Below are 72,089 nucleotides of genomic sequence, written 5' to 3'. Positions count from 1 at the left end.
AAAGAGAGTAAAAAAACCTACTCTCAGTCAATATGGGTGTACCAGAAATAGATCTTATCAAGCTAACTTAATATATTTTTAATAAGATTAGAAATTTGGTTGCTAAAGATAATCAAGTTGATACAGAGTACTGAGATTTCAGTGAGGCATTCCACTTATTACCACACAACACTTTGATTAAGAAATGAGGGCGATACAAAATCAACATGTAATATATTAAATGGATTAAAAACTGGCTAACCAGTAAGTCTCAAAAAGTACTTCTAGGCAGAAATTATCATCAAATGCCTGTGCTTCTAAACGGGTCTGAAAAAAATAGTTTTACACTTTATTCTTTTTATATTTTTACCAGTGATTGAGAAGACAACTTTAAATAGTAACCGATAAAAGTTTGCAGATGGCACAAAAGCAGCAGGTACAGGAGATAATAAAGAAGACAAGTCACTGCTGCAGAACTATCTGGATTGCTTGGCAGTATGGAGTCATTTTAATATAGCCAGTTATAAAAACCTACATGTACTCACAAAGAGTGAAGGACATATTTACAGGATGGGGGACTGTACTGTATAAAGTGATGATGATGAAAAGGACTCCTGGGGTGAAGGCAAGCTCAATGGGAGACAGTCAGCTGAACAAGAGTTCCCAGTATGAGGCTGTACCAAGATGAACAGAAATGTGGTAACAGAGCACTCTCTGATCTACCAGACAAAAGTATAATAAGATCAAATGGCTAGAAGTTAAACCCTAGTAAATTCAGAGTGAAAAACAAAACACATTTTCAGTATATATACCTATTGGAACGACTTTCTAAGGACTGATTCTCTAACGTAGGAGGTTTTAAAATTTTGTTTGGTGACTTGCTTTTTATTTTATTAGAAGTTTTTTTTTTTCCCCTAAAGAAGAGAAGAGCCAAATAGGGGTGATTCAGGGGTGGTTTATGTTGCACAAAAGACCAGAAAAAAATCATCTCACTCCATTATTATTATTTTGAATTCTACATACACTTGTCTAATGCCTTCATTCACACTTTTAGCAATGGTGAGGCTACTATCATTCAAGTCTGATCTACCTGTATGAGAAGGATTTTGTTCTTGTGAGGCAACTGCAATTAATGCAGCTCTGAATAACCACCGTGGTTAATCACAAATGCTGTATTTTCAAACCTAGGTGGGGATTTGAAGTGTTGTCAGTAGTGCTACAGGTGGCATTGTTCTAGCAATTCATTGCAGTATAAATTGAAAAGAGACAGATACTAGAGTTCATCAAAAACATTATGGCCTCTTTTTTTTCCATTTTAAAAAGCTTAGCACTAGGACTAGGGGGCTTAGCTGGCTTCTTTGATCTGTTTCTTGGGTTCAAGTCTCTCCCCAAGTGCTTGAAAAATGTGTGGGTCCTAAGCGCAAGCCTCACAGTAGACTTTGTCTTTTTAAAGTGCATTGCTCAGCTTGCAGTTCACAAGCCTGTGCTATTTGATAGCAGGAGACAACTCACTATCTTCCCCTCCAGCCAGGAAATCCTGGAGCAGCTTGACTGTGAGCAGTTTTTCCCAGAAATGGTAGGACCTTTCCGCTCTCTCTCCAAGAGTGACTGAGTCCCTGCTCCTTCTTAGTTCCTGGGAAATCACAGTACCAGCCCTGTGTAAAAGACAGCAGCTCAAAATCTTTTAGCAGGGCTCCATCTAAAAATTTGAATCAAGATCCAAATTAAGCTTTTCAAATAAGGAATAAAGTTTTAATCAGCCACAAGTACTTTAAGTGTTATTAAAAATCATGACCTATTTCCCTTATTAAAAACAAGAGACTGAAAGCATTTCAAAGTCACATTTAAGCCTCCTGCTGACATTGCTATACTGAAATATGATGGGGGCTTTATTATGTTACTTGGCTGTGTGTTAAGGGACATTACTGACGTTCTCCATAGTATATAAAATTGAGGAAACAACTGAAAAATGTTTTGGTTACCTCTCAGACTTGCAAAGAGAAAGTATTAAAAGTGAACAATTTAAAAAGTAAAGTATTTTCTTATTAGAAACAAAATTAAAATTGTGTTCAATCTGCTATTTCAGCCTCCTATCTCAATATAAGGTGAGGGGAAATTAATTATATTTCTGATATCTGGAATCAATTTAAACAGAAAAAAAAAATCTAGAAGGAAAGAAGATAAACAATCCTGAAATGTCAGTTAGCAGTCAGATGTGACATAAACGCCAAACAAGATTCTGGGGGTCTAACCATACCGTGCCTTCCTCTAATACAAATGAAAGGTAATCCACAATTATGGGCTCTGATTATTTAATAAAATGTTTATTTGTATTTCTAACTCTCTGGGTGAAATTCAATCCCCTGCAGCCGCATGAAGCCAGAGTAATTGGGGGTCTAGGCAATGGCTGTGTAAAGGGACTGGTGAGGTGAAATTCATCCTTCCCAATCTGAGGCTCATGACTACTCTGCACCGCTCCAGTTCCCCAGCCAGCTGCTCTCGTCCGTGCCTTTGCAATGCTTGGTTGGGAATGGCAGTTGCAAGCTCTCCATGCAGCTTATAAGGCTTGGAGCTGTTTTTGGTGTCCTGTGAGTGCAATTTATAATTTCTCTTGCCCTTCCTTGACTGAATATCTATCCAGAGAAAAAGGTGCTCCATACTGCACAAGGGAGTTCAAAAACAGTGAAAAAGGAGGACATTTTCCTGATTGCACCACAGTAGATGACACTGGTGTGGTAATGGCTTGGAACATCCCTGATTTCCAGGTGTCAGTCATAAGAGCAGAGACCTTTTACATTGACTCACAAATGGAAAGGAAAAGAGACATCTAAACAGAAAGCACCAGTAATATTTTTAACGTTAATTCCTTCTCTATATGTGTGAAAAACACAGAGTCTTTATTTTAGTATATGTATGTGTAAGTCAGCATTTGTTTTTTATAAATATTTGTGAGAGAGGAAAAAGAGAGAACAAATCTATATCGGCCTCTGTTTTTGTGTGCATGTGTATTAAAATTGCCAAAGTAAAGAAGAGCTGTGGAGATGGGCTGAATGATGAAGCTGGCAATTTCCATTCACACTCTCATGTAAGAGGAAATTTGAATGGAAATCACACTCTTTTACAAGTAAAGTTTTGGTCCATTTTGCTGTAAAATGTGAAAGAGTTAAGGCAACGTTTTGGAGGCTTTGGTGAAAGTACTGGCCTAAGAAGCCAATCGTGTGTTATCAAGTCCACAAATTATAGGACATTCTTGTTATTTTGCAAGAGTGAGACTTCCAGGCCAGATATTCTTTCCAGAGTCACTGAGCATTTCCTCTTTGACTTCAAAAACCCTGTACAACAGCATGTGAACAATGCTATAGGACTGAACAATATCTTGTTTCAGCCCATGTGGAAGAGTTCTAAATACACACTATCAATGCTCTTGCAAATCTCTGACAATGATCTATACATTTATATTCTGCAACAAATAAAACACTTGTATCAGCCCATCAGAAGAAAACATTCAATTAAAACATTTCTTTTAAAGGAGACTTAAATTTAAAGCTCTTAACATGGATTCCCAAATCTTAAAAAAATTCTTCTCCTTTCTGTATTAGAAAGAGTGAAGGAAAAAAAAAAGTGACCGAGTACTTTGAATGAAGACTTTGAGCAGGCCCTTCTTAGGGAAAGTTGTTTCTTACTGAAAGCCTTGGTGAGTGTCTAATTACTTTAGAGCCACTTTGAATTGAACCATAAGATTCCAATGTGTATTGAATTTAAATTCTACTTACAGGCTCTGCTTCCTTTGATTCTCCATTTCTAGCAAGGGGAGCTCCTTACACCACATTAATCATAATATATGGAAGGGCTTCTGTGTTTGCTTCTGCAGTGCACTAAGTTGTCCCTGAAGATAAAAAAATCTCCCTTGGAAGAAAAATCTCATTCTAAATGAAGATTTAAATTGAAATTATCGGAGAAGTTAAGAGGAAAAGATATGCCCAGTAAAATTAGAACAAGCATTTAAATGGAAGAGGGTATCTTTAATTATTTTCTTCCTTGGCATAGCAGAAAATCCCATGATATGATAACTAAGGATACTTCGGGGGGTTAAGAGCCCAACAGCAGAAAAGCTAATGGGATTTTTTTTTTCAGATAGAGGTTAAAGTGATGGTACTGTAAGTAGGCTGTCAAACTATCTCAGCTCACCATCTGCTACATATTAATTTACAATAGAGAGATAGGTGAAGTGGGTGTTACTCTTCAGGAGCTATATAAATGTGTTACTTTCTCAATTAGCATTCACTTCAAATGAAGAATAAAATCCCGGGAATCTCAGACCACAAGCCAGGCAGTATTATGTCTAAATGGTAATAGTATATCTATAATATACAGCTAGAGCTCCAGTGTATTGCCAAGAACAGAGTCCAAAAGGCTAGGCTAAGCCATTTGCCATTAACTTCCTGAGATTTCTTCATTTTGGATAGGTATGCAAAATGGAATAGAATAGATGTGTGTTTCCAAAAGGCTTTTTTTTCTTTCTTTTTTTTCTTCTTTTTTTTCCTTCTTTTTTTTCCCCTTTTTTTTTTCATGGAAATAAATGTTGCACTTTAGTTTGTGGGAAACTATATTTTCTTTGAAAGCACTAGTTCCCAGTTTCACCAAAATCAGATCAAGAAAAGGAAACAGCTACTTAAGAAAAACAATCTCTACTTTCTCCCATTCCTGTGTGAATCTCATACTAGTTGAAGAAAAAAAAATTCCTTCTTTTTTTTCCCCTTTTTTTTTTCATGGAAATAAATGTTGCACTTTAGTTTGTGGGAAACTATATTTTCTTTGAAAGCACTAGTTCCCAGTTTCACCAAAATCAGATCAAGAAAAGGAAACAGCTACTTAAGAAAAACAATCTCTACTTTCTCCCATTCCTGTGTGAATCTCATACTAGTTGAAGAAAAAAAAAGGAGAACTCTTAATTTTTGTGCATAGGGAGCCAGCAGCTACTTGTAAAAGTGGGAACGGAGTTATCTTTCTCACAGTAATGGCAACATGGAGCCCTATCCCATCTCCTGGATATGTGTGGGACTTACTTCCTTCGAGCTAATTCCCTGCCTCTCTGAATGAGACTGAAAATCCTTCTCTCGATCTCGAAGGAAACGACTCAAACGCTGGTACAAGCACGCGGAGTGTGGAAATGTGGGCTGTGTACGGTTTATAACTCTGTTGGAGATACCTGTTAAAATGTGGTGAGGTTCTTTGGTAATTAGAAAGTTTGGCTGTATTATGATATAAAAATAATGTCTCCCTTTAAATTCATAGATATTATTTTCCCTGGTCTCTTCAGCATTTACTGTAGCATGAAATATTGGCTAACAATTAGCAGTGCCTTAGTGAAAATGCTGATTAGACTTAGGCTAATCATAGCAGACCTGGCCTAGTTTTATGTAGAAAAATGTCTTAAATCTGAAAGAATGCTTTATCCCAAGTTAGAAGCACATTTATTTTCCTCATTCATTCATTGCCCAAAGAATATGGGATTTCCCACCGTACCGGTCTTTTTCGTCCCACAACCAGAAGTTTCCCCAGTCCTCCTCCTCCCCCTCCCCCCTTGAAGGAAAAATACTAAATTCAGGGAAAAGTAGAGCTGTGCTCTAGTTTTCTCTATGCCATATCTCCTGTGCAAAGCCAAGGTGGTAACGGCCTGTGAGCAGCAGAAGGCATGGGACACGGCTGCGACACTGTCTGAAGCGGGGAGCGTGGTGGTGCAGCTCTTCTGCAGACAGCAGCTGTAATGGTGCGGTCCACCTCGGAGGCAAGTTTCTTTATAACACACAGCCATCTCCTGCTAAACGTCCAGAGCAAAGGTGGTATGCTCAGCCATAATTTAAAGGACCATGACATGAAGAAAGGGTTATGATGTTTAACTTATAGGCCATCCAAATGTTATAGGCCCAAGCAAGTTCCTATTAGCAATAACTCAAGTCCACCGAGGAGATTTGACATTCAAAACTGATGAGCACTAATCCCTCGAGCCTGCTCCGACCCAGCCACGCTCAGGCCACTTGGTAACCCGAGTGACCCAGGAGTCAAACCATGATAACCCTCTTCAATTTAAAGAGCGGCTTCTCCCCATCTGTCTGAGTTCTGACTCTGCACAATAAATTTCCCAAAGAGCATAAAGAGCCATCTAGTGTATATCAAATCAATATCATTGTGGCTTGCAGCGATATCTGAGGCTACAGTTCACAAAATAAACTAGGCCAGGGGCTGGATTTCTGCCCTTGGCAATCAATCAGACTCACTGGGTCATAGATTTTAGTGTAAATTAACACAGCAGAAACAATCACGCTCCCCAGATGATGATATAATACAGTATTTGCTTTTCTTTTCCCCCCCATTTCATTGCTCATGCTCGGCAGCTAAGCTGTACTGAACAAGAATAATAAAAAGCAATGATTAGAAAGGTGGTGGTAATCATAAAGCAGAACATTAATATTCTCCTGCCAAATGTATATAAAATGTACATAAAATATATACACAATATTAAAGGGAAAAACGAGAGGGGAAATGGCATTAAGTCACTGATGTTTCAAATACATTATTTTTGCTTAAGAATTTTAGAATTGATCTTGTAAATCGTTGCAAGTGGTTATCATTTTCTTTCACGACCAGATTTGAGTCCAAAGATGCTAAATGCACCGTTACTGTCTTTATATACCACTTCCCATACACGGTGTGGAGCACATTGACAACTCCTTTCTCCACTTGCGATTTGGGCTTTCCCAACGTTTACCTGAGCATTGCCAGCACTTTTCCCCAGAGGAGTTTTAATTTTTTCTCTTTAGTATGTCATTGTAATAGGAGAAGAGGCACCTAGTATTTCATGACACCCACCTTTACGCAAATCTCATCTTTTGAAATTTTCTCAGAATGTGCCACATCTGAAAGCCTTGCAGGAATTACTATAATCTCTAATTATTCAATTGACGTAAGACAGTGTATTGTATTTTCTGTCAGAATCTCAGGAAGAAATGTCAATATTTTCAGCATTAGCAGGACATTTTTTGAATCATAAACACCCCTCTTGTAATGTCATTTTATCTCATGCATCTTCTCAAAATATTTTACAGAAAGGAAATGCGATACACATAAAGGAGACTTAGTAGTGTTCTTTAATTTTTGCAAAACCAGCTGGATGTTTAATTAATGCAACAGAAATTTCTGGTAAGCAACCATTTTATTCTTTAAGTATTCAAACCTTTACATTACTGTTCAGATAGTGTAACTCCGGTCAGAATGTATTTATTTGCAAAATATCTAATTAGATTATACAAACAATATTTAGTTTAGATATAATAAAATACTAATCTGTGTACAAAAGCTACATGGTATGGATTAGAACTGTGTGAGAATAATAACTACCGTGCAGGAGTGGTTTCTGTTGAATAGTCAGAATAATAAGATTTATCAAATAACAGTTATAAGCAGGAATTCATTTCTTAGATTAAATTTATCCACTATTTTCTGCCAGGGGCATAAAGAAACAGAAGCTTCAAAGGTAGCTCTCTTCTGAGATGATTGAAGGCAAACTGTACCTCCTTTAGTGACAAATCTACTCTTCTGTTCTCTGACTAAAGAAAGGAGCTGGATTAAGAGGCTGCGGAAGGGGAGCATCCCTTGTGTGCTCTGGTGTGTCCAACTCAGGAAAGCTCCTAAGTAGTTGCTACAAAGCCAAGATACAGGGTAGAACTGAGGGATCTGCCACCACAACGATGCGACAGATATTCCCTTTCCTGTGCAGCTGGGATGCCAGCTGGACTAGTAAAATATAGTCATTGCAGGGCTGCACAGTGTCCCTCCATGACAATTGTGAAGGAACCCCCTTTCTCACTGTCTCAGTTCTCATTTTATTCAGTGGGTACTTCCTATGTGGCTGAGGACTTGTCCATGGAGAGAATAAAATTTCCGAGAAAGAATTAGTGAAATTTACAGTATTAGTGACAGGCAACTGAGTAGTTTGTGTAAGGTAAAGCAACCTCCTCCCCCCAAAAAAAACTCAAAAGCAAAAAAAACCCCAAACAACCCAGCCTATAGGCTGAAGAAGTAGATTTCCTTTCTTCATGATAGTCCACCCATGAACAGCTGAGTTACAAACTCTTGCAAATTATTATTTTGTTTTTTGAGTTTAGATTCCTCAGGAAAATTCTGGTTGTGTGCCACTATATCAGCTGGTGTGTTCTGACAGGTACTAGATTGCCCATTTTTCTAAAAGCTGGTGAAGGGCAAGAGTACCTTGAGATAGCAACCACCTTCTGTGTTTGTTCACGGTAATTCTATGTTTAGCTTAAGTAGTTAAAAATATATTTTTTTTAATGTCCAAAATGTAGCAATTAACTCTCTTGGTGCTACATGGAACTTACTGTTACATATAAACTGCTGATTTTTACCTCTTTTTAAAAAAGTACTCATATGTAGAGAAATTTAGCTTAAAAGATTCATAGGGCTCCATGCTCCATCTCAGAAGGAAGAACATAGAAAATGTCTCAGCAAATTTTATTTGACCCTTTGTGAATCTGTATTATGCTACAGACCTTAATTATGTAGTGGCAGGGTATTTTTTCATCAGACTGCTTCACTCAGAGCACAGGCTGGATGCGCACAGGAGCAGAATTAAGATCTCACAGGGTACCATAAATCTTACCTCGCCCAACTTGCTCTTTCTGGAGTTTGCCACCTAAGCATCATTCCTCTGACCTATTTTCAAGCACTTTAAAATAATAATTCTTGCCTCCATATCTTTCCCTGCATTTTGGCAACATAAAGCGGATCTTCATTTAATGACGTCTACATGAAACAGCTCTGCATCTTTGGAGTGCTACAATGATAGTAATCCCTAAATAGGAAGCAAATACTATCTGTCAATATGCTGTGCTGTGCAACACAGTAGGCCATATGAGAGGTCTGCATTACATCATTTGTGGACTTTCCAGGCTTGTAATGTCCTTTCAGTGAACCTGAACTGAGTGTTGAGCTTATAACGAAAACTGAAACCCAGGGAGTTACTTGTGGTTTAGGATTTTTGCACAGCTTCAATATACACATACTGGGAGTCGTTGCAATAGGGCAAAGATGTGTTTCAGCCACTTGTGAGGTAGTAATGTTAACAGGTAAAAAATTTGCTTCCTAACATAAAAATTCTTCATTCCTCCATTTTAGAGTTTTTGTGTTTCTTTTTTTTTAAATGAACACAGTACACTTGTGCCAGGCATCTTTAATATTTTTTGCAGTTCTCCAGTTGTAGAAAGCAGGCATGTATTGCTATGACTATAATTATAGATATTATTCTATGAACGTGTGAATATACGATTCTCTGTGTGTTTAAAAATAATGTGTATAAAAATAATGAAATAGTCACTGGGCTAGAAGAAAGAGGGGAAAATGACAAACAAATCCTACAGTCCAATGGTCAGGGTACTCCCCTGGGACGTGGGAGAATCCAGTTGCAGTCCCTGCTGAGATGAATGTTAATTATGTACTGGAAGTAGAGCACTTCCAGCGGGAGAGATTAAGAGGTACCTATTCACTAGCCCACGGATTAAGTCACCTTTGTGGGAGATTTCTGTTCAGAGACAATTGGGATTTGATCCTAATTCACTCAAAAGATGAGCACTCCTAGGCAGTAGAGTGCTCATCTCCACAGTGTGAGAGAGAAACTCTACTCCTGGCCACTGGATAAGTTTTGACCTTGCAAGTGAGATGGGCAGAAGCACACCTTGCTTTTTAATCTTGTGAGGTTTTGAGCACGAGATTAGCATTACAGCTCAGTTCTAGCAAGACAGTGAAAATTCTGGGGTCTTGGGAGTTTCTCTGGTGGAAACAGGCACGTAAGAAATGCCTCCAACATTAAGGAAGGTGGTGGTGGGATAGCATGGAGGAAGGAAGACAGGAGAATGGGAATCTGAATGTTATATTTGAGTCTCCTAAAGAAGTAGATGGTTTTTCTGTATTCCCCCATGAATTTATGGCAACACAGTGTTATTTTTTCCCTTTCATTTCCAGTGTACACTTCTGGCCCTGTCTTCTCCTCCATTTTCCTTGCCACAAGCATTCCATGCCTGACCTTGGAAGTCAGTTGCTTTAAGGGACATTTTCACGGGACTTCCTTTGTGATAATGGTGCCTCGAAAGTTGTCTTGGGATCAGGCTATTCTTAGGTTTCAGTAGGCCTGAGCCATTGCCTTTGCTTGCTCTGTGAAAGTCAAATGTCCATCGTGAGGGGTGCCAACATCATGAGTCAAATGACAAGTTGGGGGAAAGAGTGTGCCAGAAAGCAATTATTCCTTCTCCCACATGGATGAACAGCAGCTGCCATGTGTCAAGGTCCTTTCTTTTTACACTCAAGTCAGAAAACTCTCTTCTAAACTGCTTCTGTACTTTGTGCTCCATGAGCAATTGTTGAGATCTGTCTCCAGGCCCTTCCTACCTCACTTCCAAATACAGCTGTAGAGAATCTATAATTACATCTAATGAAGCACCTTGATAAGTATGTACAAATGGCAATCTTTAAAAACTAAAAGGGCATTCATCTTTTTTCTTAGATTTGGCATGCAGAGGAGAACCTCATAAACCCATACTGAAGAGCTGAATGGGAAACACAATGGAAGTCCTCATATTTCTACCAAACTACCCAGATACCTTTCATCTGTGGATTTATTCTTAAATTCACTTTAGCATTTAAAATATTCAACTGATTAATGGAAAACAGTTTATCCAAATTATATCTTTTTTTTCCTTCTAATCAGGAAAAATACTTCTTAAATTACAAGAGAAAACAGTTTTGAGACTGGTTAAAGCCAGGTAGATCTTTAAATCTTGAGAGAAAACCTGGTGCTATCAGATTTTAATCCTATTTTCCAAAAATGAGTTATATTCAGATAACTCGGATAATCCTTAGGAAGAAAAACAAATGCTATGTTTCTTACAAGACCCAAACTTCCAATAAATCATTTGGGACTGAGGCAGTGAAAGCAATGCCAAACTGGGTTAATTTGGGGGTTGGCCCCCATAGCTAATTTGACAAACGGCACTGAAATTTAACTGGTATTTTTTTCTATGCATGCCATTTTTGTTTGGTGGCTGTAAGGGTTATTAGCATGGCTTGTTTCCTTCATGTTACTGCTTTTCATAAAGTTAACTAGTAGAAATGGTGCCAAGAAAGAAAAAAAAAAAACAATTGGTTCTTTATTTAAAGTAATAAAATGATACAGTATTAAAATGGCAACAATCCTGCCCTTACAAAATTGGCTGGTGCAGAACTAGACTAGTTGGTTACAAACTGTATGCAAAATATAAAGCAATAAAGAGAAAGGCATATTTGCCCATTGTTTTACAGAATGTCATAAACAACTACAACTGAAATTCTGGAAAGTAATGCTCTGCTTGTTTTTCTAAGTAACATTAAAAAGCAGCTTAACTTAAATGGTATACCATGAGAAAATCATTTCTAATTATTTTAAGTAATATTTAGATCAATTCATAGTAATCTTATTATCTTTCATGTTTATGTCAGTATTAGATTACTTTCATGTTTGTTTAAGCTCTTTTGCTTTTTAGAATGTCGGTTTCAAAGGCAAATTGAGCATGGTTAAAATAATCAATGTCCTTTGTGGTTTCAGCATATGCAAATAACAACAACAGTTGAAAGGAATCTAGTGCTTTCTTATACAAACTATTAAGCTTTTACTGAAGAAAAACAGAATTATCTAGCTAATTATATCATTCATTATTGCTACCTGCATATAGTCAGTAACTTACAGTCTATTAAAGAAAACTATAGTGAAAGAGATATGCTGTAAGAAAGAATAGCAGCTGGGCAGACTCAATCCCTGTACAGCATTGCTCAAAAAATGTTTTTTATTTGCTCATGTGAATGACTAGGAGTAAACAACAGTCTGGTGCTGAAATGACTGGATTTCACCTGGAAAGATCTGCATTCAATTTCTTGCTCTGCCACAGACTTTCTGTACGACCTTTGGCCGATTATTTCATTGTTTCCGAGCTCTGGCCTGGAGCTAAACGGAGCTGAGGTGCTTCCTTCCTCCTCTCCTTTGCCTACAGCTAGACTGTAAGAAACTTGCAGCGGTGGTTATATCTGCGCTTTGCGATGTGCTGGTGTAGCGCGTAGCCTGGTAGGGCGCCCGTCTTGGCTGCAGCCACTCTCCCAGGTTGTACAGTGAGTAATGATACTAATCCAACAGGCCGTCTGTACATGAAAGCACTCATTAGCTTCACTAAGATTTCCACCGGAGCCATAATTGCAGCAGTGAAGTGCTGACAATTTCTCAGCATGGGTCACCTTCCGAAATGTTTAATGGGAGTGAAAAATACCTGAACTAATTGCTAGTGTCTTATTCTTTGTTGTTTTCTCTTCACTTTCGCCTCTCGTGCTTTGTGCCTGACTGTCATGAAAGGAAAATGAACATTTTGCTAGGACTCTAGGGGCTCCGTTGCAACAGAAGAAGCAATGGGTGTAAAGGGGTGGCAACACTCAACAGGGCTCTTTCTACTCCCAGTCTTCTCGTTATTCAAAGCGGAGAGAGGTGCCCGGGGTATGCTGTGGTTCCTGCCGGTTTATGCATCTAGGATTTTTACTGGCAGGAGAAACCAAAGCATGGCAGGAGAGGGATGAAATGCATGTCCACAGCTGAGCTTTTCCCAGATCCAGGAATACAAAAACACTATTGGGGCTGGTCTAAAATGTTTTAAAAGTCAGCCTACAGGTTTTTGCTGCTTCTCCATCTCAAATGTAAGCAATGTATGTCCATTACAAGATACCATACTGTCATAATATCACATTGCTGTGCACAGAGAGCATCCTAACACTTTGATAAAAAAAAATATTAACTGATGTGCTTGATTTTAAAATTATTTTGTTAATCATTTTTTGCAGGAAGAAGACACTTCAAATTACTGTCTCCAAAACAGTAGTAGATTGTGTTTTCTTTTCTTAGTAGCCATCTTTTTAAACTGCCTTAAAGTTTCAGCTGCCTTTGCATAAATCAGTCAGAAAATTTTTCTACTCTGGTAAACGCATAGAGCCTTCTTCGCAATATGCACAGGTCAGATTTGCTAAAAAAGCAGATACCTGTTCTTATTACTGGAATACAAACATAATGTTGGTATACAGCAAATTTTATTGGTTATGTTCAGTGGTAGTACTGGTGTGGCATTGTGTTAGCAGACTAATTAGTCTGTTGTAGCAGACTAATGCATTTTTATTTTAGCAAGTTTCCCTCTTGCAGTTTTAAATTCCGGGCAGTAGCTCAGACCTCCAGACCATTTGGTAGCTGGAGGTAAACACAAGGAGAATATTCATCTCAATGGTTTCAGTATGTTTCAAAGAAGAAGATAACTTCTGGGTTTGTATCCCATTTGCATCATTTTGATGAGCCCTGCTGTAAATTGATTTATAGAGTTCAGTATTTTCAGAAGTACACTACATGTTGAAAGCTACTGATACAAGTAGGCGTCATTTAACAAATCTTTACAGTCTTCTGTTTCTGATTTTTTCTCTGCTCAAGGGGACTTCTGATTCTTTAGCTCCAGGTTGGCCAGGTGAGTGTGACGCTTCCCATTACTATGTAAGAACGGTATAAAACATTCACTTCCTTTTTAAAAGGGGTGTTCATGTGTGTGAGAAGAATGTTTGGTAACTGTAGCTGTGTTTAGCCAAAATGTCCAGGTTTGCATCAAAATCACTCTCTTTCAATAGTCATGTGTATTCAGATCTAAGGTTTCAGGTCACGCACCACTGAAAAAAAAGAGGGAGGCTCGTACATGTGCAGAAGATTCCCCCCTTCTTCTGAGAAGGCTGTGCAGTAGCAGTACAGATACTAGAATCTATTCTAGATGAAGCTTCAGAAGGAGTTCCTTCTCACAAAATTGGAAATGAGTGAATCTGTTCCCTTAATTTCTCACCCACATCAATATCCCAGACAGTTTGCAGGAGCAATGGCCATGGGACTTCAAATTCACAAACCTCCAAAAATTCACTTTGCTGGATAACAATGGGATAAAGAGGCCCAAAGGAAAACATGATGACCTAGGCAGGTATCAAAACAAATGAAAATTTGAAACACTTAGCAGAAATAAACTACATGTAGGAATCAGCAGGTCCACTTAACTATGAAAATGCAAACTAGAAAATCAAAAAGGAGAGATATTTAGAAATTGTAAATTCATCCTTTTTGCTGTAATGGATTGTAGGAAAATTACAGATACCATGAACTACTCTTGAAAGATCATGAGGTGAGACAGAGGAGAAAAAAGTATGTGAAACAACCTGAAGATCAGTTTTTTCAATAGCCAGTCAGGCTAGAAACAGGTGCTTATTACTACAGAAGACTTGAATCTCTCTGTAAAACTACAGACTGTAACAGTGCATTTGAGTGACTGAGCTTCAGGGGGACCAAAAATGTATTTCATGTCCCAAGGAACAGGAACCAGCAGTGAGATTCCTTAAAGAAAATTGTCAGCAGAAGAACAAAAGTTTTAAGTGTTGCCAATTCTCATGATTTTGTTGCAAATATTGAAGTATTTCTTGTCCCTTTCAAAGTTTATATTCCTGGAGTCAGACTTTTTCCTGAGAATCTCATCTGACAATTAAAAGAAACCAAAACACATTTTGCATGTCAAAAAAAATGTTTATTCTTTAGATTTTTTTTTTTTCTTTTACTTCAGTTTCATGAATTCTGAATGCTTGCATTTGGCAATGAGAGAAGACTAAGAATTCCATAAAAGGTTGTTTGAAAAACAGAAGACTAAGAAGCTAGTTAATGGTTAGCATATAATTTAATAATCAGCCTTCATTCCAGACAAGACTAACTAAATGTTATATAATAAAAGAATAAGGGAACACTTGATTTCTTTGAAACACAAATTTTAAACAAGTGGAAGGAAATAATTTACTACTTTTAAAATTAACTTGTGGGATTCACTGTTGCAGTACCTTTTGTCCCAAATAAATACCATATTTATGTGTATAATTAGTATGTATAAAATTATAAACAGCCATACAATCATACTTTTATTAAGAATACTTTCTGGTATTGCACTAACTAAGGTAAAACTAGGAGTGTTAGTCGTACTTATATTTAGGAAATAAAATGCCCCATTAGTCTTAGAAAGAGTGAATTACTCTATTGTAATAGAATTTGGGAATTATAGGTATTTTTTGATGCATTAGATGCTAAGCATTTATCCCAGCTAACTTCAAGTGCCCAGCTGTGTTACTCCCGTCTTCCTTCAACAGTAAAAAAAAAAAAAAAAAAGGTTAGCAGTGTTTCAGATCATAGCATGTGTTGACTTGCGCTGTGAAGGTGGTTATTCCTCTCCACTGCAGTGGGTCTAAGTTGCTAGCTTAGAAGGTTTGACTAGAGGACCTCTTGAGGTCCTTTCTAATCTAACTTACCCTATGAATTATTCTATGTTCCTTAGAACCCAAAGGCTTCGTCCACATTATTGTTTAGTTCAGCTCCTGAAATTTATCTCCCAGTTTTCTCCCCATTCTTGTGCGTTAGTTCACACTGGGACAGACGACCTGGATGAAACGAAACTGGAAGATGCACCCTGGTAGTGCACTTATAGAGTCTTACAGTTGCAACAGGGCATTCAGTCCATGGGACCGCACCGGAGCTAGTCCAAATTAAAACACACTGGAAATATGTACAATGAGGATGTCGGTCCTCAGCACCAACTGCTGTGCTCTGCAGATCCACTCCTATTGGTCTGTGTTACTGTTAATGTGGACGTAGCTAGGGCTGGCGGTAATGAATCCAAGCCTCCAGGCTCAGTGTATGAAAGAATCCACAAAATACGGACCAAACATTGTTACAGTATCATCTGAAAGTGAAGCGGATTTACTTCACTAACGCTTTAGAAGAACTTCCAGTCTGTTTGCACACAGAACAGTGCAAACACCAAAATACTCTGTCATTTAACAGAGTTCATACAGGACCACAGAAATAATTTGGAATTATTTTATTACAGAGTTGTACAGTTTTCAAAAGATTGATTTTCCTTTTTTATTTCTTTCTCTTGGAAACGTCACACAGACTCTGTACAACTATGTATAAATAGTACAAGTATCAAGTATAAATTTGCTTAACCTTCTAAAAGAGACATTATTTATGCAGAGCATAGCTACAATTATTGTGAAAAAATCAAATATTGACAGCATTTGAAATACAAATGCCTCATATTACCAGCGAGACTAATTGCTATTTCTGATGAATCTCCTATTTTTAAAATGGCCCAATCCACAGAAATAGATTACTAGAAATCATGCATAATGCTAGTAAACATTTGAGATCACATGCATTCAAACTTCATCTGAAAAAATCCATGCTTAGTGTTCCTTTGCAAAAAGAGGCAGTAGTGCTGAACATCTTAGTATTATTTCACCTCTAAAGTTACTGGACCGTGTCACAGTAAGAGCAATCAATATTGGTTAATAGGCCAGATCTGTGTTATTAGTATTCTTTACAACCTTGACATACTTCATTTTATGTACAGATTGCCTATGAAAACTTGGGCTTATATCTTGTCTAGACAATGCCTTACATGGCCATTCAAATTAATAATGTGCCAGAATTATCCTATGCTTAATGCAGCTGTGCTCTGTATTGACTCTGAAAATTAAATTTACTTCATGGTGCCTATTGACAGCTGGGTCTCAAGCATATTTAATGGATTTGAATGGAGTTTGGGCTATGGCTTATGCCTCCAAGCAAAATGTTGATAGCTAATAATTTTCATTAAAAGTGAGAGTGTTTATCTATAAACGTTGCATTTCTCAGTAGATGAAGTCAGCATAAAAAGAAGTTTAAGATCACCTTTCAGTTCACTCAAAGTACCCAGAAGGAATCAAGAGAAAAGAAAAATAACCTCTTTGCTGTCTTTAAATGCGATTCGTTGGCTTATTAACAATGTATTTGCAAATATGTGGTAAGGGAATCCTATTCTAGTTGAGAAAAATAGCTTTAGTTCCAAGAAGGCAGAGACAATACCTCAAGTTGCATCTGAACATAATGAAAAACCTCATACATAATATATTTATTGACAGCCCTGGAAATTGAAATTTTTTATTTATTGACAGCCTACATACAGCATAAGCAGTGCAAGTTTCTTTCACTGCAGAGCCAACATACTTTTTACCTGGACAGAAGAAACTACTTTTTCTGAAGGAAATAGAATTTATTCATGATATCCAGTTGTTCCTTGGATTGTCTATGAAATGTCCAAAAAAGGTGTAAGCCAGTACCAATTTTTCTGGTCACTTTTCTACTCAATACGTTCTCAAGAGGCACCTAACAGAAACAAATTTTACTCTACTAATATGGGACTGACTTCTGCCACCAAATCTACAGGTAGACAGTTACACATCTAATTACTGGGAAGGCTAAAATCCTCTTAGGTAAATAACCAAACAACTTCCTTTTTATAATTTACATCAGAATTGATTCTTTTAGTTCTAGCAGCCATCAGGTAAGCAGGTAAAACTGACATTTTTTTTGCCCCTCCCCCCAAGTGAGAATTTCTTGCCACATGTCCTTGGTAGAGTTACAGTGCAAATGGTAGTATTTGCTTGAGATAAGGCATAAAGGCTGCACGACATTTTTTTTATTCCTGGTCTCCAATCCTTCTTAAGTCTGAAATTATCACTTTAAAAAAAAAAGTTTGAACATTTCTGCCATTTTTAAGCACAAGAAGAGTGAAAAACATGCTTTCTAATTTTCAAGTGATAATAAACTTTCTTGGACAATATGACAAAGAAAAAATATTAAAGCTGGAAAATTGAAAAATGAGAGGATAGACCTCCATAATGCAGGCTGCAGGTCTGCAGTACATTTTGCACAAGACTTTTTCCTAAACTTCGAAAACAGGAAGCTTAGGGAGGACTGCACTGGGCTTTAGCAGAAATCAAAGCAGGCCTGAAATTCAGATGCAAGTTTCACGTGCTCCAGCAGGCTTTGTGAAGTCCATTGGCAGATACCCTGGCAGTTTACCTTGCACGCAACGAAACCATTTCTATTTAGGACGTTCCAGAATGTGTTGTGTGCTGTACAAACTACTGGGAAAAAAATATTTCTTTTTTTGCTCGTTTCCTCTCTTTTTGCTGCAGACTCTAACACATTCTATACAAAAGTCTGTGGTAAGATTAAGAAGAAAGAAGAAAGTGTACATATTATACATGTAATATCTATACAGATACATAACAGAGAAATGTTTTATGTACACACACGCATATATACATACGTAGAGATACACATGCACATCAACGTACAGAATAATACATAACCCAGAGAAATAAAACAGAGAAATGCATTACAAATAGAAAACAAATATGACACCTCTCTCAGCTTCCTAGGAACTGTCAGAAACAACTGCAGCCTCTGACTCGCATCACAGGCAGCAATGATTAAAAAAAAAAAAAAAAAAAAAAAAAAAAAAAAAAAAAAAAAAAAAAAAAAAAAAAAAAAAAAAAAAAAAAAAAAAAAAAAAAAAAAAAAAAAAAAAAAAAAAAAAAAAAAAAAAAAAAAAAAAAAAAAAAAAAAAAAAAGGAGTAGTAGTTTGATGTGGAAGAATGTTTAAGAGATTAATCAAAGTTGCAGGGTTTAATGTATGTAAAGATTCAGGATGGGCAGTGACATACAGGCCAACACGCTGCTGAATTGCAATTAAAAGGAAAGCAAGAAAGCATGACGCTACCAGCTGGCACATCCTCCATAGGAGGGAAACATTGCGTGATATTCCATGGTCTCAGATGAGACATGTGCTGTGAAGCAAATATACCAAGGCCTCACAGATAACCTTAATTTTCACATTTTCTTCTTTTGGATGGTTCACCTTACAATTCAAGCAGTTTAGGGATCGATAATGTCTTTAACTGGAAATGGGTTTTTTGAAGATAAATTCCTAGAAGATTCTTGCTCTTGGACTTTCCATCGAATTCACTCCGGATGAGAAGAAGGGGTTTGCCTCCTTACAGAAGACAGTTAGGTTGTACACCATGAATCTTTCATATACCCCAAGATTTGAGAGATCTGACTGAATTTAAGAGCTTTTTAAGCCAGAATCCCATGACTGCAGCCCCACTTTCTGATGACACAAGCTGACTACAATTGTCTTTCCTTCTACAGCATTTTTTCTGCAAGAAACTGCAAGTATAGTGTGCCTCTCTCTGACAACAGTGCTTGGATATGTCTTTTATCCTCTCTGAGTTATTTTGATTGCTGGCGGTCCTGCTATGCATTTTGCCTTTCCAACAATCCGCACGGACCCCAGCTTTATGCAGAAGTCCAAAGAGCACAATCCCATACCTCTTTTGTACTGAGAAACATTATTTGTAACCTGAAATGTATGTTTTTTCTTACATTAAACAAATCAAGAAACTGTTGAGGTTGATCTTATTGGCAAAAGAGTGACTTTTAACCCATGAAGACAAAAGTGAATGTCTTTCAATACTCAAGGTGAAACACTGGTTGGACAATATATTCTCATTTTGATAAAATGTTGATATTACTAATGGTGCTTCTTGATGCCAAAAGTTTCTCTTCCTGTGACTCTAAGCAAACAAAAGAACAAAGATTGTTTCAGTAACACTGTCAGAACTGTCCAAATTGTTCAGTTACGGTTTTTCATTCTTAAGATGAAACCCAGGAAACTCAGCTAGTCTTCACAAACAAAAAAGAAAGTCACCATTTTTTCCTTTTTATGCACTTACCTTTTGAAACATATCAAACCTTTCAAAATTGTCGTCTTTAAATTTTTGCCACTGCTAATGATGGAAGAAGTACATCATATAAAAGTGAAAATGTGTCCTGAAAGAGTACTGTAATAGCAGATTCCCCCTCCCCCCCAAATGTCAGCAGTTTTTTTTCCTCTTTTCCTTTCTCTTTCTTTCCCTTCTCTCTCCTTTCTTTTCTTTCCATGGGGAAAAAAAAGCCCCATAGTCTTTTGGGGCTTACTTTGTGTGATGGAGTGATAAAGCAGGACTAGATTCTATAGATTCCACACATTTTAAATGACAGGAATTGGGAGTCATATTTTCAGCTCATGGAAGTAAGCCTGGTTTCTAAATTTTACACCATAGCCATACTGTGACACTCTGTGACTTGAAATTTCCATGGCACATATACTTTTAAAGCAAAGACAACTAAGACATTCCTTTTGTGCTATTTTGCTTTTCCATAGCTACAGAAAACAATAGCTATGAACTTTTAATTAAGTTCTGTAATACAGATCCTGATAACATCCACTCATGGGCCGTTTTTAATTTTGAAATAAAAGAAACTAAATAAAATAATTTCCTAATAGCTATAATAGATTCCGGTTTGCTAGAATACATAATCTAATGAACTACTGACAGCACTGAAAATTTTACTAATTGTGAGCAGGTTTTTCTTCCCACTCTCCACTCCCTGAGTAGAGAGTGCTCTACTTTGCTCCGCTGGGCAAAACAGCGTTCCCACCATATAGGAGAAGATGAAAGAACTGGCACAGGCTATGGAGCATAAGATGGGTCATAGAAAATGCATCCTTACCTCCTCTTTGGATGCTGTAATCACTTCTTTATCACCAGATCCCCACTGCACAGCTCCATTTTCTGCTTGAATCTTGCCTGTAAAATACAAGTCAGTCACTAAACTGTGAAAAATAGTACATACATAAATTGCTTGCATATTTGATATGGGACAGATTTCAATAGTTTGGAGAGGACCTGAAAGGAAGCTGATGCTGTATGTAGCAGCGCTACTGTAAAACAGTGACTAGGACATGTGTTGGTAGCTTGGATTTTCTAATGAAGTGTGCTTTTATATCCCTTTAAATCCTCCTAAAAATTAAGTATATTGTTTATAATTTCACCTGCATTACTTCCAATCTCCAGATGGATTTTATTTGCATAAGAGTTCCCAGGAGGGCTTTGCTATAAAGAAGCCTTGCTGAACAAATTACAGAACTAATCATTTCTTTAAACAGACATTTGTAAATAAAATAAAGGATCTATGTAATATGTCAGATGTGAAAGGTTAGCCACTGTGCACAATAACAAAATAATTTAGTTTTAAATAAATGACTTTTCCTTAATTAATTAGGAGGTGAACTGAGCCTCAACTCCCAACATAGTTAAGGGAGAATACTCACGCTTATGCCAAAAAGCAGATTGTAAAAAAAAGTGAGGCTGAAAACCGCTTTCCCGTCACTAACTAGTGTGAGCCCAAAGTTTCTGCAAGCAGGGGAAGCTCTTAGAGTCAGCTCTCAAGGCTGCTTTGTATCACTACATGACAGGAAAGTGGCTATAAAGACTACAGAATGGACACTTATGTGCTTTATTTGACCTTTAGATATGGTTCCCCATCAGGAAGGAGACCCTTCAAAGGTAACAAGGTGACAAAATCAACAGGATTAAATCTCTAACTACTGGCAGGCATCTAGAGTGAAGTTCACCAGCAGATTTTTGAGATCCTTTTTTTTCAATAGTATCTGTAGTGGCCAGCGCAAGTATCAGATTTAAACCCTAACATCTGAATTGCTACATATAGGAACAAAAGAATAGACAAAAATCCCCATGAGGTGTCTATCTTGATTATTTTCCACCCTGAAACTTCTTTGGGAATCATTACCATGACTGTCGTTTGGAACTACAGTCACAGTCCTGTAAACAGGTTCACATGTGACTGGTGATACCTCTAGGGACTTCCAGTAAATCCTATAAACTCTTCAGAGAGGCAGAATTACTCATGTGCATAATTATCTGAGGGACAGATAATTATCTAATAGTAGTTTCTTTTAGTCTGAAGTTTTAAAGCATTACTTTATAATAGTAACAGTGTATCCCTTTTAGTGGAATATTATTGCAATTGGCCTAATATGTGTTTTTTATCTTTTATCTCCTGAGGCCTGAGGGACGGAGGGAGGGAGGAAGGAGAGGGCAGAAAAACAGTAAACCGGTGACTGCTCTTATCTTTGACATGCTGTGAATAGACAGGATATTAGACTAATACCCACAAAATCACAGATAAATGATTATCTTGTCTTGATTACTACTGCCCTTTAACAGGCTCCTCTTTTTAGCCAAAGACATTAGTTCTAATTTATTTGACACAAATTTCAAGGCCTTCTGCCAAGAAGAGAGCAAAAGCTTCATGAAAATGTTCTTAGCATAAATTTGGGACATCACTTGTAAAATGAGTCGATAAAAAGAAAGAAAGGTCTTTCTACTGAAACCAGAGGATCTCCCAACTTAAAGCAGTTCTGGTTTCTATATTTTACCGTGTATTTATAATAAAGACTTAACTCACCTTTGATGTGAACTTCCTAGCAAAAGCTGAGGCTTAAAGACTGTCTATATTATAAGCACTTAATCATAAAGTACAGGAGAGCAGACTTCATACCTTCATATGATTTATTTCTTTACAGAATAACCTTTAGGAACAAGAAGCCTTTCATTTTTTCTGTTGTGTTTCCGTGCTAATTAATTTTCAAGAAGAGTCAACACTTTATTTCAGCTGCCAGGGAAATTATTTGCCTTGCCGTAGGAAAATGCATCACTGTATTATGAACCTCACTCGCTATTGGCGACGTTCCCAACAGCCCGGGATGTTGGTGAATAATGTCAGCGTTACTTTGTTATGTGTATTTTAAGAAACATTTTTTTTAACGTTTTGGATCCATTTCTGCTGAGTGATATGTACTATCACTTTCACAGTTACACAGGTTTAACTTGGAGCAGTTAATTTGGCTTGAGTTTTGTTTGTTTGGTTTTACCTTTTTGGTACTTCTAATGTCGAGTACATAAGAACCGAATGCATTAAAAAGTATCTTCTGCCCTTCTTATTACCAAGGGTCCCTGGGTGAGGAGGAAGGTGTGTGCAGGATTCTCCAGTCCAGCGGTGGCTTTGCAGTTACTGCAGTTACTGTTTTCAACTTCATTTTGGGTGGTTTCTGTTTTATGTCATTCCTAAGCGGCTTTGTGTGTAATGGGGCTATTGTTCAATAACAGGAAGCCACATTTTCTCTCCTGCTGTAGCTTGTTTGGGCCCTGGTACCTGCAGCCCTTCTCATATTCAACCACATTAAATGTCATCTTAGAATTATGGAATAATTAGGGTTGGAAGAGACCTCAGCTAGTCCAGCCTCCTGCTCCAAGCAGGGCTAACTTCAAGGTTAGATCATGTTGATCAGGGTCTTGTCCAGTTGAATTTAACCATCTCCAGTCTCTAGTTTTAGAAAAACAAAAGTGGAAATTATTCCAAAGACACAGCTTAAAGAGATATAGTGGCTACTTCAGGACAACTAATTCATTACAGTATGACTTCTGCATACAAACAGTTCTGAGTAGGACCAAATCAATAATGACAAGCACTTTAATTAATATTATCTGAGTATTTTGCAAATACTTGAAATTTACTAAGGTTCTAGAAGGAAAAGAGTGAACATTATTAGTTGGGTAAGAAGTTTTGAGCAGACTACTTGTCATTTTTTTTTAGGCCTTCATTCAGAAGAAGCACTCATGAATATTCCCATCAAAGCAGTCTTTTCTCCAGAAATGATCAAATATATTTCTACTCTAGCCATGATTCTGAAAAGACTCAGATGTCTGATTAAATTCAGGGGTGGGGAGTAGTTCCACTGAAATAATCCAGCTACTAAAAATCCCTATGAAATTAAATCAAGGAAATAGTTTTGAAACCTTTAAATATAATTTCTACTTTTATTCATGGAAGGTAAGAATGATCTGATTAGAAAATAACAGAAAAGAAAAGTAGAGATATTCATTCTTATTTTCTAAATCGTGTGCAATTTTCTTTATACAGATTATGACATTTTCATCAGGCTTCTTATAAAAGACCAAATTTAGGTACCCGTAAACTTGGTATCATTTTTCCATGGATCCAAATCCTCACTTGCTTACCCATTGAAATTTCCATTCACCTAATTGGAAGCTCTCTCTGCTTAAGGAGTGAAAACTAACTGAAGAGTTATTTTCAGCAAAAAATCTGTTTAATATTTAACTCGAGTATTTATGAGTAAGAAAGGCAATTTATTACAAATGATCACAATAACATGTTAACATTGAGACTTGTCATGGTTAACGACTGGAGTTTTCGAAGACAATTGTTTAACAACCTTGTGCAATAGGAAGCAAGTGGGTTTGGAATAATATTATTTATTTGGATTAAATACCACATAAGTGAAATTTGCCTGAAGTAAAATTACACTGAATAGAAAATAGAAGCTGAACTGATTGACTTTAATAAATCTAAAGGTTGAACAATCAAACCTTAACTGAAGAATACAGAGGAAACATTCATCCGGTTCTTTGTTAGAGATTCTTTTTAGAAATTTGCCAGAATAGTCATAATAAGAGGTGTAATTAAGCAATCAGCCTTTTCAGAGATACATCTGTAATAACTGCCAACAATGAAGTGTCTTATTGTGGATTATACTTCATGTAATTTAAGAAAAACAACTGTAATTGTAAGTAAAGCTTATGGCATCATACCTCATGTTTACACAGGTGTGATGTTATAACTTATCAGACTGAAAGCTTTCTTTAACACAAGAACAGTATAAAAATACCTTACAACATTGCCAGAAGTAATTGGGTGGTTAACAAACAAGTGTATTCACCTGTTCAGAAACAGTTCTGCATGCTCTGCATGCAATGTCTGCGCTCCATCACTTAAATCAAAGTGCTTTGAGCACGGAGGTAAAGTTAAGCCTTTTTGGACTCTTCTGGCTGGTCAGTTTTGTATTATTGACCACTCTGCTGCTGCTGGGTCCCAAATACATGCATGGCCCGTGCAGCCTATGGTGGGAGCAGCCAGCTCGCATTGTCTGCCTTTGTGCCAGTGTTTCTGGACAGGGAGAAGTGTTCCTGTTGAAGGAGCTGATGCTGATCACACACAGGGACCCAACTAGCAGCTGGGAGCAGCAGCAGCCACTGGCATCACCGGGTACACTGAGAGGCCGCTGCCAATATCTGTTGTCTGGGCCAATATCCTGGCTGGGCCAGGCAGAAGAAGGTGGCAGCAGCTCAGGAGAGGTTTCCAAACACTTATAGCTCTCCTCTGTGCTTGTCGGTGTGGGCTGGAACTGGTAAGAAGCTGTTTTAGGGTGAAGAGTGCTTGGCCATCATGCAACCACTCAGTCACATCCCATTTCCCACCAGCAGACAGCACCCACTTAGTCCATAGTATTCCCTCCTTCCACACCCAGCTTTGCTGGTTTGTGGTAGACCTGATATAAAGAATACCTCACTGGCGTCCTTTCCATCTTGCTTGTAATTGTGTATACCACCTCCTCTCCGTTTGTCATCACGGAAATTCCCTGGACAGCAATAATTTTGGTGGGAAAGCATTTGTATAATTTTTTGCTGCCTCTGGGCCATGCTATAGAGCAGTTTTGAGCTTCCATTCTCATCTACAGTGGAAGAGCCTGAAGACATAAAAGGACATCTAGAAATATGATCTTTACCTATATATATTAGCAGCAAGGGAGCAGAGGACTATACTTTTGGAATCAATATTTAAGAGAATCTCATTCACTGGCCAGTGCTGAAGCAACATAGCTTGTTTTTTAGTCTATTGACACACCATCCTTTTTAAAGGTAAAGCACAGTAATAGTGGCAATTACAGTAACTGTTCTTGCATTGGAAAATTTTAACTTTTGCAGGACCCTGGCCTTGAGAGTGTTGGCAATCAGTCAACTGTCGCACAAAGGTAAAATAAGATATCCTAAGACAAGATATGCACTCTTCTCATTTCCAGAAATAAAATGTGGAGCTCAATACTTGTAATATTTCTAGAAAAAAAATATTATAAACTACTAAATTAAGCACTCTGACATTATACTCTCTTGACTTCCAGTGATTAAAAGGTTCCTGATCTATGGCACTAAATCCAAATGTGTAAACCCATGAAGTAAACATAAAGATTTTTCTATTATCTTTATTTTATGTGCAAACTTTAGGCCCAATTCTCAGCTACTGTACTTTAGCTCCTTCTCCCTCAATACAGATTTACTGTTGATACCACTTTAGGACTATGTCCTTATTTAAAAATGTGTTTTCAGTGGTTTTTTTGTTGTTTTATTTTTTTATTTTTAAGTGCAGGAAAGAATGGATCAGGCTTATGGGGAGAAAGAGTTGAAGACCATTCTGATATTTTGTTACTTGTGTCTGAAGCTCTTTTCTTCCATCTTTAATTTTTTTTTTATTTTGTAAATTTCATATCTTCAATATGATATTATCATTAGACAAATATTTAGCAATGTAAATAACTCCTATGTACTAATACACACACGCACACACAGAGATGTATTTGCAGCCTTCCAGTCTATTACCTCTTTGCTCTCTGACCACCACTACACCCAGCTTAGATTTATTCTGAGAAGAGGTGCAAGTATAATGGGAAACAATGATACATCTAGTAGCAGTAGGATTGTGTATTTAAGGGATTCCTTTGGTTTGTGGTACTGCAGAACGGAACTGATCAGGGAGAATTGTGAAGGACTGGCTAGATTATTTAGCACTTTTCATTTTAAATTAGTTCTCTATTGGTATTTTATCTGGGAGTCCAAATCACAGATTAAGAACTAAATGATCTACAGACACAAAACAAAGCTGTTATTTTTGCCACAAAAGGTTTACAAGGCAAATTTAGGTACATTCCCCTTGCCAATGCCGAACTGACAGTTAAAACCTCAGTATTAAAGACCAGTTCTATTTTGATCTTCCCGGAATCGTCTTTGTGAACAACGTGTGCTACATGGTTAGAGCTGACCAAAAAAAAAGGAGATTGAATACATGGCATTGCATCCCTTTTAATATATTAATTGTTCGCTCACTTGCACCTAGTCAGGCAATTAAATCTGATAATAATCTCTCACCCCCTCCTGAAAACTCCTGGAGCACCAGCCTGTTGTCATGGATGATCTGAATCTATCGTGTTGTAAGGGTGGCATCAACTCCTAACGTTAGAGTGAGACAAGAAAGGGATCCAAGATTTCATTAGTTCAGCCCGTTTTTTCCATGTTCTCAACGTAGCTGAAAGGAATTCAAGGAAACTTAGTGGGGCCCTGAATCTAACATGCAGTCTGTATTCCTAAACTTGGAGAGTCTCTCTTGGTGGGAAAAGGAGGTGAGAAACTGGAAACTACCTACAAAAATGTTAATAAAATTGTGGAAAGAAATAATTTGTTGTGCATATGTTGTTGTATGTTCTTTTAAAATATTTTAATAACAACTAATTGGCCAGTTAAATTAATATGGGTATACGGAGCCAAAAAATTCCAGGCATGTGAAAATAAGCGGTTTAACTACATCATGCTGAAGTGAAGAAAGAGTAACTTGCAGCACACCACGAACTATGCAAATGCCAACAGTAACAGAGAGTGTGTGTAAATGGAACATGAATAAAGGATCATAAACAGTAATTTAAAAAAATGTATAGTCCACAGCGTTCGGTTTCAAGATTAGGTTAATTGAATGTGAAATGTTAGTTTAAAGGAAAAAAAGTGATAGATTAAGATTCACAAATCCTGAAGATAAGTGAGTTAAGGAATACTGGCATAACTGTAAAATAAATTTGATCCAAGAGCATGCAGATAATCATAAGCTCCTTTGTCTTCTGGACCTCTGGGTTTAGTGCTTTATTTTTTATTTTACTGTTTGAAAAATAGATTTAAAAGATTTACATACTTGCCACAGAATAATATCTTAAACGTGTCTGGATAAAATTATGACTTAGAGGAATTCAGCCATGATAGGCCTTGTATTGAAAAACCTGCCATAACAAATTTTAATTCATAATTGTTATTGAATAGCAAAGACAGATTTAATTATCTCCATTATTGACCTGTTCTAAGCAAGTACTTTATGTTATAAATCCACACATTATTGCCAAAGAGCAGGCTGAATGCATAAATTCTCTGCCAGTTCTCTCAGCAGGTTCTTTATGCCACAGGAAAACTTCTAAAGGAATAAAATATGTCCAGCTTCCTCCAGCTCACCTAGCTATAATGCAGACACAGATTTGTCAGGGTTGCAGGCCCACAAGAAAATAAAATTATTATTTGGGAATTCATGAGAGTTAAATAAGTCAAAACCTGAAATATTGTATAAGCCTGATTAAAAATTCAATGGTGAAAAAGTGGTTTTGATTGGTTGTGGCACCGGACATCAATTACACAGAAATCCTTCAGCAGCTCTGCCATTCAAACCCATCTGTTCCACAGTCATCTAAAGGAGTGATGACACTGTGTGAAAACAGGTAAAATGTGGGATTCTTTTTCTTTGCTGGAGAAAAGAAAAGGGGAATATAATAGCAACGATGACCTTGGTACAGGACATTTCCTGGGGAATTGATGACCGCCGTGGACCATCAACTCTCCCAGCTAGTCATTAATCCCCAGGAAATGCCCTGTGTCTGCCTTGTTATTGCTTAATTCAATTATTTGTGGTTGTGGCATTTATTCTGTGAATATTTTATTGCTCAATCTGCTCTCTGTCTTACCTCTGCTCCTCTTAAAGTCCATCTCACTGGTGCAGACTGGCTCAGCTCAAGAGCACCTCCCATTTACCAGAACAGACTGCGGTTTACACATTCCTGTGTGCCTGCTATTTCATTAAGATATGATAGCTAGAATGGAGTAATAAAAAGTATACTTTTCTATCTATCTTAGGAATTTCATAAATTGTAATTACCAAACAATGTAGGTGGAATCAGGTTTTACTGGGCATATACATTGCATATATACAAGCACCATAACAAAAACAATTGATCCTGCTACTTGAAATGTCATCATTATGCTGAGAGAGTTTTAGGTATGCCAGAATGGTAGGATGCTCCAGTAAAGGCAGGAAATAGGATGGTGTGATTACTTTTTGTTAGTTTGTTTTTTTCTCCTGCCTTCTATCACTCTTGTTCTTATTTCTTGTTCTGAGGATGCAGCATGACAAGCGTTTCACCATCAGTCTTGTTGTTTCCTCCTCAACACTGCACCTCGATGTTTATTCCTGCCCTTATTTCTGGCAGTGGGACTGTTCTGTGGGGAACTAGAAAGATAAGGGAGCTGGATTTTAAAAACCTACAGAAAAAACAGTTTTAACCCCTGCAATCCATTTCACCAAACAGCCACACGAATAGTTGTACCAGCACAATGGAGGGACTTGTCTGCAGCCAGGAAGGAGTGGTGAGGAGTAAGGACGGCTGAGCCAGCCTGCCACGGAAAGAAATGCTCCTCTAATTACAGTCTGAGAGTTGTATTCTCTTCTACACTAAAGGCCTTCACAGTGCTTTGACTGTTTGAAGGAGCCATTAAACAAGTCTGAATATAATCTATGTTTATGTTACTACTAACGTGAAAGAAAGAGGACATTTCTGAAGCAGCTGAAAAACATAGGTATACAAAAGGAAATTACTAGGCAACATCTGATCATTCAGTCACAACATATGCACAGAGGTCCATGGGATCAGATGGGATGTATGTGAGAGTGTTGAAGGAGTCGGCCAATGTCATCACGAGAACACCATGCCATCTTTTAAAGCTCATGGCAATCGAGCAAGGTTAATAAGAACTGGAATAAAGTTAATGGGAACTGGAAGAAAGCTGACAAGAACCCCGTGACGTTCAACAAGAGCGAATGCAAAGCCTTGCGTCTGGTACAGAGTAACTGCCCACACCAATACAGGCTGGGCACCAACTGTCTGGTAAACAGCTCTGCAGAAAAGGATCTGCAGGTCATGGTGGACAGCAAGTTGAACATGAGTCAGCAGTGCAGCAGCAAGGAAGAAGCAAAGATCAGCTGCATCCTGGGCTGTATTACAAAGATTGCAGCCAGCAGATCTAGCGAATTTATCCTTCCTTACTATTTGATGCTTGTGGAGACTGCATCTGGAGTGCTTTCTCCAGTTCTGGTCTCCCCAGTACAATAAAAATACTGACTTATTTGAGCCAGTCTAGTGGAGGCATCAAAATGGTTTAGAGCTGGAACATGTGACATACGAGGAGAGGATGAGAGAACTGGGTTTATTCAGTCTGGAGAAGAGAAAGCTAAAGGGAGACCCTATTGCAGTTTGCAACTGCACTGATCAGAGGATGCAGATAAAAGAGTCAGAAGCTTCCCAGAGGTGCACCAGGACAGTCCAGAGGCCACAGATACAAGCTAAACCATGGGAAATTCTGATTAGATATACAGAAAGTTATTTTATTGTGTGGGTGGTCAAATACTGCAGCATTCTGCCCAGAGAGGTTGTGGAGTCTCCATCCTTGTAGGTGTTCAAGACTTGACAGGTTAAGAGTCTGAGTAACCTTTATCAAATCAGAGCTGCTTTGAGCAGGGGGTTGGACTATATGACCTCAAGTGGTTCCTCTTAAGTTAAATTATTCTATGAGTCTATGATTCCAAAGCCATATTTGAAATAACATGAGGACAACGTTTCAAGCACAGGTACCTAAATGGTATGGATATAACTATCTAACATCACCGGAGCTAGTGTATCTCTTTCCCTTTGTTCACTAACAGGTCATCCCCAGGGAGCAAATCTTGAATTATAACATTTCCATTAAGTTCTGTGTTATCAGGAGGTAAAAGTTCATGTTAACACAGTTTAATAGCTTAAAGGCAACTACCCTTGTATAACTAGTGAACAAACATATTGCCTATAGTGGATTGGCATGTTGGCGTGCCACATACTATAAGATGGAAAAAGTAGTAATGTTTTGTATTTGCATTTCTGCTATACCGTTAGCCTTCAGAATCATAAGATTCAAAACAAGATTTTTGGAATTGTTTTTGCTTTCTTCTTGATATCGTTGCCACACACAAGAAAATGCAGGAGTTTTGCTAGGAAGTAGCATTTGCTAGGAAGTAACTAATTTTGTAGTAACTAGTAATTTTGCTAGGAAGTAGAATTTGCTAGGAAGTAACATTGCTTTTCATCAAGACTGAATAGTGTTAGAGCACCTAATTTCCTTGAGATCCTTTGAAATAGTGCCTAGCCTACATTTTTTCCATATTCTATTGTTTTCTTGCTACAGGCAACCCAAGTGATGGTCTCTACCCCTCCCACGCAACCTTTCATGTTCAGAGGAGTTAATGAACTAGCTGCAAGTCCCATCAGAAATTTTGTACACCCTGTGCAGGTTTATAGATACAACCCTTATCTTTCTCATAACTTGATGAGTGATAAGTCCAAGGATGATTGTCTGGCCCATTCCATTTGATGCAACTAGACAGACAGACACCACAGGGATGTGTGATTGAGGTCATTCCCCAAAAATCTCAGTTCTGACCCTTAAATGTTTATAATCTCCATTCTGCTCATTTCATTTCAGTTTTTCATTAATATCACTAAAGAGGCCATGAATCTGAAGTATAGGATTGGAACTCAGAAGATTTATACTCTGGTCCCAACTCTGTAACTGATTTGTGTGTGACTTCTTGCAACTCACTATGCATTACTCGGTTCCCTAACTTGAAAAAATAGAAAAAAAAAAAGCACTGTTCAGCCACTTTTAAGCTATACACATTCTACTGGTGATTTTTTTCCAGTTTTTTAAATGTTTTTATTGTTTATAGACTACAAGCAGGAAGGATGCGCGTAAGAAGATCCTATTGTCAGAACCAGTTTGTGACTTTGCTTCTCAAAGTGTTCAAAAATAAATGTAAAAGGCATGTGTAAGTCAAGATGAAGTTTTAGACACAGACAGACACGGCTGCCTATACACACACAAACGAAATAGTTCCTAAATTCTTAAATGTTGCACTCCTTTGATAGCATAACCATAGTTAATGTTGTGTCAGGGTTTCCACTATAAACCCTCTCTTTTATAACTAGGCAATAAAATTTTACCCCAGGCATGAAGTACCAGGTCTCAGCACAGCGGCTGACATTTTTATTTGTACACGTTTTCACACACATAAAAAAAAAATCAGTTTAGCTACTTTAATACATGCAAGTATAACTAATATAAAAAAGTTTAAGATACTTTTCAGTTGAACATATATAATGCACATACACACATGCACATATACACATATACACATGTATAACTCCAAAGAGCTTCTCCTTGTTGCTGAAAGGGTACTGGAGAAAGATAATACAGACTCTTCAACGAGAAAACATGCATTCATTACTTATATCTAAAGAAATAATTGTATATGACCAGATATTTGACTGAAAGTTGCTTTATTCAAGGAAATACGAGCCCTCCCATGTGGCTCTACCTCCCACGCCATCAGCAGTCCCCTCACCCCCGACATGATACACTTCATTAAACACAGAAGTGCTTTGTTGCATTAGGGGGTTTAAAAGAAGTGGAAAGGTAGGCTCCTTGCACTTCCTATGAGAAATGAACATCGACTTCCTCTGAAGAAAATGTAAATGGATTTGCTTAATTGGACTTGGGGCACTGCAGCAATTAATAATAGATTGTGTCATAGTAAGGGCTTTGTTTATATTTAAAGCAATAAATTACAAGTATTAAGTTTATATTTATTCCAAGTTAAACTCATTTGTAATTGACATGTTACTTAGCCCAAGGCTTTTAAGTTCTTTTAGTATAATTAAATTAATAGAGAGTTATAGATCACTGCATGATAAACAAACAGCATGGACTTTAATATGACAGATATACAGAGAACAGGCCATGTAAGTAGATCATTATTATCGGTTTTACCTTCAGCAAAAATACAACTGAAATAGCAGCAAAAGATTCAGTGCAAACGATGGTAAGTGCAAGGATGGTTTGTAATAAATTTTATTTTCCTTTCCTAACTTGATAGTTAAAAACCATATTTACCAGTGTGAGGGAATATTAGTCAGTAAAGTAAGCTTTCCTATCCCACCACTCCATCATCATTTTGTTTCTTCCACTCTCACACCAAATACTTTGGATTACGTTTTCGAAGAGGTCACACCATGCAAGGAGTCACTAAAACTTTGGACACTTTTGATTTCCAAGGGATCCTTCTAGTCCTTTGGCCCTCCACACAATAAGGTTAAGTATACCATTCCCAACAGACTCTTGCTGAAACAGTTAATAAAGTCTCTAATAGCTGTCATAGAGACCAGTGATGAAGATCCCACACATGCCTTGGCAACTTATTTCAACATCTAATAATCCTGGTTTTTGATATCTTACCAAAGATACTTGGTAGAGTCTGTTTCTTCCTGTTTACTGTGGCCGTGAAGACAATTCTCCTTTTCTTCCAGCAGCCTTTTAAGGCCAGTATGAGTCAAACACTCTCCTTCTTCTTCTCTTCTGTGCATTACATACATTAAAGAGCAGATTGCTCAGCCTGTCTGCACAGGAGCTGCTTTTCAGATCTCTGACCCTTCTCTTTTCTCTCCTGCGGAGTCTCCCACACCTCTGTTGAAATGCCCCACACAGTACTCCTCCTGAACTCTTACAAATGCTGAGCAGAGCAGAAAGATATACCGCATGTTTATTCGCTTTGCTCCTTTTAATCTTCCCAGGATAGCGCTTATCTTTTTCTCAACAGCATGACATTATTGACTTGTGTTCCACTTGTGATCTACTAATACCTTTAAATCCCTGTCTACTGGCCTGTTGCTCAGCCAGCTTTTCTAGATCCTGAATTTGTGTGGCTGATTAGACCTGTCTATCTGCACTGTTTCACTTGTGCCTCTTGAACTGCATTTTGGTTTTCTTCAGACCATGCTTTCAATCTGTCAAGATCCTTTTGAACTGAAATCCCATCCATCAGTATAATGCAGTGCCTTCCATCTCAGTGCCACCTACAGATTTAATTACCACTCCCTTCCCGTTCAGGTCATTAATGAAAACACGGAATAGTGCCAGATCCCCGACAGTCATATGCAGAATCAGACTCAATGCTTCCTTTCATTTTAGGAGTAGTCCATTAATAAATACTACTTGTCAATGATTTTCCTATTGGTTTTACACTATCCTAAAGTACACTTAATAAGACACTGTTTCCTTATAGGAATATAATGAGATACAGTATCAGAGTCAAGATTTTAGTAAGTCTGAAGTCAAGATATATATGACATTTTCTTCTTCTCCTCTGTCCATAATGCATCTTTGTCATAGAATGAAATTACATGGGCTTGACATGATTTGTACTTAAGTAAACCATGTTGGCTGCTACTCATCTCCTTGCTTTTTTGCAGCTAAACAGTTTCATTAGTTATTCCAGTAGCTTTTTTTTGAGTTGAACAGTTCATAACTCTCTAGGTTTTTTCCCTTCTGTTTTTAAAGATATGCACCATGTCTCTTCTTTTTCCTATTTTTCATACCACATCTGCCCTTGTAAGTTCTCAAAAGTAAATGCAACAACCCCAGAAGTGGTATTTGAGTTCTCTAAATATCCTGGGATGAGATGTTTCAGGACCAGTTATTTAAAAACAGTGATATTCTCTGACCTATTCCTTCTGTAAGCCTTGGCCTTCTGGGTTAGTCAAATGACTCCTTTCAGTCCCTTAGCTGACCTCTTTCCCCTCTGCTACCATGGACATTGCAGTATTCTCTCAACTTCCCTCTCAAACCCATTAGAAGACCAGAAACTAGTGGTCTTCAAAACCTTTCTGCTGTAAGTGGAGCTTATGCTGACAGTTTATAGTGTTAGAATAAATCTGTTCTTTTGGGATACTTTACCTTTGAAACTATTTGTCACTACCTTCTGTAGATCAAATGGAGACAAAGAAATAATTTGCTAACTTACAAGGTCAGTGTTTGCATTAAACATTCCCTCTGCTCCATGGTAAAGCAAAGAATTCACGAATTTTCCTGATGATGTTTTCCTTCCCAAGAGTTAAAAATGTATGCTCTTTTCTCCTTTTGTTCCTCATGGGCCTTTCTCCTTTCCAGCTTGTCTTACTTTTTGTAAATGAAAGTTATCTTATTCTACATCGAGCTAAAATCCATTTCTTGTCTATTCTTACATACAAATGTGTGTATGCGTAATGATATAGATATGGAGAGAGAGAGAGATATATGTATGTGTATATTTGTAAATGTATAGTTTTACATATACATATATTTACTTGCATATATAGTTATATAAATTCTTCTGTTGTCCTGTTTTTCTTTTCTAAACTCTCCTTTGTACAGCTTGTGCCATATTAGTAATTCTTTATTGAATCTTTCTACTCTGGATGTCAGTTTAATTGTGCTGCAGTCTGTATTATTCGCTGTGTGATGTGCGTACATCATCATTTTCTGAACTAATCCTGGAGTTGAGAAAGTCATTCTCTTTTCTGGTACTTCCTGTCCCCAGGAATGATTGTTCAAGGAACAGAAAATGGCCTTTCTGTGTTGTTGCTCTTTCCGATCAGCTAATTGATTCCAAATAACAGAAATCATATAATATTACTTTTTTTATCAGCCTCATTTGCCTGGGTCTGTGCACTAGCCTTCTGTAATGTTTGGGTTTTTTTTATTCAATAGGTGGCTAATGGTACATTTATACTCATACAAATCTTTTGTCTGGTCTTCTCTGGTCATAATTTTTAACTCAGACCCACTGAAATTTTATCAGTATTATTTATTTTATATATATATAAAACGTTATGTATTTATTATAGAGATCTGTGACTTAAAATGTTATTCTTATTTGATTTAGAACTAGGTATTATAGTACCTTATTGATTTTTGTCATTGACAGTTGTCATTGACTACAGTATACTAAGGTCTTCCATTCTCAGATGTTATGGCACACTGAGTTTGAAATTTTCTGTATTAGAAAACTGACCTTTTATTTGAGGATGTTTGATCAAGAATTTATAGTGAAAGGCTGTGAATGTGGAGACTACTTTAAATACATAATCACTTTTTGTTTGAACTTTTTTTGGGGGGAGAAAACAAAGTTAAATATCAAAGTGACAATCTTCTCTTAATTTGCTGTGAGAAGATGCTAAGCAAGCAGGTAAAATCCCTACATTCTCTACCACTAGAAATTAATAGAACAGATATTTTTTCTTTTTTTTTTTTTTTAAAGTGTAGTTGCAATCATAAAAATCTCTTATGAGTTTAACAGTACTGAAACTGAACATGTGAATATCCGTTTTCTTTGCTTATGAAGCTTTACTAGCAAAGGTGAGAAAAAAAGACTTGGAATTAAAGAGAGTTATCCTTGTAGATTTATCAGCTCCACTCATCATGTTGAAATCCGTGTGCACTTTTAATTTTCTTATGCATGGTAGCTTTCCTGCACATGAGGGTCTCTAAATATTACCAGCCCAGAGAATAAGCACCCCCTTCTGGGATACGCTTATGACATTCCAGCATAGATTGTTGTCACATGAAATAATTTCATATAATGAAATTCACAATGAAATTACAGATGAAATTAATTACTTCATGTGTGCCATAGACACCAGTGTAAATTAAATAACTTCTGCATAAAAAGAAATCTAGCTTTTTAAAAAAGAAAATCCAATAATAGCAAGTTGCCCTTTTAATGTGCTTAGAAACAAGAGTGCTTTTTTCCCTTGCTCAATCCCAGAGTTTTTTAATTGCTTTACCTGCCATGCTTAAGTCACGTTACTGAAATATACTCCAGGCAATCCTTTGCTTTCAGATCAAGAGAGTTGATAAGTGATATGAATGTCAGTCTAGAGGCTTTTTTCACATCATCACCTCTTTAAAAGACAGCTATTACTTCAAGTACTAATTCCCTAGTATTTAATTTTCTGAACATCTATACTATATGTTGGTTGTTTGGCTAGCTAACCATTCCCATCTCTTTTAGGCAGCTAAATCATTAACTTCAACTGGTATCTTTCACTGATACAGGCTTAAAAGCAACCCGTCGCTAATTTGGTACCTAAATATGCATTTAGTGCTTAATTTTGGTCTCTGAAGTTTGAAAACTGTAATCTAAATGACTTTGCCAACCTCATCTTGTGATAACTGTTATCTTTTGGTCTTGCTAGAATTAGACTGGGAAGGAAAAAACCTGTCTCAGATATTGCTATGTGATAAGTACTGACCTATCTTGACTCTCTAATTGTGACTGGTAACTATGTGTAAATCAGTGTCATAACTGAAATTAGTTTCTGGGGGAAATCCTGATCCCTTGAAAGATAATGAGAGTTTTGCCCTTTTTATTTCTTGTGGATAACAGCAGCTCATTCTGACTCTCTGAAATGGAGATACAGGCATAGTTGCCTTCTTCAACAAATGGCCGAGAGCACACACTGTCTTCATTCTCATGGTGATCTTGTGTGAAGCCAGGTTCTGACATCACGTGCTAACATGCAGAGCACGGACTAAATTTTTCAAAATGTCATTAACAGCATCAGGAATGTCTTCTCTTTACTATGTTGGACTAACCTGAGAAATGCCAGATAACTTGCTTTAGGGAGCTGTGACTTAAAGATCTGATCATCATCCTCAGTTCAGCTTGATTCTCACTAAATTACCTATAAAATTTTGATACAAGCAAAGATGGAGAAAACGTTTCGGCTGTTATGTTATACATCACTGTGTTCAAACGGAAAGATTGGCATTCGTGAAAAATCCCATGTAAAACATTACAGGATTACAGTAGACCACAAAAGTCAAGTAATAAGCTCTCATTCTTACACTGAAATTGCTATATGCAATTTTCTATTAGTATTTTCTCACTAATGTTTTTAATGAAAAGATATTTTTAAAAGCAAGCAGAGAACAAACAAGATGATTTTTCAAAGTGTTGCCGGTATGCTTCTGACTCCATCTTGCAGTAATTTAGTTTTCTAAATAATTCCAGTTGATGTACTCTTTGGAGCAAATCCCTGCAGAGAACAATGGGGTTGGTTGTTTTGTTGACTGCAATTGTTTTATATGTGGGTTGTTTCTCAAACCTCAGTGTTGGGCAGGGAAAGGAGTGGTTCAGAGAAGCCCCTCTAATGAATGGGTAACAGATGACTGTAAACCACAGGTATTAGACCTTTTCAGCATGGAGCTTTAGTGACTCAAAATGTTAAAAAGAGACAGAAGAAAAACTGTGAACACATCCTAAAAGCTCAATGAATTCATTGTCTCAAATTAGGTAATTTGTGGCCAACCTCAGTTTGGATTTTTAACATTTTTGGAAATGTGGTTGATTTTGCAATGCACAAATACATATAAAATCTAATATCAAATGTACTTTGACATTTTGCAGAAGATATAACTGGCTACGGGGCTTATCAATAGCACAGAGTCTCAGGATATACGATGATGGTTGCAACATTTGCAGGTTTTTAACCATCATTCCAAGTAGCAAAAATTACTTGATTAAGCAATAAAAATTAATTAAAATGAGGAACACATTGCAATAAAAGAGTTGCCTTAAATACATTCACTCCCATTTACAGCTGTGCTCAACCTACCCCTTCTGCTTGATTTTCATGCAGCGTCTCCTGACTGCTGTAACAATTCCTCACATGCTGAAGTATTTAATGAAATTCATGCAGTTCAGCATGATCACAGAAGAGCTAATCCAAATATAGTTCTAAGAAATAAGGAATCTTCTCTAGCCAAATCTTCCACACACAAAATAAAATATAAAACTTTATAGTCACTGCTACTGGTTGACAATTTTAGTGGAAATAGAATTATATATCAAAACATCCCTGGGATGCTACCCACATTTTGGTACTTTGTTCACAACTTAAAATGAGCTAGTTTCTACTGTGAAATCTTACGTCTTTGGCAAGCACGTATATTTCATTCTGCTAGAGTCAAAGGCAAATCTTAGGTTAAAATATGTGGGATATTTGTCCCATTCTGTGCCTGGGAGTGGAGGCAAGATAACAGCTAGAAGATCCACACAGTACATTATGCTTTACCTGTCTTTCAGACCTTGAAAACTTCATGAGACCAGCAATCCATAAAAATGCCATATCTTATTAGCACACCTGTATGCACAAAATGACTTATTTTCTTTTTTATGCATTAAATTCAGGCAATATTGAAATGAAGTGTCACTTCAAAAATCAAGGTAATTTATTTTGCAAATGTTGAAACAAAATCTGGGACTTTGCATTCTTTTCTTTCCTCTAAAGCTGCAATTTTCATCAAATAAACAATGAGCCCAAAGAAACCTTTCTCAGTATGTAACATCTAACATCTGTGTCAATCACAGAAAACCCTCTTATGGTTCTTTGCATGGGAGCAAGCATACCCTATCCCCCTCCTAGCTTCAGTGATTAATGAAGTGACTAAAACGTTCAAACATCTTAAGGAATTTGGACACCTAATCTCCAGTTATTTTAAGACAACTGATATGTCCATGAGGGAGCTTTCAGTTCCCTACATGGCCATAACTTACACGTGATCCTTTCCATGTTTTCCTTGATTTCCCTATGAAAACAGAAAGACTAATACCTGGAGAAAACAGCAGGATTTATAGTGCACTTCTTGAAAGGCTGCAGCACTACAAGTGTTTCTTTTCTGCTTTTCTCTGTTACTGGCTAATAATTGATCACTGGCAGTTTCTGTCCCAGGCTCTATTCGCCCAGCTGCTGTTATCCTGCCCACTTCCCCAGGACTCTGAAGTGCACTGTAAAATGTCTGCAGATGGGCTTTACTCTTCATCTAAAGAAGTACCCTAATTTTCTTTACTGCACAGTCATTTATTTTTACAGATCTGGGCTTTGTTTTTCATCATCTGCATTCTCTTGTTGTTCTTGGTGGTGACTTCTGCACCTGGACCTAAATTTTCTTTACACCTAAAATTTCTTTACTGAAAGAGTGGTTAAACATTGGAACCGGCTGCCAAGGGAAGTGGTTGAGTCCCCATCCCTGGAGGTATTTAAAAGACGTGTAGATGAGGCGCTTAGGGACATGGTTTAGTGGGCATGGTGGTGTTGGGTTGATGGTTGGACTCGATGACCTTAGAGGTCTTTTCCAACCTTAATGACTCTATGATTCTATGATTCTATGGACTTACGGTGTTATGATTGCCATTCTCTCTAGTGGACCTGTTTCTCCCATTCCAGAAGAACTATATCACTGATTAGCTCCATTGATTAGAAGCCCCCATGGACTCATGAATCGCTTCAGTAACAGAGGCAGGTCTTCTCTGTTGCATTTTTAAAGTCTATGTATACAAAATATACTAAAGCATCTCTTTGCCTCTGTTGATGAATACCTGGCAGGATGACCAAGCAACACTGAAAGCTTTGTATACCATTTTGCCTTTATGACATATAGGACTCATCCTCCTCTTGAGTGGCTGTTGAACCGTATTTAATATTAGGACAGTAATCAATGTTAGAGTTCGAATTTCAAAGCAAATTAAAATGGCCATCATAGTATCCTGTTGGATGTCGATGTGTCATTATTTCCCTGGGAATTATAAAGGTTCACGATTTCCAGAATAAGCTTGGCTTGTGCAATCACAAGCCAAGTAATGTAACAGAAAATTCACACTTTTCTGTGTCTAGCCATATTTTCTTTACTGCAGTTGCAGCCATTCTTTTCACTAGGTACCAATTAGAAGTACAATGCCCATGCCACCAGGGGTGGGTCCACACCAGCAGTTTGAGGGACAGAGCAGCATGAGGAGAGATTCTGCAGGTCTCTGACTGGCAGGAGGACACAGCAGTTGCCTCTTATTTCAGCCACTGAATCACCCCTGCTCGGTCGGCCACCACAGAGGTAAGGCATTTGGATCCCTGTTCGTCTGTTGCTCCTTGAGTTGCCATATGCACTTATATATAGGGATAGCATCTTAATTCTTGGCCTCCTTCTTTTCTTGCACTTCACCCTTCTTTCTCTTCCCCTGTACCTTACATCTCCACACAGCCATACAGAGTCTTGCCTTACATGAATATTATATCATTACCTAAAAATTATTTCCCTTTGGAATTATTATGCCGTTAATTCTTACATCCTGTAATTTACAATAAAATAATGCTCTAACTCCTGAATCTTTAAACAAAAGGGATATCAGTGCTTTGTGGAGAAGGGCTGTTGGAAGCAGAAATAGAAACTTCCCATCCTAAATCTTAATTACAAATTTTATTTGTACAACGAAGAGTAATATTTCAGTAGTCATCTATTTGTTCAGAATCTCTTTATACAGGTTTTCACAGCAAATTAATTTGTATAACACAGGAGGATTTTGCTACAGTTGTGACTAGACTAATGTCATTTTGGATAATCTTCATAATGTCTAAAACTTCAATATCTCCCTGAACAGCAGAAGCAGCAGGAAAAAGAGAAACTTCTCTCCCCTGTGGCTTATGGAGTTATTTGCACTGGTCATATTAGGTACTGCAAATAATTTATTTGGTGAAATTAGCTCTTTCTGTTCAAGAGATCAGAAAACAAAACTTTCATGTCTATGGCCTTGTGTTTACGACACAGTCCCCGAAGGAAAGGACAGGATAAAAAGGTGCAAAGAGAAGTAAAAATGTGAACTGCACCATTTAGCAGAGCATTTGACAAAGAATATACTGTAAACAGATGTTACAGTCTGGATCAGTTACATATCAAGTAGTTCATGGAGTGAGCATTTGTACTAAGAACTCATTTGATGGCTTAAGGCACACATTCTGTTCACTAATTAGATAACGTAACCTTTACCAATTAATTCCACGTTCAGCTGAATTAACTAATTGGCGGCAAAAGGAACTTTACCAACATTTTAAAACCACTAGGCTATATTGCGACCGGGTTCTGTAGGAAGGTTTCAGCTGTTTTTTATTTTATTAATTGCAGATATCTAGTTGGAGGAACTATCAATTTCATAGTCTATCCTGCTTGGAGCACGAGGTTGGATTAGCAACCTCCTAAGGTTCCTTCCAACCTGAATTATCCTATGATTCTATGAGTCTGTAATAGAATATTATTCTATTATAGTTACTGTAGAATATACTAATAATATATTTTCTTTTTGTGAGTGTTAACAGATTCTGCAGCATTCATGAAAAATAGCTAAGAAAAGTAAGCCTTTAATCAGCAGACTTATTTGCCTGTACAAGGGTCCTTATCCATACTGGGAATTTGTTGGAGGCCTGCAACAAGGTTTAAAAATAATGAATTATATCAATCCTGTAGCTTTTAAAAGTAATCTTTGGTAATTGCTTGAGGATTTAAATAGCTTGTTAGGATATCAAGATTTTTAGAGACTAGAAATAACCTTCTGCACCCAAACACTGCAGTATCACTTATTTTTAAATAATATAATTGAGGTCGTCATTAGAAGAGCTCTGCCTACTGGGAACTTCTCAGTCCCTCTGAGATTGGTGGCTAAGCAAGACATTTACTGAAAATTAAGTCTAAATCATCAAGCCTTTTTTAGAAATTGTTTCAACATTGGCCTCTCATGCCTATCTATTACTGATTATTTGGTTTAAGCAATTTTTGTCTTTGAGAGGGAACACTGATACTGTAATTTTACTCAGAGAGTTCCGAAGCGCTGCGATTCTTTTCAAGCCCACAAAGCTAGCTTTTTTTTTTTTCTTTCCAATCTAAGAAAGCTATTCATCTTTTCCTTTTCTTTTCTGGGCCATCTCCTCTGTGCTAGCTGCAGCGACTGGGCTGAAGTTAGAAGAATTTAGCTAACAGAGTTCAACAAGTTTATGGTGTTAACAACAGGAAACCACCGCACTAATCTGCAGATTGCCTGCCTTCACATACAGGGCTATTCATGAGTTCGTGCTGCTGTTTTCCTGCATTTCAGAACTTCCATTGTTTTATATGGGAGCTTGGAGGCTGGTTTAATTAAAGTGATCTGAATAGAAGTACAGTATGCCAGATGTACATTATAAATATAGAGCAGGTTATGTAATGGTAAACCATCAGGAAATATATGGGAATGGTTTGTGATAACTCATTGTTAGCTAAATATAAATCCTAATTTATTTCACTGTTTTAAACTTACTACTTTTTTTTAACTAGCACAAATGAACTTTCTTTGTATTTTTACTTTTCCTTTTTTTACTACAGCTTTCCCATGGGGAAAGTCTGCTTCAAATTAGTTCATTCTGGTGAACAGGTACTATTCAGTGTGAATAAGGACTGTAGCATTTGGGCTAGATCCACAGCAGGACTAAGACAGGGTATGTTGCTGTAGTTGCTTTTGCCCACAACAGAGGTATCTTAAAGCCATAATTCAGCTGCCGTCTAAGTGGCATAAAGACAGAAAGTATTTTGTTTCAAAATTTAAATTCCCGAGGTCTTCAGAGAATATAGGCTTGCTCCAAAATATCTACTTTTCGTTATGTTGAGCTGCTCAACTGTATTGTCCCATGATTCACCAGTTAAGTATTGCCTCTCCTAATGTACTTATGCGGCCTGATCGATAAAGCATTTTCAAGCATCCTCTTGACAGAAAAGGCAAGGATAGTGAAGTTCTCATTCTTACCTCTTTTTATCCTATTCTTTCTTTGCTGGAGCACCCTAAACACAACACTAGTTCTGTTTTCACTTCCCCTTATTGAAACTCACTGAAACGGGGTGCATGGAAGCCCCCGGTCCCTGCAGTCAGAGGAAGACTGCCTCTTCATCTCACAGGCAAAAAGCTCTTTGTGCAACCCTGGTTCAGGACATACAGCACCGGCTTTCGCTGGGTTAAAAGGTAGAATGAAGTGTATATTCTTCAGCTACCTGTATACTACCATATAAACAAGCCTCAACCCAGAGAGTCAGTTGCCACATAAGTCATGAGCGCAGATACATGTTTCACATATGATTTACTTTTTTCTTTGAAAGCCCGTGAGCAAGTCATTTAATAGTCAACCATTTTCAGATTTTGGACTATGTTAATTCCTAAATTATGATACTTTTTGCATTTCCTTTTAGACTATTTGTTCCACTTGACTAGCAAAGAAGCTTTAAATGTTGAAATAACTTTTTATAAGCCACATTTTGTATCAAAATTGAAATATTTCTGACAAGAAACATGTTCCTACATATTCATTCAATGCTTTTCTTGTCTTCTGCCTAATTAACAGTTTCACCTGGTAGATATTTTCAAAGCTGGCTGGGCAGGAGGTGTAGAGCAGACAAATCCCACTGTTTGCTAATTAATTTCTCTCTTCTTAAGATCACTAACGGAAAAATCAATGGTCATCTAGCACATGTGTTCTTTATAACCTGCCAGTGGTTTAGCATAATTTGTTGAAAGATTACCCAAACACTATTTGCAAAGAGGTAAAAGTATCAAAAAGTCATTACAAGCAGAATAGTAAAGAATATTACAAATATTTCTCTAAGTGTGGAATTTTCTTTCTGAAGAATTTACGCTTCAGAGCAAATACACATCCTAGACTCCTGCAGAAAGCTCCCTAATTTCAACCTGCCTTTCAAAGCATTTCTGCATCAGACAGAACATCTGACTAGCCTGGGAAAGTGGAAACAAGACACAACTCCTCTAGCTTCATCACCACAACTTACCCTATGATTCCGCTTGTAGTGGGTGAAACTGGAATAAACTAGAGTAATAAATCAGCCTGTCATGTCTGAATTGTCCCTTTAAATCCACAACAGGACTGGATGTGACTCAAAGTATGAACCAATGGGTATGTTTGGGCAGTGATTTTCAAGTTTCAGATGTCTGTCTACATCATCACCCACACATCTGGTGCTGCTTACTGCAAGACATTTTGATGAATGATTTTAAAAAATTTTCATGAGCTTTGGAAAACTGGCCAGGGCTTCTGAAATTAGGCATAAAAGCTTGCATTTATTTTCGTATGGTCTTCTAATACTACATATATTCAAATTGCTTAGAAACCTCAAAATATCTTTCTGTCCTTTTTCTTTTCTTTGAATCATTTCAATTATAAGGAAAGGAATGTCCCCATCCCATTGATCTATTATAACAGATACAATGAAAGTTGTGTTAAGGACTTCTATAAGGCATTGCTGTTCTTTTTGATTCCTCACAAGCACCCGGCAAAGAGGGAGAAAATGATAAATTTGGTACTCACAAAATTATAAATGTGCTGGTTTTGATAAATACAGTTTCAGTCATTACTCAATGCAGCTGGGAGGTGGGTTGGGACAGGTCTGCCAAAACAGGCTGCCACCAGCTATAGCAGCCAAACTTTAAGGGTCTTGACAAATGGAGAATGACGGCCAAGCTGGTCAGAGGACAGGCTGTTTCAGCACATTTCTTCTGCAGCCTGAAGCCTCTGCCCATGCTAATATGAACCCCTCAGTGGTTATCTGTGCCAATCTTTCCCAGCTGGATCTCTCTTGGAAAATCTGCAGGTGACACCACCTGCTGCCCACACTCCTGACTTGATTTAGATAACTTGAACAGGTTTAAGTACAGCCACCTCCAGAGGTTGCAGGGATGTGCATGTTGCAGTCATAGAATCATAGAATCATAGAATCATTAAGGTTGGAAAAGACCTCTAGGATCATCGAGTCCAACCATCAACCCAACACCACCATGCCCCCTAAACCATGTCCCTAAGCGCCTCATCTACACGTCTTTTAAATACTTCCAGGGATGGTGATTCAACCACTTCCCTTGGCAGCCGGTTCCAATGTTTAACCACTCTTTCAGTGAAGAAATTTTTCCTCATGTCCATGTAAAGAAAATTTTCCTCAGTCATAAGCTCTGGGCTTGCAGTGATGTTTCAGAGCTTTCTGGGAATTCATTGATGCGTGCAAACTCTTTGGCAGTTGCATGGTTTAGCCTTGCTTGCTCTTCTTGTAGCTTTTGGTGCCTGGTACTCAGTGCATATGCAGGAGGTTGCAGAGCAGGAACCTGATCATTTTTATGAGACAGGAAAAGAACATCGCCTTGTGGCTATATATTTACTATTATTTTGAATATGGTATTCATGTGTAGTAACGTATTGAAAACAAATCAGAGACTATCACTGTTCCCTGCAACAGGACACATGGGTAGTCCTCAGTATGTGGCTTTTAGGTGCTTTATGGACCTGCAGCTGCCCGGGCAGCATGTGAAGACAGCAGCTGACTCACACCTGCCAGACTCATTCAAATCTTGGCTCAAATATTATGTCGTTGCAGATTAATCCCTGATTTCCTTCTGGCTGGCCAGAAGGGAAATAAAAGCAATATTTGGAAACTGGGAGTCACCTTCTAGGTCCTAGAAGTAGCGTGCAAGAGTGTTGTGGTCAGATATGGCCGTGTAAGATTCTTGTATTGAAAACCAGAAAAAAGACAGTTACTTCCACAATGATTTTTTTTTTTTTTTTTTAAAGTGGGAACTGTACTAAGCCCTCCTTCTGCAAACAGCAAGAGAAAGCACAGTCCCAGAGCTGCTGAAAACCCAGGGTAAGAACAGTCACCAGAGATGGTGGAGACCCTTACTCCAATGCACATTCTCTGTTTTAGAGGACAGGCGTGAATCTCCATCCGGGGGGAGTATTGTAAGCAGTATTCTCTGCCTCACTGGGACTCTGCCATGTTACATCAGTATTTCAACATTCACCAAGACCAACAGGAAAGTTGTTGACTCCACAGGCTTGTAAATTGGATCACTCAATGGGAATCAGAGAGACTTAGCCATTGAATCCTTGCTTTCCAGATACTCATTGGAGCAGTTCCTGCAGAAGACCCTAAATCTTGGCTAGAGCATTCACCTGATAATGCATAGTCAAGTCTCTGCTCCTATCATCCCAGTCTATCAGTGGTGCGGGGGCCTTCTTTGGTGCTTACATACAGTTAACTTAGCAAGTGAAAAAGGGAGATACGTAGCCAAAAGCATTATGTTTCAAGTACTATTAGAGTGCTAGTCATAGGACAAGAGGAAACGGCCTCAAGTTGCGCCAGGGGAGGTTTAGATTAGATTGGATATTAGGAAAAATTTCTTTACCAAAAGTGTTGTCAAGCACTGGAACAGGCTGCCCAGGGAAGTGGTTAAGTCACCATCCCTGGAGCTATTTAAAAGACGTGTAGATGTGGTGCTTAGGGACATGGTTTAGTGGTGGACTTGGCTGTGTTAGGTTTACTGTTGGACTCGATGATCTTAAAGGTCTTTTCCAACCTAAATGATTCTATGATTCTATTTTGTACTTATAGAGCTTGATGTTCAAGATACCACAAGTTTTTGGAGCAATTTACACTTACAGCATTTTTATTAACTGGCGTAAAAAATGAAGAAAAACAAAGTGGTCATACCCCTGGCACTGTCCACTATATCATATGATTGCATGATCTCATGTCTCACCTAAAGCAGAAATATACATTCCTCATGGAGGGAGGGCAGCCTATGAGAGGTACCTTGAGGGGATGATTACTGTTAAGTGTATATATCTAACATACACATGCTTTGGGTTCCTAAGAAAACTCAGTAAGATCACAATCTTATCACACATGTCATCATTTGAAATTGACAGGCACACCACTCCTCTTATAATTAGAAGCTTTGAATGTTAATTTCCCAAATTCCCACATCATCAGGAGGGTGAAATTTAATCTCCACATACGTCACAGTGGACTGAGCCAGGGATTTGATATGTTAGGAGAATCCTGGACCTCGTGTATTTTTAGGTGGAAGGAAATGGCAACATTTCAGTGTAACACTGTACTGTGCTTGCCCCTCAGGGGAGGGTTTGTATAAAGAGTGTTTCAGTAGCGTAGGGTCATTTTTGAAACTGACAGGGCATTGCTTTTTTTAAGGTCACAGCATCTAGCAGGACCCTATAAATAGCAGCGAGTCAGCCTCTAACACTCGGGAACAAAAGATCGCTAGAAGAAGTCAAATAAATGGTGGCTGGTGGGTGCTGCAAAACCTGAGACAGGAAAACAGTGAGCTAGTGGGATACCAAACTGGGTGAAAACCTATTGCCTGAGAAACTGTCGAACTCCTAGTTGTGTGTGTGAAACTGAGGACTGCAGATTTAAGTAGGAGCAAAAATGAGGGAATGACTGCAAACGAAAAGAAGACATTTTTTGGGTCCATAATAGGAAACTGCTGTCACATTGAAAAGAAAAAACCCTGAAAAATTTGAGCTCTTATTAACAACTTTTAACAACCTCTAATAAGGAGAACTTTTTGTAATTTATCAGGGGGAAAAAAAGGAGTCATTTTCATGAACTTTCCAGGGGAAAGCCAGTATGGGTATTTAACCTGTGCCTTGTCAACTCTCCCTACAGAAATTATCTTTCTTCTTTGGGGAGTGAGCACTCCGCAGTGGTAAATGAGCATGTTATCTTCTTCCACAGTCCCATATGTGAAATAGCTACATTTTTGCCCATGATTAATGAGATAAGTTCAAATAAAGGTTATGTGTTTAACTAAACCTCAGCAGCAGAGTTATGAGACACACATTTAATATTTTTTTCATCAGAAGCTACACACTGTTCTAATTTGCTGATTGCCAAATTATGTCATCCAGCTAAAGAGTTTTTTTGTTGATATTCAGGACTACAGAGATGTCTTATTTAAATAGCAAGATAGAGAGAAACTATTAATATGAAGGAAAAACAATGACCTAAACTACAAAATATGGTTATCAGACATTGCCAATAAATCCCTCTATTAAATGAATAAATATGATCTGAGACTACCCATATCATTCTTATATGCAAGACCACAGTTAAATTAATAAATCTCCTACCGGTATAGATTTACTGCATAAACAGGCAGTAGGCTAGAGAGGTTATACAATCTTCACCTTTTTGCTTTATTTGGGAGAAAAGTGCATGGGAAGAAACTGTTTTTACTTTTTCTTCTCATTTACTCTCCTTTTTTTTCTCTCTCATACCAATAGATATAACCCAGTCACTTCAATCTTTTAAAAGGCTTGTCGACTCATGTCATTTGTTCGGACATCTTGCTACCAGCTGTAGAATGGATACGATTAAAATATGAGGGAAGTGATAAAACTTTCCCTATAGAGACTAGAGTGCAGCACAAAGGAATCAACGAAGGGTTTTATGATAATAATTTTGGCTTATGCCTGCACTGCATTCTGCAAAGCTGTGCAGAGCTACTAGAGCAAGATTTATACGAAGCTATTGAGCCATGGCAGTACCAAGCCTGGTGAGGGCAAGACGATCGCAGCTCTCCCAGCTGGGTCCTTTCTCACTCCACACATTGTCTCTAACTACTGGGATATTTCTGAAAGGACTTCAGTAGCGTTTTCAAGGTTTGCCTTTGTACCAGAACACAGGAAAAATGTATTTGGGGTGCTGATTGCCCTGTGCAATCCAGAGTCAGAGCTTGGGAATGGGGAAGAAGGGTCACTGAAGAGCATCCTAGTGTCACTCTGACAAAATGTAATGAGCTGAACTGACTAGGGAGAACAGAAAAACCTGAAGCTAATATGAAATTTTCAACCATGAGTCCTTTGGTTTTAACCAAATACTTCCTCTTTCAGGAGTGATAAAAAGAGCTGTAAGAGTGCAAACACGGCAATGACAGATTCAATTTTGCACATTTTAGAAAACCTTTGAATTTCTGTTGTGTCTGTAAAAATATTTGTGATAAGGCCACAATTTCTTTGCTCTAACTCAAAAGGGATAAGACAACCATGTGGGTCCAGAGGAGGGCCACAAAAATGGTCAAAGGGCTGGAACACCTCTCCTATGAAGAAAGGCTGAGAGAGTTGGGGTTGTTCAGCCTGGAGAAGAGAAGGCTCCGGGGACACCTTATTGCAACCTTTCAATATATAAAGGGGGCTTATAAGAAAGACAGAGAGAAAGGCCTGTAGTGATAGGATAAGGGGCAACAGTTTTCAACTGGAAGAAAGTAGATTTAGATTGGACATAAGGAAGAAATTTTTTACGCTGAGGGTGGTGTGACACTGGAACAGGTTTTCCAGAGACGTTGTGGATGCCCCATCCCTGGAAGTGTTCAAGGTCAGGTTGGATGGGGCTCTGAACAACCAGATCTAGTGAAAGATGTCCCTGCCCATGGCAGGGGATTTGACCTAGATGATTGAGGGAGGGGCATTTGACACTTAACAACATTGGCTATTCAGCATCAAGCCCTAGCCATAAAAATCAGAAAAATAAGGTCTTTGAAATGTTATGTTCTGCACTGTCTTATAGCCTGTATGTAATGTGCTAAGCAAGTCAATGCACTGAATCTTTTTTAATAACTGCCTTTCCTAGGTGTGAAGTTAAGTTGCATTACAAACCAGGGGTTTTTTTGCAGGTTAATGTATCTAAACCCAAATCTCAACTGGAATTGGGCAACTGTAACTATTTGCAGTATGGTCATAGAAACTTCATGGAATAACAACCTGAAAACAAAATGTAGTAGAATTTAAAAGGATGTCATCCAAGTAGCTCATCATTCCTCAGAATATTTTCAAAAAGGCATGCTTATCCTCTGAACATACCAGGCAGCTTCATACAAAATATTCTGTAAACCTATAAACATTATATTGAGTTGGCCCGTGCTAGAAATATTCTACTCAGCGTCTTCACAAAAGCAGGAAAATTAACAACTTAGGCAAAGGCAAAGAGTGAGATGTATGACTGTTGACTCATATCTTGAATACAAAAACTTCAGCAGGTAGAAACATTAAGAACACAATTCCATATATGTATAAAATCTTAAATATTGATTTCATTGTTCATTAAACATTGTTAATTCTTAAATGCTTTGTCTAGCTTCCCTTGTCAGTCCCTAGTCTCTACTCATTGAATATGAAATCAGAAGAAAAACAGCAAAAACAGGAGCTTAACTTGACAACAGGACTATTCCTATCCATAAAACTATTATAACTATGCCAAAACACTAGAATTATTACACAAACACAGGATTATGGATTAACTCAGGGCATATGTGAAAATAATCATGCACTGATCTGTAATTTTCAAAATAAAAGAAAGCTAAATTAGATTATTTTCTAGATAAAATCCTTTATATATTAAAGAAAACCCAAGACTTGAAAAATGTCATATTATCTAATGGAGTAATGAAATTCATTGTTTCAAACAACTTCTCCATAAATTTAAATAGTCATTGTTCATAGTGCTATCTATTTCAAGCGCATTTACACAGGAAGCATCATAAAGAACTAATCCTGTGCGATTACTGCAGTAAACATGGCTGAAGTTCACTGTGGGTGCAGATTTTTAATTTTATACAACAAAATGTTGAAATACTAAGTTCTTCATGTGATGAATGAAAGAAGAAAACAGAAGAAAATCTAAGATTAATCTCACTTCGACAACTCGTTTTAGCATAAATAAAAATACAAGTGTTGCTAAGGGATTCTGTGCTTGGTGTTACAGAGCAGAAAGAACTTGCTATGACCCATACATTAATTTACCCTTTTAAACATCCCTACATTTTTAATAAAAAATTAAAGATTTCTCTTGTTATACAAAGGCACATTTTAAGAGATAAATGTTCAAGCAATTTCACTTGAAACTTGATTGAGACATTTTAAAGGAAAGGAGAGAGGTTTAAACCACTAGGTTGGATTAATGTAAATTGATTTGTCCAAGGTTATTTGTTTAGATAATAGAGGTAATAGAAGGAAGGCCCTGGGTCTCACAGAAGTGATGCTCTGAGACGTCCCATCCTGTCATCATGCTCAAAGCAGGTTCACAACAGGGCATACCCCATTTAGGCAGGGAAAATTCAATTAGGATCATTCTGTGGACTCAGGGATCCCAGTGGGGATCAGGATAGGCAATATTCAGATTTCATTGTCTCACAACAATATATGCCAATGAAAGACATTTTTTGCCCTGACTTGTGCTCCCCCTTGTGTTTTCCCAAAGTCTGTTAATAGGGTTTTGATATAAAAAAATGAGTTGTTAATTGTTTATGGTATATTTTATTAATTATACTTAAAATAATAAAAACTGACAGTAATTAACTACTATCAACAGTGAAAAAAAATAATTGCCAAACCTAGCCAAAATTATGATTTTGGCACTGCATAATGACTAGAATTAAAAAACATTCAGCATATACAGAAATACAAAATGATTAAGGAAGAAACATTTAAAAAAACCCAACAATTAAATAGTTTCTGGGATCAGATATAGTTTTTCCTGCAGTGTACTGTCAACTAAGTATGTATGTCAGCACAGGTCTGAAAGTCATAGCAAAAACTTAGGAAAGCTGGGAAACGCTTTAAGAAGGCTTCATCATTTTAAACATGCAAATACCAGAGTTCCAACCCTAAAATTTCAAAATCATGAGCGAGATATCTAATGTCATAAGGTTGACTAAAGCACTGATTAAATGTGAGACCGTGTTTGAGCCGTCCTTTTGATTTTTAATGTCTTCTTATCCTCCACACTATGGATGTGTCACAGTTACAGAGGTGTCAATTGTCCAAAACATAAGTAAGCTGGTTCTAGTCCACACAGCAAGAGTTGTTATAGCCCGATGATCAACTTCATCCGGCTTTTCCCCAATATAAGAATGCTGATTAATCAGTCATTACTCCTCAGCCACACAAATACCAGTTTCTTACCCATAATTCTTTCCTACCACTGAAGTGTTAGTGGAGGAAAGACTATACTTTTCCTGCAGCAGTTTTCATCGACTCCTTTTCCACAGGAGCAGCAAAGCTATGTATGCAGAGCATCTGTCCTTTGACAACGTCCAAAAGGCTTAAAATTAATAAACCTTATTTTAAACACATCAGGAGCAGGAAACTTGCCAAAGCACCTGTAGGGCCAGTAAGAAACCAAGGCATAGAAGGAACGTTCAGAGAAGATAAGTTATAGTAGGAAAACTCAGCAAATGTTTTCCATGTGTTCCCTGTGGAGAAGTATGGGAAGGATTCTCCAAAAGACCCCTTCTCTATGCAGGACTTATCAGAGGGTCTTGCTCATGCTGAACTGCTGGAAGAATGTGGAACAAAAAGACCAAATGAAAAAGTTGTCATCAGGATGATCTGATACATTCTGCAGAGTTCAAGGAACTCAGGTCTGAAGTCGTGCTTCACAGGGCTATTGGAGTCCTTTACAAGAACAAGGATGACCACATAAGGATAAGGAAATCTGGAGAATATAATCTATCCAGATTTCCAAATGGTCTAAAAGATGCCAAAGAAATGAAACTGCTATGGGGCAATGTGAAGATCCTAATCTGCATAAGTAATAGGTTAAATAATAGGAATAAGATAGTAATAGGACATAGATAGCATAAGAGAAATAACTCTGCACTTTCGTCATATGCACAGTTAGCAAGTTTATCATTCAGTTATAAATAAGACTATTATTAAAATTAATCTCTAATATGCCCTGTCTGCCTCACCATTAACACATTCCATTGTTTTTCAAAAAGTCATTGGTCTTGCCTTAGACTTGCTTAGCTCCATGGATTTACCCTTGGGGAGGACTTCCAAAACACACCAACATACATTCTGCTCTGTAATTTAAATGCTGTCAAGCTTTAGGAAACCACCTTAGCTTCTGTGGTAGAAGTGATAAAGGTAGGAGCCTTTACTATATAGGTTTCATTCCTGGATGTTGGGTCAATATCTAAAAAGAACAGAGATATAGCAGACAGATAACATTTTGTTTCTGTCAGTCTATTGGACCAGCTGCCTGCATAGCAGACATCAGCAGATAAAGAAAACACTTCTTGTCTATTGCATTTTAATTATCTGGGAACTGAGAACTGGTCAATATCTTCAGTTTGCAGCTTTCCATCCCTCTGTCCATACTTGCTCAATTCACAAGTTGCTACTTACCTGTTTTCTTGCCCTCTGCTTCCATTTTGGAACTTCATTCTAATTTTCTTATACATATCTCTTGCTTTAGCAGTGCCAGCGTCTGCAATGATTGATAATTATATGGAAAGACCTTAACTTTGGTATTCAGTACACAGCTAGCCGCAGATCTTTGTTTTCCTTTCCTACGTGCTGTTTGAATCTCAGGTCAGTCAGACTATCAGAGCTGGAAGCAAAGATTATCATAAAATCCTAGGCTTCATCTTGAAGACATATGCAAAAATACAAAGAGAAATACAATTGCTTCCAAATGTTTGCAAGGAAAATTGTATGTATATATAGATGCATATACATGTATTTGACATGTACCAATGGTGGTATGCGCATAATAGCAATTCCATGTCATATATAGGCATTTGGAATAGGTTTTTATTTGTCCCAGCAAAAATTGGTGGCTTTGAGAGTTCCGCAGATGTGAATTTTGTGTGCATAGCGGTGCATCATCAATTGCATGGGTTTGAATCTCAGGTCAGTCAGACTATCAGAGCTGGAAGCAAAGATTATCATAAAATCCTAGGCTTCATCTTGAAGACATATGCAAAAATACAAAGAGAAATACAATTGCTTCCAAATGTTTGCAAGGAAAATTGTATGTATATATAGATGCATATACATGTATTTGACATGTACCAATGGTGGTATGCGCATAATAGCAATTCCATGTCATATATAGGCATTTGGAATAGGTTTTTATTTGTCCCAGCAAAAATTGGTGGCTTTGAGAGTTCCGCAGATGTGAATTTTGTGTGCATAGCGGTGCATCATCCTAATTGCATGGGCAAATGTTTGCATCTGCTGAAAGGAGAAGGAACTTGTATGACAGCACAATATGGGGCTCCAAGAGGGTGGATCACTGAAAATAAGCAGTTACACAGAGAATCAATGTAAATCATTAGAAATATGGTCATTTCAGTAAGAAGTCAGTAAGAAGAGTGAATGAGATGACTGAAACTATTTAATTCACAGTGAAAATGAATAAAATGGGACAAAATAATGAATAGTTTAAAAGAGACATACAGGGCGCCTCTGTGCAGCCTTTTTCATAATACAATAGCAAGGAGATATTAAATTATCAGTTGAAGATATTTTTAAGTATGACAAATTTGAAGATGTGAAATGGTATTATGTTTCCATGCAACATCATTAACTGATGAAATGCACCCATGTGTCAGAAGCTTCACAGGATACAAAAAACATTTATATGAATAAGAGAATAATGATAAAATGATTTAAACCTCCATTCTCACATGCAAAAAATCCCAATTGCTAAGTCATTTTGCTTAGTGTGGGCATTTCTCTTTTGAACATTTTAAATTGTTCATGCATTGATAAACCAATCTTGTCGTTATTCTGAGAAAATTCTGGAGCTTGGCATGCTCATGGCGTAACAAATTAAGTATATAGGCCTGTTTTCGGATCACTTGTGACAGTTCCTGTGTTGCGTTGTTTCAGAACTCAGGAAGATGGTCTTGAGAGTTATCTGCAGCATTTTTCAGTTTGTCCCATGATGTCTAGGAGGGACAGAACTTGTTCTTCCATCTGTCCCCTAAGAACACAATTATGGTTTTGAACCCCCAAATGTTTTGTTCCCACACATTTATGGTTAAAGACTATCACTTATTCAATTCATAAGACCTGCTTCCAACCTATCCCTGTCAGAGATGTAGGAGATAAAAGTGCCAAAGGAAAGAATGAAAACAACAGATGGGACGCTATTGTCATCTGGTTAAAAGGAGGAAACAGACTGCCTGCTACGTGTGCAGGATCACCTTCCTCAATGAGTACAACATAAGATGGGGATATACCTCAATGTGGGAGCCAGTGATGCTTTTTATCCCCTCCCCATTAATGGTTTTGATAAAGAACAAGGAAAAGAAAGTGTGGTGTTCACCCAATTCTTAAGAATTAGAAATTAGTCAGGGCTAAGCATAAGGTAAAGCAGAGCGCACAACTCTATCTACTTGTATGTGTCTCATATAGAAAGGACAATTTCTAGAAACTCTTCAGAAACAGATACCTAATTGCATGACTGCTTTTTACTGTAGTGGACAAATCTGGTGACCTAAGTGAGTTTGATGTCCTAAGTGGTCCCTCCCAAGCCTATGGATCTTGAGCCCGTGTGTTTCTGAACTTGTTTGGTCCAAATTCAATGGCCATTTCAGATAGACTGGGAAAAAGTATTCTTCAAAATACATATTTATTTCAGATGAAGTATAAGAAACTCCTTGGTTCACTGAAGAAAGCTTTGTTTGACTGTACCATTACAACAGTATTGCTACTAGTCTGGCCTATCCAAGTAATGGCTGAGGAAAAATAATCAGCCCGGTGGTGTGTTGTCCTGAGCATTTTCTGTGTTTTGAAGTTGTTTCGCAGATACATTTACAGTAGCATAGCAAACAGGAAAAGCTCACAGTTGATAATACTAATAATATTTTTTTACTTTATGTCAGACAAACTGAACATGTATGTCTCTTATTTGGGAAAAACAAAAAGGAGCCAGAAAGACTAGGCATGACACAAACCAACAACTTAACTCAATAACCAGTCAATATTTTTCATCTTAAGTCTTAGAAAATGAGGCTGTATGGCTGCCTTACCTGTTTGTACATCTGGCAAACAATTTTCCCTCCCTCTACAATAACTTTTGAACCAATTGGCCAATTTCAGTCAAATTCAGCTCATAGGTTAAGGTCTCAAAGGTTAAATTCCTCCAAATTCTGTGAAAAGAGACAGCCAGATAAAGCAAAGACAAACATCTAAATTAGTGTCACCACTAAAAGGAAAATTGCACTCTGAGCTGAAATGGCTTTTTGACACCACAGAATCGATTTCAGATAGAAATGGAGTATAAAAGCATTGTTGTTCACAAAAAAAGTTTATTTTTAAAGTCACTTTATATATGATTTGAATATTGTCAGTGATATGAGATCCATGATGGTTTGCAACTAATTCAGATTTTCATTCTGAATAATTTCTACAGTGAATATTATAATTTTGTACATTTTTGCAACAATACATTTTTTCATCTCCTAGACAAACCAGTCTTATTCATTTTCTTAATTACAAATACCAGGATAGGAAATAGAGAATTAAGACATGATGTAGGTTGCAGGAGCTCTGGGTTCATTTCCTTTGATGAATAAATAATTTGTTATTTGATTAATAAATAATAATATTTTGTTACTATTTTTTTCAAGCACTTTAAAAAAAAAAAACACTCCCTGACATTGTTTTATTGGATATTACCTAACAGCACTCTTTTGGGTTTGGGAAATATTTTTGTCTAAATTTTTCAGCTGGAGAAAGTGGGGCACATGGAGATTTAGAAATATTTTTTGCCTCCCTGGTAAGTCGTAGTTTCTGTGCTGTAAGTTCCTGTGCTTTTTCAGAGACTGTGAACAGAAGAGGGACTGAAGGGAAGGATGCCCAAAATGTGAGCGTTTGTTTTTTTCCATAAATGGGTTTGTCTAGCCATATAAGAGATTAAGTGAGTAATTACTCAATTTTGTGATCGCCATTGAATCATGGCAGCAATTCTACAGATACAAATTTTACTTACAAAGAATATTTACGCCTTTTATGCTTTTTTGGCCTGGGTTCCCTTCCCACAGTAACTGAGGCATATGGGGTAGTGTGCAGAGGAACAGTGCAGCCCAGAATATGTCCTGGTTAACAGAGGAGGTCCCAGACGACTGGAGGCTTGCCAATGTGACACCCATCTACAAGAAGAGCCGGAAGGAGGATCCGGGGAACTACAGGCCTGTCAGCCTGACCTCGGTGCCGGGGAAGATTATGGAGCGGTTCATCTTGAGGGCGCTCACAAGGCATGAGCGGGACAAGCACGGCATCAGGCCCAGCCAGCACGGATTCATGAGAGGCAGGTCCTGCTTGACCAACCTGATCTCCTTCTATGACCAGGTGACCCGCCTAGTGGATGAGGGAAAGGCTGTGGATGTGGTCTACCTGGACTTCAGCAAGGCCTTTGACACCGTCTCCCACAGCATTCTCCTAGAGAAGCTGGCGGCTCACGGCTTAGACAGGTGGACTCTGCGCTGGGTCAAAAACTGGCTGGACGGCCGGGCCCAGAGAGTTGTGGTGAATGGAGTTACATCCAGTTGGCGGCCGGTCACGAGCGGTGTTCCCCAGGGCTCAGTACTGGGGCCGGTCTTGTTTAATATCTTTATCGATGATCTGGATGAGGGGATCGAGTGCACCCTCAGTAAGTTTGCAGACGACACCAAGTTGGGCGGGAGTGTTGATCTGCTCGAGGGTAGGAAGGCTCTGCAGAGGGACCTGGACAGGCTGGATCGATGGGCCCAGGCCAACTGTATGAGATTCAACAAGGCCAAGTGCCGGGTCCTGCACTTCGGCCACAACAACCCCATGCAGCACTACAGGCTTGGGGAAGAGTGGCTGGAAAGCTGCCCAGCAGAGAAGGACCTGGGGGTGTTGGTCGACAGCCGGCTGACCATGAGCCGGCAGTGTGCCCAGGCGGCCAAGAAGGCCAATGGCATCCCGGCCTGTATCAGAAATAGTGTGGCCAGCAGGACTAGGGAAGGGATCGTGCCCCTTTGGACGTGAGGAAAAATTTCTCTACTGAAAGAGTGGTTAAACATTGGAGCAGGCTGCCCAGGGAATGGTGGAGTCACCATCCCTTGGAGGTATTTAAAAGACGTGTAGATGAGGCGCTTAGGGACATGGTTTAGTGGGCATGGTGGTGTTGGGTTGACGGTTGGACTCGATGATCTTAGAGGTCTTTTCCAACCTTAAAGATTCTATGATTTTATGATTTCCTCCAAGGTCCCACATGCAACAGTGAGTAAGTAACAATAGTAAAGTTCCATCAATGTACAACAGTTTTGTCTTTCATTTTGTTTTGTTTATTTTGTTCCTTAGTCACTGGACCACCTTGTCTTCCTTTTTTTTTTGTTTTAGCTCCACATTTTCCTAGCATTGTTTTGAGAAAGACACCTCTGAAGAAGGATTAACATATTTTCCAAACCTTGTCATTTAGAGGATCAGCAGAATTTCAGATCATAGAAGATGATGATGAACTACAAAAAAAGTCTAAATTAAGGACGCGATGTAAACTTTTTAATTTTTTTTTTTTCCTCACTTGAGAGAATCTCAGCAGAAAGAAGAACAAACTGCCCAGCAGACCTAATGCTGCCTTACTGCATGAAGTAAAACCATGGAACTCGTAACAGCTTTCTAAGCGCTCTGTCACAAGCCAACTGCACGAGTTTATCTGTAAAGATACAAAGAGCATTTCCACCAGATCATCCTACCAAAAGGTTTCCTAACTAGTTACTTCGAGTTACATATCCAAGGATAGAGTCTACTCACATATCCGCGCCTGGGATAGAGGAACTTCTCACATCCCTCTAATGGGGTAAATGACAAACAGTTTTCAGAATTTCTGCATTAAGCAGAATGTCAAATCTCAGATACCTTGTGGGACACATGTCTAAAACAAACATTATTTGCCATTTTCTTGTCACAAACCTGTATCTTCTGTAAGAGGAGATATTCTGCAGCTCACTGTACAGCTAATTGAAGTAGAGAAAAATAAATGAGAATCTCAGGTTCTGAAAGATTTACTCAGGTCTGATAATGAACAGCACAAAAAGCTTAGCTTTCAAATAATTCAGGAAAAGCCAGACAGTTAAAAAAACCCAGCATCTATATTAAAGTTGCTATTCAATTTCTAAACTTACTGGCTTAGGATAAGTAAAACAAAAAAAAAAACCCTCCACAAGCATTTTTATTAGACACAAGTTCTCCTTGGGTTGATACGTGTAAAATTGGTTCATTGGTGAAAATACTTTGATAACCCATCTTTTTGCCAGAAAAGTTATTCTGGGAATTTTAGGAAAGGGACTCAAATTAAAGACAAATATAGCAACTCTTATTTGTGGAAGGAATCATTCTGACAGTGTCTTCTATTAAACAGTATCATAAACAAAGCAATGTTTTCATGTCCTACTGCTGCTAAACATGTATAGTACTTCTCACATTATGAGCACCTCAAGTTCAAGAGATCTTCCATAAACAGAAGTCTGATAATGTCTTGCTCAAAAAGATAATTATAGCATGCTACAAATAGCTTTATTAAAATGCATTAAAAAGCTTTCTGAACATATTGTTTGCATTCTTCAACTTGCTGTGACCCGCAGCACCTTTACATAAATCCAGTTGTTGATTAAAACAGAAATTTTTCTACGGATTTAAACATGATGAACACAACTTATATAGCATAAGCAACTTGCTTACATTTTAATTTAAATTTACTGTAAAAATTGGCACAAAAAGCAGTAGTGGATCTTGCTATTAGAGAAAGGAAAATAATAAAGACCTGTAAAAGTATTACTATATTTCTAATATTACATGTGCACTTCAAGCTGCAGCAACACCTGGACTAATTTTAAACAAACTATTTCAACTATTGACTGAAAACAATCTCACCGCAACATCATGGAGTTTTGTGAAGGCTAATTTACTTTGCTTTACTTTTACTATGTATAGTGTAGGCATACTTTTACTTTGCTGAAGTTTTGGGTACAAGATTAAAAAGAACACTGTATGCATGTGTATTTATGTATGCTACTATGTATAAATGACAGAAAACATGCACAGAATTAGAATTTTGCATGAGAAAGCTTGCATCAAAAGTATGTTTACATAAAGGGAAATGTTTTACTGAAAGATTTTTTTGTTTTATGGTGAAGTTTTACAAGCTGCAACAATGAAAGCTCAGTATATGAGGAAATGCAAGAAAACTACTAAAACAGAAATGTGTTTATGTAGGGTATATTGTTGCTGCTACTATTTGCATTCTGTCCAATGAAAGGGTCACTTTAGAATGATGATGCCATACAATAGTATTCTTTAAAGAGTAAATAAATTCACCAAGGATATGTCATAACTTGATATATTTAGGGATATCTGAAAGCTGGATTGTTTGCATAGCACACTTGGATTTTATAATCACTATGGGCAATAACCTACTGGGAGCAATGTTACTTTGCGTGTAATTCTCAGAAAAACTGCTGAATTTGGTCATTAATTGAGCTAATAGAAACTGCTGCCTTGTTTTTTTTTTTATATTTTCGTAGTGTATATTCCAAAAGTGCTGCCTGTACAGGACTCAATGGCAATATTAATTAATTTCTTATTACTATGGAATTTAATTATTATAGAGGAGCTATAGATGGTAACTGTAGAGGAGGTATTGGTAGTCTTTTTTTTTAGTTTTTTTTTTTTTTTTTTTTTAAGAATATGACTGATATACAATAAAAAATGTGCTGCAAGTAGACTAGAATTGAAGGGGTTGAAGGGGCAGGAGGAAAACATATTTATACCATGCTGTAGTGTAGTTTGAATACTTTGTCAATCAGAGAAAAAAGAGGAGAAAACACTGCATCATGACCAGTGATGCCAGCTGTTTACTGGGAGGACTGAAGAATATTGTATTTGGGAAAATTTGCGAGGGACTGAGAAAAACTGGACCTACCAAAATCAAGAAACAACTTAGCAGAAAAACTGGTTTGCTCAAACAAATAAAATGACGCTAAGTTACTATGATGGAAACCTATATGCTTTCCAATCCCAGTAGTTGGTGGTATTTTATAATACCATTTAAATAGAACAAATAATTTTTATTACTGCTCAAAGTGCTAATGCAGAGAAAATGTCAGGAGCAGGAGCATCCTTCCTCCTCTTCAGTCCCTTTCTTTTGCTTTCAGATGTGCCTACCAAGATTTTAAAAAGCTGAGGCACTACCAGCCATGTTTTTAGGAGCCAGAGACCACAGAGACACTAGCAGGTAAAAATAGGAAAAGAAATCATTATCATGTGATTATCAAAGCTCACATTACCGCCAGACAAATTATGCCCATGTATTTGTCCTTCTGCTTTCCTCCTGAGTTCATCAGAGCAGCCAAAATACAAGGAAAAAGTAAATCTAATTAATATAAGCAGTCCTTGTTCCTGAGACTTTGTTTGTCCTCCCATCTTTCATCCCTATTATGTGTTATGTCATTTTTCTATTTAGATTAGACACTCTGACAGGAGTTTTTCCTTTAGGTTCGCACAATGTCCGGTAAAGGTTGGGGGAGAGGAGAGGTAAATTTTGACGAGATTCTTTAAAACAAAAATATTAACAAAGTTGCTATCTCTGCTCACAAGAAGAGGGAGAAATCTTCCAAATAAGCGATTCCATTCTTCCATCTATTATTCCTAACCATACTAGTTTCCAAATACAAAACAAAGCCCATTTATATTTTTCTGTTAACTCTCTACTTACTACTGCTTGAATTAATAGGGATATAGTACTATAATATTGCTTGCTCTGCAGCTGTGATATTGAGAAAGAAAACTGAAGAAAAGCTGTGGATGTTGCCTAAAAAACCCCAAAACAGTTTGCTGGCTCCAAAACTGTTAGTCTCTGTGTCAACTGCAGCATCTTCTCAGATTATGGAACAATTTTCTTTGGAACACTTTAGTAAACTTTAATGACCTTCTCTGGGGACTTTTAGAGATTAGTAGTTTCCCTGAATCGTTGATATCCTCCTTCATTGCCCCTGACTCTGAACAGAATACCTTTCCTTTCAGAACAGTGCTATTCCTTTTTGCTAGAGAAAATACCTTCCTTCAAGACCGAGTTACAGGATGGAGCGATGCAAACGTCAGCCCAAAAGAATGCTTTGTATCCCCAGCACAGGCACAAGCAGGGTCTATGCTAACTTAGATCCTCTCAAGGGCTTTTATGGTCAGAGATATTATTATGTAATTATGACACCTTTCCATCTGTTTTTAGCAGTTATCAACTATAGCTGAAGAAATGCTCACTATTTCATATTCACGCATAGCCTATTGATTCTTTCTTCCTCATTTAATTTTATTTGTCAACTAGCATTAGAAAAGATGATTTAAGTTGCAATATTCTACTGAAGAATTTGGTAAGTCAGAAGGGACACAGCTCAAAGCTTGACTTTTACATGTTTGCTTTGGCTTGTAAGCCTCACAGTTTGAAACACTCCCTTTTTCTTCCTGACAGACAAACTTGATATGACATTTACTGTAACATGATTAACTCTGGTGCGATTTTCACAAAGTCACTTTTAGAGTATATCCATACTGTTTTTTAAAAAAGAACTGAAAGCAGGAGGATGGAAATCATATAGTATCTTGAACAAATTAAAAGCATAGAAAACATAGTTAAAAAAATCCTGGGAAAATTTCCACAATGAAGACAGAAACCTTGTGTTAGAGGTTCTGAGCTATGTCTATGTGTAAAGACAGAAGTTACAGAGGCAAAAAAAATGCTACACTTTTCCTTGCTTTATTTTTTAGTTTTGAATTCTCTAGTTAATAATAATATTGGATTTTCTTTCTCCCTCCTCCCTCCCTGCACTCCCTCCTTCCTTTTATCCCCTTCAACTATATTCAGGCTGCCTGATCAAAACAAATTACAGGACAGCCTTATAAATTAGTTACAGTAGACTAATGTCTAATGGTGACATGTCTGTTTTGCCATGGTGATGCTCATCCTCCAGAGGTAATGTCACCTAGGTTGTCAGACAAGCAACAGCATTTTCATAAATAATCCATGTGATGCTAATACAGGATGATTTGTGATGCCTTATAAAAGTTTGGTTGGGTTTGATTGAGTTTCCCTCAAGATACTGCATAGTTAACACTATGACCTGATCTGACTTGGCTGACTGATTTCTGAAAAGGTTACTCTAAAATACTGGTGTGCAACATGAAGGCACTATGTTACCCAGACACAGCTACACTGGTAATACACGGAAGACTGTAATATCCTGCATGTATCTCTGGTTAGATCAAAAATTCACAAATGCATTAAAATACCTATAGAGCTAAAAAATCTGTCTGACATTTTTCAAGCACGGATTTATTGGGTGAGGAGAGAAAACAAAGGGAGTTGAATCTCTTTCCCCCGATTGCCATGGCCTAATACAGTTTGCATGCTTCAGTTCACATGACACTGACCTGTCGTTCAACTGCACAACCCTCTCTCACCCCTCCTACCCAACCCGATCATGGCTGATCTGGACCAAATTTTACCTTTCAAAAGTGCAAATATCCATGCTGGTACTAACCAGCAGCTAAAACTACAGAGGGAAAATGCTTTGTGATTAATCTAATGAGGTTATATACCTTATTTGTAGAATATCACCTCCTTTTCAACTAATAAGGGCGAAAGTGCAAACACAATTGTAATATACATGAGTCCCTAACTCTGGTTTACAAATATGAGCCAGATGCTCACTGTAATACTTGAAAAATCTCAGGATGTTCCCCCACCAGAAATGTTGAGCTAGAGACCAACAACAACCTACATGTGTCTCGATGCAACTGGTTTTAGTTCTACTGGTTGAATGGCTACTTCTGGTTAAGGACATCCTGGGCTTCCCATATGTGCTGCGGTTACTCCTCCCCTTTGTTGAAGAGGACATGTTTTGCCAATGTCTTGACATACATCCCAGGAAATTACACTGGCTTCACTGTTGTCACGTAGAACTGGCCAGTCCTGTGAAAACAATGTGGTTCTTATTTTGAAGAGAGTATTAAATATAAATGTGGTGCTTAGTATTTCTGCATCACTTTTCAGGGTATGACTGAGGTGTGATTGGTTTAAAACTTAATGCTCTTTGATGGAAAGAAATTAACTAGAACTTTAAAAGCCATGACATATTTTCTTGAGGGTCAAACTGTATGTGTGCATGGGCATGAGAAGATTCAGACAACAACTGAGAGGAAAGAAAGAAAATGTGCAGGAAGATAGAGGACAGAGGACAGAGTGCTCAGCTTAGGAGGAAGAATTTAGTATGGACTGTCTTTACTAAAAGATGAGAACCAGGAATGCCTTCTCAGATTTCCTATATTCTCTGTGTTTTTTACAATGCGGCTTATGATGCAAAAACTGTAATGCCTATACATAGAAATCAAAGGGCTTATTGAAAAAAACCTGCAAGAGCTCCAGCAAATATGGCATCCCCCTCACCGTCTGATCAAAGGCAACAATATAATGCCAAAATAAGACAACAATTCAATACTGAGATCAAGCTATAGAATACATCCAAAGATGCAAAGATCAGCACAACTCTCTATTTAATAAGAACAGAAAGGGATTTTTAGTATTGCTGCAATTTGATCTCTTGGACATGCAGTTTTCTGAGTTGGCGACATACCCAAGTCCCACTGCTTCAATCATGTAATTGCAGTTCTTCCCCTTAAACCCTTACGCTCCACAGTAAGCTGGCAGTTGTAGCATCTGACAGCATTCCTGGAGAAATGGACACTCTCTTTGGTAAAACGTTGATGAAATTTGTTCTCTGAAAAAGTCACCGTTTTTTAGAGTCCACAATTTTTCTCTCAAATGTTCCCCCAAAGCTTTGTGGAAACAAATGAAGCCACCTTGGTAAATAAAGAGGACTCCAATTTTCAAAATCTGGACTCTATCATGCCTCCCCTCTGACATTATTAAGGTGCTCCAAGAGCACGTAGACCTCATAAAGCAATTCACAGGTGAAACCAAAAGAGTTCTTCCTCAAACCTGAAGTGTCACTTCAATTAGACAATATCCACCTTGAAATCAAGACTATTAGACTATTTTACTTCTGGTGAGTTATACCAAAGGATGAATGTAGCTCTGTTAAGCAGCCTGTGCCTCTGGTCATCAGTGCATATCTTCAGATTTCAATTAGGACTTCTGTTTACAGCTATGGTGAGAGAGGTCCAAGATATACAGCTTGCTCAAGCCAGTTTTCCGCATGACAAACAGCTTCCCTTTCACAGCAGTGCAGAAGGACTACAGAGGGGTTTCTCTAAAGCAACACTCCTTGGGTTAAGCAACATCTGATACTGCACCTGTTTTTTCCTCTAGAGCCATTTACTCTTCTCAGAGGACACACTGACATATCAGAACAGCTGCTGAAGTTTTTCTTTGTCCTCTGTGGACAACCAGTCACACAGGCTCTAGCTCTTTTACTTACTGGGCTGTTTCACAACTGTAGACCCCTGCTTCTCCAAGGGGTTTTGAGATACCAACTAGAAGGGACTGTGATCGATTTTTCATTAACTGCACTTTCACAATAATGACTCCTCTCTTGAACTCACAATTTAGTACAGCCTGTAACAGCTTTTCCAAACATCATTTCCAGCTGGATATTTGTGGTTTAAGACATTTCAACAAGCACACTGCCGTAGTCCTTTATTCATAAGAGTTTTATTAATATGAAGACCTTGTGAAACCAAAATTCTAGTTTTAATTGCTTGAAGAGAAACTTTATGCACTAACTAAAGGCATCTTTAAAACCAGATGTGCCCTCCCTGTTCCAATACAGGTATCTAACTATTATAAAGGAAAACAATAGTCCCATAAATGTCCCATCCTATGATGTTTTCTGATGATATCCACCCTTAGAACAGCAACCATGAAAAAGTTGAGCAACCTGGAAAGATCTCACTTCCCGCATACAGTGTCAGTGACCTGACTGTCCCTGCCCACCCTTCCCAGGACCTTTCTGCACCCTGCCCATGGCCCAGAAACACATTTCAGCCCCCCCCCCGCACTAACTAAAGGCATCTTTAAAACCAGATGTGCCCTCCCTGTTCCAATACAGGTATCTAACTATTATAAAGGAAAACAATAGTCCCATAAATGTCCCATCCTATGATGTTTTCTGATGATATCCACCCTTACAGCAGCAACCATGAAAAAGTTGAGCAACCTGGGATCTCACTTCCCGCATACAGTGTCAGTGACCTGACTGTCCCTGCCCACCCTTCCCAGGACCTTTCTGCACCCTGCCCATGGCCCAGAACCGCATTTCAGCCCCCCCCCAGGGATGTCAGTCCCTGCCTGAGCTGTGCTGTACGTCTCCCAAAAACAAAACATCAGTTAACTTCCAGAGAACTGGAGCCCTAGTTAGAAAGGGTTTTGGGGATGATGGTTGAAATCTCTTAGGGTAGGCTTATGCTCAAGATTTTCCTGGCAGTTATACTGCTTAGAACAAGAGACTGGAAGATGAAAGCAAGCAATCAGTGTTTCTAAAGCAGAAAAAAATGTATACCAACATCTGTAACTGAGCAACATAGGAAACAGAGCTTCATACAGCAGCCATTAAGCTAAGGGGCAACATTAGCTGCTCTTTCCTAGTCAATTATCATTGGCAATGGATTTTCTCCCTTCTTCCAATTTTTTTTTTTTTTAAAGAAAAGTCAGATATTAATCATGTTCCGAAAGAAAGTGTTCTCCTCTCCTTCATTAGCACCTGCTAATGAGATGCATATTCACATGTCCCAATATTAGCTTTACCCTGCCAGTTGCATCAGGGCTCTGTTCTTCCCTGACATAACTTGAATATGTACTAGGTGAATACTAAAACCCTACTAATTTCATTAAGAATTAGCTTCAAAAAAGTCCTTTGTGCCAATTAGTGAAGTACGCTAGAAAGAATCAAAATAGTATTTTTCTGCATGGCACTTGCATGGCATATTCACAGACTGTCGCAGAACTTCCCTTTTCCATACTTGGATATATTTGGATGGGATACTCTTTTTCCAAGAGCTACTTTTTTCAGGCCTTCTCATACTGAATTGAATACAAAGGCCCAAGGCACACAAATTATCCAAGCAGTTCATGTCTTTGGCGGAAACACAGGACGCAATTAAGGTACGGTTTACTCAGGAAGAGAATACTGGCTGTCCTTCACAGGAAATTCTGCTTCAGTAAATTTTATTTCAGTTGCCAAGTTTCATTCTGTATGCGAAATGGCAGCTGATCTACAGCAAGGAACAGAAGTAGAGATGATCCAACGAAGAGAGTTGTTTATTACAAAACTGCTCAGTTTTGGGAGGGATATAAAGAGCATCAGAACAGCTCTTTAGCAGATCAATGCTTCGGGAAACACTCACCTAACATTTCTGAATATTTCCATTCAAATTCCATGATCAGAGACATCCATTCCTGAATTTTATTGCTATTTTAGGTGTGAAGATGGATGACTGGGTGTCTTCCTAATCTAGAAGTGCAAGCCCTGTTTTCCAGAAGGCCTAGATTTTCATTACACTTTTCTGAGTGGTCCTAGAAATTGTCATATTATTTTCTTAATTCTTCTCCCTCTTCCTGTTTTAATCCTCTCCTTACATTTCTGTTTCAAAGTCTGCAAGATGGTTTCAGTGGGACGATTTCAGTGATCAAACACCCCTCAATATGAGTGTGGAATTGCCAGAATTGTGTTCAGTGTGAAGGTAAGTAAGATCCCATATTGTGCTACAAAATACCTCAACAGTTGTTTGAATATAAAAAAATACTGATCTTTACAGTGATTAAGTGGCAATAAAAGCCAACATAAAAAAATCCTGATATTTGCTAAAACAAGGTATTTTCCCAAACATAAAAAATGTTTCCACGTTAATATCCACCAATACCATCTTTATGATATTTTTTAAAACTATCAAGCTATACTGCATCTTTTTGTAAGAAATCAAAACTGAAGATCCATACTATATTTATTATTTACTTCCTGAGAGGAATAAAGCTCATACAGATTTGAAAAGAGTTTCATTTTGCTAAAACAAGGTATTTTCCCAAACATAAAAAATGTTTCCACGTTAATATCCACCAATACCATCTTTATGATATTTTTTAAAACTATCAAGCTATACTGCATCTTTTTGTAAGAAATCAAAACTGAAGATCCATACTATATTTATTATTTACTTCCTGAGAGGAATAAAGCTCATACAGATTTGAACAGAGTTTCATAAACATAAGGAAAATAAATACTAGGGGTTTTTAAATGACTTTTTAACCAATCAGAATGCATCCCCTGAATATGGGATACGACTGGATAAAATTGCTCCAGGCTTCAGTATTATTGTCATTTGAGAAAGCAAACAATAGAAACCTATTTTCAGTCAGCTGTGAGCCAGCAGTCGTTTCAACGATGTAACCATACCTTCTATATTCATGAGTGAAGATAACTACAGAATATTCCTAATCTGTCAGTGAAAAATACAATATCGCAGTCTCCCTCCCTGTTTTTGTTCATCCCTGCACAAACACAGACAGCTACCCCGCAACTAAAAGAAGTACAGTTGATTGTCTTGTTATGTTCCTTTTGCATTACAGATGCATTAGAGCTCTGCTTAGGTTTCATAATTGAGTTATAGCAGTCATCCACATATTAGATTCTAGGCTGAGCTTTGGCAAGACTAAATAATAGATTGAAAAATACAATTATTGCTTACCTACAGAATTCCTTTGCTTGGGAGGTAAAGCATATCTATCAGAAAAGTTGTGGTTTTTTTCCTCAGGCCTGTTCAATAAATGAACGTTACACCAGGATTCTTACACAGAGTATCTTTGAAATGGGTTTTGTATTGATTTTTGTAACTACCCTGTTAGATGACGTTATCCCTTAGTGTGTCATGTTTAGATGGGTCCGCCCGGAGCAGGTCACTGAGGTGATAACTGTCATTTGGAGGGACAGAAAAGCAATCATAGCTTTTTCATTACTTACTGTTTTCCCCCTGCAAGTGTGGGATCATTTGACATATTATGGCTTCTGTGATTTAAGCTGCATTCTGAAATTAAGTGCTAGAATATCAAGCTGTGGGTTTAGAAAAATAAACTTTATGTCAAAGGAACCACATGCCCTGTAGGTCATAACTAAGATCCAGAAGAAGTAACAGTCTTCAGCATTTAAAAAACAAAACAAAACCCAAACACCCCCCCCAAAAAAAGAATCTGCCAGAAAAGAAATGTGTTTTTATAAAAGGCAAAAGGATCCAAAATTGTTAAAATAATTGCAGACTGCACTTCCTATGCAAATGAAAAATCAAAAAGCAATTTACAACCTGAATCTCTTAATTTTCCATGCTAAAACAAAAACACTGTGAAAGTATCACCAATTTGTTAAAACATTCAGTAAGCCAATAACAGTTGAACATTAGGGTCCAAAAAGAAGCCAAAAAGCATTTTTTACCAGCCTTCAGAAAAACTGCCACACTTCCCTGCAAAGCTTTTGTGAGTGTGACCAAGTTTCTAGGAAAATCTAAGGCAAGTTTTAAATCAATCTAAACTCGTTTTAAAACAAATCTGTATTAATGCATAGTTGCTGACAGAAAATACAGAATATTTATCAAATACCAAGTTAAAAAACAGGTTAATTAGTTTATAAACCAGTCTCCTGTCCCAGATACCCTTTTATATGCAAACTTTTTTTTGGCATATTTTTAAAAACAAGGCACAAAGTCAAAGTGTCCCTTCCACAATTAATCTTGAACACTTACTATGTAAGAACTGTTCATGTATTTTAGGGATGAGCTCTTAAACTGTCAAATTTTTTTTTTCATTTATTCAGAATCTTCTTTTTTGATCAAAATCACATTTCATTCACAAGTCAGATCATACGTCCCTTACATGAAACTTATTTTTATAATTCTCAGTTTGTAATTCTCTGAAAACTCCTAGTACTATAAAATGTCATTATAGCAATGTTCATATATTATATGGTCATTGGACAGAATGCACAAACAATCCTGAAAGCAAGGACTGGCAAGCAGTATTTCAAAATATCCTACATAAATGCCAGGTTACAGAACTTGCTCTCTCTTGTCTTCTTTCTCACTCTTCAAACCCTGTGAATGTTGAAGGTTTTGCCATACAGAGGAACAGTTTCAGCCCAAGGCGGTGATCGTAGTCTGGTGGTTCAGGTGCCATCTAAAGAGTAGAACGTCTTGGTCTGAACAGCTTTAGGCTGAGGAATCCAGGCCACCCACATGCTGTGCAAAGGTTTTAACCATGAGGCTATGTTCTTCTACTATATTTTCAAGGAGCAAGTCTAATCTATTTCTCCAGAAGAAAGCTTAAAATTCTCTTTTATGATTCCAGAGTGGATTGAGGTTCCCAGACGCTGAGGAGAGACAGGCATACGTGTATGGTCAAACATGTCTGTCTGGACTAGTCCTCAGTAGCTCCCTCCTTAGCAGTCAATTTGGATTTCATGCTGAAAAGCTTAAATCACCATACAGTCTGAGGGGATCACAAATCACTAAAATGTTAAATACTATCAGACAGGAATAAAATTTTCAACAGGTTAAGAGCAAGGTTAGTAAAACAAACCATCCCCTTATCCTTCCACTTTCCCCAAAGTAAGCTAAGTAACTAACGAAATTTTTTTTTTTTTTTTTAAAGTAGACAACTATTACATTAATCTGTACTGAAGTGGTTATGGACATTTTCTTCCCAAACTCCTAGCCCCCAAAATTGATGAAAGTTATAAAGTATTGTTAATCTTCATTTACCTTAAAATGTCCCACAATTAAAATTAAAGCCTTTAACAGATTTCATTTTACATTTTACATATGGGTTTTGTAAGTAATGTTTCTTCTAGGTTGCTATCTCACATACATAGGAAAAAACCGACCATAAATAAAATCAGTTATTTTTAGAATATGCTCAGAAGTACTCTACTTACTTGGTGCTGATTAAACATAATTGACAGTTGAAAATGGATAAAAATATAAGGTGATCAAGTTACATACTTCTCTCTTTGTTGAATATTTTAACTATTGTTGGATATTAGCACTGTTTAAATACCTACAGTATACAAAATCAAAAGAATAGATGTTGTCTGAATTGAAAAGTAACCATTTGGCAGATCTCATAACCAAACGCATTGAGAAAAAAATTGGTGGGATTATTTCTAGTGAATAATACTGGTCAGTGTATTCAGTAGTTCTATCATTCATAAGAAATAACTGATCAAGTTTATTGATGACAGAGAGAATTGTTGACTAAAAATAATGATGAGAATAGGTCGTCTATTCAGAGATATCCAGATCACATGACACCATGGGTGTATTCATGCAACATGCATTTTAATATACATTTAATACATTCAGTATTCAGCCAGAGGCATGTTTTGAGAGAGCTCAAAACGAGGTTTCTGATGGAATGCTGGTTACAATCTTACTAATTATGAAAACTTTCCTTTTTTTAATTCAGATAACAGTTTAAAATTTAACTATTTAAGATTTAAAAGAACTTTTTCATTTTTCTTTTTCATATTTGCAGGAAAATATATCACTGGAAAATATTCAAAACCAGTTGTTTTCATTTAGTGTTTTTTTCATTGGTTTTCATATGCAAAGTCTTCGGGTTTCTGGATGTCATAAAATTCAAATTGCAGGCACACATTTTTCCCTTGGAAACAAATGAAATCATCTTAACATTGATTACTGCAGCCATTCTCTGAGATTCTAGAGGAGTTCTGAGAATCTAAGCTTTTTCAAATGATTCAGATAAGCCTCACTAGAAATATCCACTGTTAATTATAAGGAATTAGTAAAAGATGTACACTATTCTTTTCAACCATTAATATGCTTCCTCCAAAGGGAAACAGAAAGTATTGTGAAGGAAACTTTATT

The sequence above is a fragment of the Aptenodytes forsteri genome, unplaced genomic scaffold (genome assembly GCF_000699145.1).
Source record: "Aptenodytes forsteri isolate BGI_AS27 unplaced genomic scaffold, ASM69914v1 Scaffold291, whole genome shotgun sequence".
In the NCBI taxonomy this organism is placed as follows: Eukaryota; Metazoa; Chordata; class Aves; order Sphenisciformes; family Spheniscidae; genus Aptenodytes; species Aptenodytes forsteri.
The sequence above is the reverse complement of the archived record's forward strand: the minus strand, read 5'-3'. Positions refer to the sequence as shown.